Genomic DNA, 52,916 nt, shown 5'->3' on the forward strand with positions numbered 1-52,916 from the left:
TAAAATTGAAGATCCATATAACATATAATAATGAAAGTAACCGCAAAATTAAGTACAATTATACAAATAGTCATCTAATATTAGAGAAATTAAGTAGTAATAGGTTTGTTTAATTTCAATTCTATTATATTAACATTAGCTCAAGACTCAAGCTCAAGACAAGTCAAAATGATTTATACTAATTGATTTACGTAGTTAGTAGTTGTAATTAAAGTTATCTAATAACTTTATTAATTAAAATTTTAAACAATAAATATTCTAAAACAAGTAAGATATTACATCCATTCTTTTTTATCCATCTTTTAGGGTAGTGAAAAATATAATTAATATTTTTTATATAAAATTTTTTAAAACTTTCTATTATGCCTTTTATCTTTTTATTTGTTGTCTTTCTTATTAATTTCTCCCTACTTTATAACTATCATTTCCTCTATTATTATTGGTTCCAAACAGTGTTTGCAAAATCTTATAGAAGAGTTAAAATGAGCAACCATATGTGGGAATAAACCAGTACCCAAAAAAACTTGGAACATACAAAACCAATCTTGTCTTCTAGTATAGAAGAAACAGAATTGGACAGCGGCGATATCAATGTTTCTTACGATTAATATTCCTGATACAGGGGACACATTTTAGGAAAATTTTATTAGTGGTAAATACAAAATTCATCAAACACTTGATTTTCTATAATACAAAGCCAGTTGGCTGCGGAAGAACATGACCCAAAAACATAAACGACTTAGGCCAAGCGAACGCAGAGACACAACAATCAATTGAAGATCCCCCATGGAGACTTCCAGCTGTTTAAACTATGCAACTAAATATAACATGATTATTAATCCTAAAAGGGTGTGTTTCCTCTTATTCTGATGAAGGAAATAAATCTGTATCATGAATGTATGGTGTCGGATTTCATTTCTGGTTTTTTTCAACCTTCGCTCGAATTTTCTGCTCTAAAACGGATATTTCAGTCTCAAGGTTGAACATCCTATTTAAAGCATGCATGTTCTCTAGTGTCTCACTTAGAGTCCGGCTGTCACTCCCATCACACCTTAAATGTTGCATTGGACCATGAAGCAACTTATTCACAATACCCCGACTAAGATCATCCACAGCTTTCCTAGTTTTATTTGATATATTATCACCCATCTTACCTAAGCATTTCTCAAGCTCAGCAACCCTGATTCTGTCAGCATAATTCTTCAATTTCTTAATAGTTGGAACAGTTTCCAGTGTATCCCTCCATGCTTCAAATCGTTTAGATTCTTCAGCAATGATTGCCTGTGCTTCCATTGCTTTTCGCACGCGATCCTCTTTATTGGCAGCCACAACCTCTTTGAGGTCATCAACATTGTAAACTCGCACAGACTCAAGATCTGAGACACACGAACCCACATTCCGAGGAACAGATATGTCAATGAAAAAGCGACGACCTCCAACAACTTGACTTACAGGAGGAAGGTCCTTCACATGATCTTTCAAGAATAACGGGTTTTCTGATGCTGTACTGGTGAAGACTACATCTGCTTCACCAGCACAGGTGATCATTTCTGAAAGGGGTTTGTAGATTATCTCAACATCCTTCAGTTCTTCGTGAATCGCAGCAACTCTCTCCTCAGTTCTATTGACAACAACCATCTTTTTCCAACCTTTTGCCACCAAATGCTTGATCACAAGCTTTCCCATCTTGCCAGCACCAATAACCAACATCCTGGCGTTATCATGTGAGGCTTTAGGTAGCTTCATAAAGGCCAATTCAACAGCAGCTGAACTCACAGAAACCGCCCCAGCAGCAATATTAGTCTCAGTTCTAACCCTTTTCCCAACAGTAATTGCATGCTTGAATAGCCCACTTATGTATCTCCCAAAGCCGCTAACTCCCTGGGCAACTTTGACAACTTGCTTAACCTGAGCAAGGATTTGACCTTCTCCCAAAACAAGAGAGTCAAGACCAGCTGATACTTCAAAAATATGATGCGTGGCATCTTTGTTGTACAGTAAAAACCGGTGCTCACAAAGCTCTGAAACAGGGATGGAACTTGTCTGCAAAAAATTAACAGGACATTAAATATTTGGTAATGCACTACAAATACCATCTGGGAAATAAACTTGCCACTTACTTTTGACATCCATTCCATGACTTCTTTTACACCACGGTGTTGGGACAGAGCAACAACATATATCTCCATTCGGTTACAGGTGCTCAGAACAGCTGCTTCTTCAATATGATTAAGACTACACAGCTCTTCTATAGCTCTAGGACATTCTGCTTCAGGAATGGCAAGTTTTTCACGCATTTCCACAGGTGCAGTGTGCACACTGAGCCCAATGACAACAATGCTGCTCCTTTCCTTTGTATACCCTGTTAAAGTTAATTTCACAAATTATTTAAAAGTTGCAACTAGCAAATTTCAGATAATTAACCAGTACATATCAACCAATGACAGCCATGCAATGCTGCATTCCTTTATTTCCTTTGATATAAATAATCCTCTGGACCTTGCCACAAGTCCTTAGAGCTAAAAGTCCATACACTATAGATGCATAATTCCAGTCATGGAGCACAAAAGCCCAATCACTTGAACATTCAAACTCCATTTCATTTCTTTTTTAAACGACATAAACAGAAATAATCAACAATGAAAAAAAAAAAGGAAAAATAAAATGTTAAGATGCAAAGAACTTCAATTCAACAGAGGAAATATATAAAATAACAAACTTGAATGCAGTAATCGGAACGAAATTCCCATTATTGGGAAAATGGAAATACCCAAATAACCAAATCATGAAGGCATTAACATAAAATTGAGCAGATAAGAGGAGTTACTATCAGCTGCAGAAGTCTTGAGCTGCTCAAGAGCGGAGAGAGTGTTAGAACCATCCCTCTTAAGAATTTCATCAGAGGATTGAACATCGCAGCGAATAGCCCCTTTCTGAAAGAGGGTCCTTCTGTTTGTGCGGAGAACTGATAAATGGGTAGCAGGGAATGATGCCCTTGAAGAAGAAGAACAAGAAGAGCATTGGAGCAATACAGCCTCCAATTTGGCACCGGAGAGAGTTGTTGAAACGGCCATTGGGTGCGTCAGAACCCTAACCCTATAATTAAGAGAGAAACAAAGTGGTGGGTAGGTGGAGAAAATTGAAAGAGAGAGGAGGGGCAGTAGCAAAAAGAAAGGGAAAATTGAGTGAGTAATTAGTTTGACCCTCCTCTCTCACTCTGCTCTGCGTCTTGTGTTCTGGCGTTGATACAAAAGAAAGGGTTATGTGTGTATGGGTTTGATTTGAGAGATTGCGATTTCTTCCTAGGGAGTTCTGATTGGCGGGTGTGGCACACGTTATATCCACACTCTTCAACTCTCTTCCTCTCTCTCTCTCTCCTCTTTTGATCTTTCTATGGAGAATGGACCCTACTCTGTCTTGCCTCTCAGAAAATGATGGTTCTACCCTTTCAATTTTGAGATTTTGCTTTGTCTGTTCTAAAGTACATTTTTCAAAACAAAATAAAAGCATTGAGAAAGGAAGAAGAAAAAAAAAAACAATTGGAGTTCTAAATTTTATAATGATTTTTTCACATCACTCGTCTAATTTTATGTTTTTCTTTTTTATTTTTATTATAAAAAGTTAAGTGAAGTTTGCAAATAAAATTATTATCATTTAAATTAAGCACCTCAGAAGTATCCAATCTCAATGAAAGTAAATTATAATATTCGATTGACTTTGTCAATAATATCATAAATTTAAATAACCAAATTGTGAACATGTTTGGTTCAGTGTATTGCGAAAAAAAAAAATATTTTTTAGTTTTTTTCCCCTCTAAACTCTATACATAAATGTTAAAAATACAAGGAAAAAAAAACTAAATTACAACAACTGTACATGTGCCAATTAATGAGAGTTGTTTAAATAATACATGTTTAATTCTCTTTTAAGTAATGTCTCACATATAAATCAGCATAAATAAAAAAAATATGAAAAAAATAGTCTCAGATACTGTGAATGTTCTAAACTTGAACATGAAGCATGCGTGTGTGCCAATCTAAAATTCACGTTGAAGTTATTATTAGCTAAAGGAAGAATCTTGTGTAAGATGGACTTAAGGACACAATACTCAATACCAAAACAATCTTTTCCCTTTTGTATATACCACAAAAGAGAAAAATGCATAAGTTTAATCAATGTAAACATTAGTGTAAAATAATAGACTGTACTTAAAATAAAAGACAAGAGTTAAAATAATAGTTTAATTAATGCATTTTAGTGTGAACGATATTGCTCTCTGAGATTTCAAGGTCTTTGTTTGCCACAAACTTATCTGAGAAAATCATGGTATATGTGTTTTTTGTTATTGTGTGATTCCCATTATTTCATTTGGTTAAGTATATGACTGTACTTTTAATCAATTGAACCAGCTTAGTATAAAAGTATGCTTAACTAAGCGATAGCCGAAGCACAAGTCTATAAAATTTCTAACACACACACGCATGTATTTAATTATTGTGATTTGTTTTTAATTTTTCTTTTAATGCAGATTCGTTGTCTCTGTCGTAAAAATGAATTATAAATCAAATGGATCAATTTGAACAGAGTCTAATTCAATCTTTTATAATGTTTTTTTTCTATTGAATTCATTCTTTTATGATTTGTACTGAATCAGTTATTGAGTTTATATTTTTTTTAAGTACGGTACAATACATATTCAATAAAACATCAAATACAGATAAAAAAATATAATAAAAACTTGTAAAAAATATTAAATATATCATCATAAGTCAAATGTTTCAAATTATAAATTGTTAAAATAATCTCTTTCTTTTTTCTCTTAAAATACAAATAAACGTTCATATAGAAATTCAACAATGCATACAATAAATTGTTACTTCTCTTGCAAGCTTAAATTTGTCACTTCTTATCTTATATTTTGTTTCTTTTATATATTATTTACCAAAACTTATTATTGACATAAAGGTTATATAACAACAACGAACGAGAAATTAAAAAACAAAACCAAACTAAAAAACTAATAAATAATAAAAATATTAGAACAATAAGACATAACTGAGATAAGAAGGCTGTGAAAAAATTAGTACAGTGATTCCTTAATTATCTACTTATATAAATAGGAGGATATGATATTTCCATAAATAAAATTATTTGGACATGTAAGTTTGATTTAGATTAGATTGGATTGAATTAATTATCATACTTGTATATAAATTTTTGACTCATTTTAATAAATAAAAGTAATTTTTAAAATTTGTTTGAAGTGAGTTTTTAAGTTTTGATGTTTAGTTTTGGTATTTGATATTGAATTATATCGATTTATCATCACTTTCACATTTTTATATGTGACCCAGAATTAATAATAAACTGATTGATCTGAAATGAATAATTAAATCTTTAAATAAAAATAGAAATATTTTTATAATTTATAAAATTTAACAGTTATCAAATTAAATTAAAATAATGTATCAATATTTATATACAATAATATTTATGTTTAAATAATAAATTATTTATCAAAAATTTATATTTAAAATACAGCACATTATAAATTATTTTAATATTTTGAAATGTAATCGGATTGAGTCGACTTGATTACTTGATTCTGCCTGATATTTTTTTTCTTATATTGAGTTGGATTAATTGAATTAGTGGAATTTATCCAACCCATAAAATTAACTATGGTAACTCTAATTTTGATTGAAGCCACCTAAAAGTTTGGTAAGAAGTAATTAACAATTTATTGCTTGGAGTGATCATCTTCAATTGATCAAGACAAAGAACTTCCTTTTATAGAAAAAAAAAAAGCACATTAAATAAATGAAATAAATAAGAAAAAAGAAGGCAACCATGGAGTAGCAGAGTTTCACTACCAAACCCAAGCAAAGTTGATTCAGAAATATTAGCCCAAAGCCTGCTATCAATGCCTAACATCTGTATATAGTACCGACAGTCTTGCCTTGATGCGCACAGTATTTTTCTGGTTGCAATTTTTTTTCTCTTTCAGTCTTATGAACTAAGCATTTATGTTTGCTTTACACAATCTAATGAGATGCCTCAACACATGTCTAACTGAGGACATGACTAATGCTCTGTGCTTTTCAATTTTGTTTCAATAATAATCAACAAGTTGATGGAAAATTATGATTTCAATCGACAAGTCTTTAGCTTGAACTTACCTTCTTTCTATTTTTGCATGTATCATGGGGTGTGTCCCAAGATTAATTCTTCAGCTTTCAGCCTACTCCTCGCCCACTGATTGTTCTTCTCCATATGTTACTCATGCGATCTAAAACAGTTGTTGATCTCTGTAGCCAGCTATTTTCCAACTATGCTCCATCTTTGTACATGAATTTAAAATTTAAAATAGTATAAAAATAAATAAAAGATTATGAGCTTCTTCAAGATAATATTGACATCCTTACCTGTTTTATAATTGTCGCACTTGTATTATGTTAGTAAAATTATTATAAAAAATATCTTCACAAAATAACAGAGTAACTAAATGCAACATGTATAGTAATCGTTTGATCATAAGTTTTTCAACGCAAAGCAGTGGTACACCTTTCTTTATTCACTATTATTAAGGAGACTAAAATAGTTAGTTAATATAAACAAATAATTGACCTGATTTTGCAACCCCAATTTTAGCATTTTTTTATGGTATAACCACACTTGTTGACTTGTTATTCATTATATGTACTATTTAGTCCTTCTTAACGAAATTAGCTGCAGTTTGGCAATTACTTTGTTGTTCGTTGTGATCCCTCTATGCGTGCAGAACAAATAGTGGGGTTTTAAAAAACGCTTACAAGAAAAACCATAAGAGGATCCATTCATGCGTTAACATATATTCGGTCGGAACGACCTAATTCTGAACTTTTTGGATTGCTATCGTCACATAAATTGGGTTTTTGGTTTTGGATCAACAAAACTGAACGAGCCTTCGAAGTTCCGAGTAGGACTTTTGCAAGAGTGGGCCCAAATAAGTGTTGATAAAAAAAGAACACAAATGTAAACAAAAATAAAACATCTAACAGAAACCAAGAAAAAAAAAAAGGGGTGAACTGGTTTTAAATGCTATCGTAGGGATAAATTTTAATTTTATTAAAAAAAAGAACCGGTTAACGATTCTATTTTTAAATGCTTTTTAGCTGTTAATAAATATTATAATAAAAATAAATGTCATAATAATAATAATAATAAATAAATAAATAAATATTTTCCAGATTTAAAATGATTTTTTTAACATTATAATTTTAATAGCTATTCAAACTTTAAGACCTATTAGCAAACTAGGGTTTTGTTAGAGATTATACAGATCATCTAAAAAGAAATAAACTATAAATGAGGCAAATTTCATAACTAAGTATGATGAAACGATCGTTTTATCCTTTTACCCAAAAAGAATTATTGATCATAATAATTGAATTAACCAGGGTTACCTTAACCAGGGTGAGGCGAACCACAAAGCAGAAAGGGTGGGTAAACAAAGAAGAATTGCAATTCCATAGCATATATATTCATATTCACAACCCAACATTATGATATATATTGCGAAAGACTTGCAATCGTTGTTTAGCATCTAGCAATGGCAGAAGCAGATAACAAACAAACAAGAGAAAATGGATCAGATTTCAGTTTCACGAGAAACGCTAACACTGGGCGTCGTGGATTACCCATGATCCAAACCCGCAAGAACCCAACCGATTCAGAGCAAGTGTGCCACGACGACAGCACCCCGCCGGTGAAAGCTCAAACCATTGACCAACTCCATTCTCTTCAGAAGAAAAAGTCAACCCCTTCCACTCCCGTCAGAACACCACACTCACCCTTTCCCACTGTTTCCGAAGAGGATCGCCAAAGGCAGCACCTTCAGTCCATAAGGTACTTCAAATATTGACATAATTAATAAACTCAGATTAGTGCATGATTATTTTTTGTTCTCTTCAGCGCATCGTTAGCGTCGTTGACGAGGGAGACAGGTCCTAAGGTGGTGAAAGGAGACCCAGCCACGAAGGCTGAGAAAGGGACACACACACACGTTCATCATTTCTTTGCTTCCACTTCCTTTGATGTCAGTGACAGTGCTCTCAAATTCACCCACGTCCTCTACAACCTCTCCCCCGCCGGTGATTATCACATTCTCCTCATCTTATCTTATCTTATATATACTTTATATTAATATTTAGTATTATTATATGTTTCGGGGCAGAGCTATATGAGCAAGCAATTAAGTATGAGAAAGGATCATTCGTAACGGGAACGGGTGCGTTAGCTACACTTTCGGGGGCCAAAACGGGACGCTCTCCCCGAGATAAACGGGTTGTCAAGGATGAGACCACCCAGCATGACCTTTGGTGGGGAAAGTGAGTTCTTCTTTCTATCGTGTCAACATCAAAATGCAATTATCTTCCGTTTCCTTTAATTCATCATCATAATAACCATTTTATTGAAAATTAAAAAACATAGTTAATAATATTTGTCTAAATAAATATTTACAATCCTCTCTCCTCAAAGCCAATTTCTTTGTATGATATTAATACAGGGGCTCGCCCAATATTGAAATGGACGAACATACCTTCTTAATTAACAGAGAAAGAGCTGTTGATTACTTGAACTCCCTCGAGAAGGTAATAAATATATGTTAATATCAGCCTCTTAAATTTAATTAATATCCTTACGTGTCATTTTCATTTTGTTTGATTTATCAATAACAATGTTCAAAATCCCAACAGACCCTCAGCGTTAGAGCCGGAAACCAAGGAAGTAAATTGGATGGATACACTATATACTTATTGACCTATGCCTAAATCCACGGGATTTACAGCTTTTCGTGTTTCTTGTCCTTTACGTTCCTTCATTAAAATAGACAATGATGGATTTTTGCTGAAAAATAGGTTTACGCTTAAATTTGTTTGGACGTAACCCAAATACTTAATAGGAGTAAAATTTTAATTGAAAAACATGCTCATAATCAAATATTAAAGGACACTTTTTGTTACTTGTATTGAAAATATTTTATTAAAATAGATAATATTAACTTTATAATCTCTCTGTTTCAAAAGGAATTCATCATAAGGGTTGATCAAATCATCCTCCATAAAACAACAGATAAAGGGAAATTGGGCGAACAGTTCTGTTTACTTGTATATGAGTTACATTATTTTTACAGTAAATTTTTATGATAATAAGTTTTTCTTTATCTTGTTTTATCATATTATTTATTTTCTTACTCTTTATAATTCTCTCCCTCGCTACATATCTCTCTAATTTATACAAAATTATAAATATTTATTATATAAATATAATTTATCCGTTTATATTGGGGGTCATGGGAAGATGATGATGCCAATACCGTTCCCAAAATTCCATGACTGGATCTTTTCATTAAGTTGACTTTGGTGATTAACGTGTCAGTGAGTAATATGACAGCTAGAGATAAGAAGAAAGAGTGGAATACGCAACATCTATCTATGCATGTGACCTGTCTTTGCCTTTTAGAGCCTCCACAGATACACGTCAGCTGCAATTTGTTGTTTTCGCATTATCTACTGTAGATAATTTATTTTATTTAATACTAAATATGTATTATTTTAATAAAATGTTTGTAAACAATTTTAAAAAAATATTCAGTTCATCCGACTAAAGAAGAGAAATAAAACAAAAATATATATTTTCTAGCCCAAACAGACACCAATTGGAGGCTGAAATTTTGAAAGGAACTATTTTTATTTACAAAATAATGTATTGGAATCAACATCATCACCGAAGTCTTATTCTTATGAAGTTATAACTAGTGATTCCTAGTTTCCAATGACATCAAGATAGAATAGTTCCAAATCCTAAACCAATAGCTAATGATATTTTAAAAAAAGACACGATAATATGAAGTTATAATCACCAAGAAGATTGTTCCTTTCCAAATAAAGCTAACAAGTTGTCAATTTGCCCATTAAGATTCATTCAAAGAGACATTCATGTATTCCAATTTCATAACAAGGAGATATATCTTTGGCTAAAGTTTATGTTGTCAATTCACTATAGAAATAATAAAACCAAGGAGTTGAAAACCATTGGCTTTACGTAATTTTCTGTCAAAGGCCTGCTTAATCTTTCACGATTCTCATGCACACTTGGCCAGTAAGGAAGTGCTTCCAAGTTGGCTGCGCTGATTCCATGAGGAAACTCCGGTCACAAATTTGAATGAGATGTAATTTTCTAGTACAGAACTACATTTTCTATTGCTTAAAAGCTTAATATTTTATGAATCATCAGATGGACCTACCTTTACAGTTAATTTTTGAAGGATTGACACAATTAATGATGATGGATGACTAGTTCTCCTGACCTTGTAACTTGTCTGAGTTCAGGTTTTCGTAAATGATCAATTTCTGAATTGGGATCCAGAACACAGAATCAAAGTCCGAATTGTATCTGCAAGAGCTTATCATTCCCTATTTATGCACAATATGTGAGTAATGAGACAAATTACCTATCTTCTGCATCCATAGAAATAAATCTTTGAACATTACCACATAATTCTTTACAATCTTAAGAACAAAGTTTGATAGGCATTAAGTATGCTAGAACAGTCAAATACTCAAGTATGCATGCCTATAAGAAGAAAATTTTGACAGGTGCATCCGACCCACTCCTGAAGAGCTAGAGGAATTTGGAACTCCAGACTTTACTATATACAATGCAGGACAGTTCCCTTGTAATCGTTACACGCACTACATGACTTCATCTACTAGCATAGACATCAACATAGCAAGGAAAGAAATGGTGATCCTTGGCACGCAATATGCTGGGGAAATGAAGAAAGGTCTCTTTAGCGTAATGCACTACCTCATGCCCAAGCGCAATATTCTCTCCCTACATTCTGGGTGCAATATGGGCAAAGATGGCGATGTTGCTCTCTTTTTTGGATTATCAGGTGCAGATATACGAGTTCCTTCAATAAGGGAGTCATTACTTGAAAATCAAGTTTGTATCCTGTTGAGTTTTCATTAATCCCTTTGATGCTGTGATCCTCATAGGTACTGGAAAGACTACTCTTTCTACCGACCATAACCGGTATTTAATTGGAGATGATGAACATTGCTGGAGTGAAAATGGGGTGTCAAATATTGAAGGGGGTTGCTATGCAAAGTGTGTTGATCTTTCAAAGGATAAGGAACCGGACATCTGGAATGCCATCAAATTTGGGACAGGTAACAATCTCATATTCGACTAAAGAGTTGCTCTTAAATACAGTCTCTATGGCGCCACCCAACCTGACCGATAATTATTTTACCTGCTTCTGTTTGCAGTACTCGAAAATGTTGTTTTCGATGAGCATACTCGAGATGTAGATTACTCAGACAAATCTGTAACCGGTAAGTATAATGAAATAAATGTGGTCAAGGAGGTTATGTTCGTGGATGTCAAAAGGGTAAAGCCGAATCCTATACAAAGTGAGATTACAGATGGACTCAGTACTAATGCTTTGTGAAAAATCACTTATCGTTTTATCAATAAGGAAGTTGAGTGGTCGGGGTGAATCACACATCTTTCGCAAGTATGCTGTTGTTGGCATAAAACTTTATGCATTAAAATTGCACAAAATATTAACACTGACAGGATTGCTATGAATTATGAAATAACAGAGATTCAAATCATTGGTTATATTACTATTTTTTGGATTCGTGTTGAATAATAGCTTGGAGCTTTTGGTTTTTCAGAGAACACTCGTGCAGCATATCCTATTGAGTACATACCCAATGCAAGGATACCATGTGTTGCTCCCCATGCAAAGAATGTCATCCTTCTAGCTTGTGATGCATTTGGGGTACTTCCCCCAGTAAGCAAGCTGAGCTTGGCCCAAACCATGTACCATTTCATCAGTGGCTACACAGCTTTGGTTGCTGGGACAGAGGATGGTATAAAAGAGCCCCAGGCTACATTCTCTGCTTGTTTCGGGGCAGCATTCATAATGATGCACCCTACCAAATATGCAGCAATGCTGGCTGAAAGGATGCAGAAGCACGGAGCTACTGGATGGCTTGTCAATACTGGCTGGTCAGGAGGAAGGTGTGGACTCGAAGACAAAGCATTTACATGGCAGTTTTCTCCTTGCTAAAACTAATTCTTCTTCCCTATAAATTGACAGTTATGGACTGGGCAATCGGATCAAGCTAGCGTATACTAGGAAAATCATCGATGCTATTCACTCCGGGAGTCTTTTGAATGAAAAGTACGCCAAGACTGAAGTGTTTGGGTTTGAGATCCCAATAGCAGTAGGAGGAGTTCCTTCGGAAATCTTGGACCCCGTGAATACTGTAAGTTGATGCTCAACGTATACATTTTTTCTGGCCACTACTTTTCTCATATCAAGTGTCAAAATTGGGTATGAAGTGCCTGATGTTAAGTATGCCTTAAATTGCAGTGGTCTGACAAAAAGGCCTACCAAGATACGCTCTTGAAACTGGCAAGTCTATTCAAGAAGAACTTTGATGGATTCATGACCTATAAGATAGGGAAAGATCAGAAGTTGACTGAAGAGATTGTCTCTGCTGGTCCTATTTTCTGAGAAGAGAAGATCGGTTTTAACAAAAAAACAATGTTCAGAATATTTCAAAGTATGAAGTGCCTCATTAATCATTTTCACGTGAGAATATTTCATAGTTTTTTGTTGGGTTGACTACAAGACTGTCCCTTTGAAATTGACCCTTTGGTCCATCAATCCGTATTGTTGCAATTCGCTCCTTTGTGCTCCTTCGATGATTGAGAAGTTCGGCATGCTATTGTCCCTGCTTTTTGTTTTCCTGAGAACTTTTACCCTTCAAAAGGGATACACTGGCTAGTTTTTTTTATTGTCACAAACTGTTTCACTTTAGCCGAAGAAATCGTTCCCGTTTAAGAATGTTTATTCCACATAAAGGCAGTTTTAGCTGTTATGAACTACCCTACACACGATTGAAGACAAACAGAAAGGCAAACGAACGAGAACAAAAACCTATAAAAACACAACACCATCCTAAAGTCAATAAAGAAAAGAGAAACAGACAAAAGATTGAGTCAACTGAAAGAGGAAATAAACTTTTCTGCTTTCACTAGACAAATTAAGAGCTTATCATCTTACCAACGTATTAAAATAGCTATTTGTTCGTACTTTTCACTTTCGGTAACATGTTTGCAGTTTGTGCCCAAAAATTACCTTTTTATTTCACCTCGAACTGTTTGTAGAGGTCAAACAGACGTTACTCAAAAATAAACTCGTAACTGGTACCCTAAATATTCTAAAACCGCTCACACAAAAATATTGACTACTTTCCTAGTAAAACCCAGTGGGAGACGTGGAGAATGCGGAAAAAAGAAACAGCAGGTTCATGCATCTCCAAAATAATTCACCAAGATGTATATATTAACGGCCAATGGATGTTTTCATTGCCCACAATTTTTCAGAACAAAGACCTACCATCAGCATTATAATTTTGAGTAAAGGAGAACGTGAAAACTCAAAAATTATTTCATCAAGTCATTGCACAAGGATTTGCAGTTATAACAAAGAACTAGAAGAGAATATGGGAAGAGGGCTATAAGGACAGGAAAAAAAAAACAAACTTGGTCGATCAACATATTAAGATAGATGGTAGACAAAACCAAACTCGTGCGGTATCAGATCACTTGTCTACAGATCAGAACATTAAGACATCTCTCTCAACAACTTCATTGCCAAACTAAAATTTAGTTATAGGAAAATCAAGTATATAACAAAGACATTTGCTGAATGATACACTATCAAAATTGTTGAATAATACCTGGCAAGCAATAGAAAATACTAATTTTCCCACAAAAAGAGATGCAAGAGTTACCCAAGTGAAGAAAACAGAGGAAGATTAATAATATTAGTCCTAAAAGTGATAAAGGTGGAACTAGGACCAAGCTAGCCCAAACTTCATTTTATTTAGAACTAAAGTCTAAACTAATGTTCTCCTTGCAGGTAAATTTTCTAACCATTATTAGCCAACAAATTCATCATTATCGATGTATAAAAGGCAATAGCTGATAATTTGATTGAAAATCAAGTTCAGATGAGAATCACTGATTCATTTGCCATGTTGCATCTGCAATATAAGATAATTTGCCAGAGTATGTCAATATCTGCGGATACATAGAGGATGATCCTGTAAATTTACTATCATACAGCTCATTTTATTTCCTTTGACCAATCCAGTGAAAAATAAAAACCTGAGTTCTACTTTTACAGCTTCGGTGAGACATAGGATAACTAAGATTCAGTTGATGTGGTTGCATCATCTTTGTGCTTGATCATACCAGAATCCACAAGAATGGGTATCTCCGCAGCAAGCCACGGGGCAAGGCCTAAGCAAAGTGCATGTGCTATACCAAATCTGGGGCTGAAAAAGAAAGCCAATGATAGAAATATATCATTATTTAGAATTCAGTAAAACGGTGAGAGGGTGCTCATCTAAAATCTAAAGTCACAAAATTAATGTCATTAAATCACCAAATGTAAGTTCTTTATCTTCTTAAGGAACTTTGCAGTTTTAAATCTTTGATATGTCGCTATAAAAAAGAAAGAGATTGCAGCAGTAAATAAAACAATCTCAAATCACCATTCGAATACCATTCTTGAAATTGAAATAGTAAGCACCACTTCAAATTTTGCTACAATGAAAGAGCATTTGGAAGAGCTTATGAAAGTGGATTTCAATAAGTTTCGAGGAGAGACTAATAAGTGTGTTAGTCAAGTTTACGAATAATCTCTCAACTGATCAGAACTTATCCAATAAGTACTTAATTAAGCTATTTACCAAATGTGCCCTAAAATTAAGTGCAACTTTAAACTTAAGGTGCCCTTGCAATGAGGAAGGAAGATGTTCAGGTTGGTGATGTATATATTATTCAGCTTCATATTGATTGATCATTAAGATTATCCGAGGATTCAAGTCGATTATTATTGGAAACCCGATAGTCCCTGGTTCTAGCTGGTTCATTCTACATCGATTTCATATTCAGAGCAAGGTAATGTAAGAGAGAGATACATACAATTGTATACTGTAACAATTTTTAGTGAATCATATAATGAAACTCTTAGTCAAAACCTAGCGAGATCATAATCAAAATCCTATAATTATATATAAAAAAACAGCATAGCAATTCCTAGTAATCTAACATAGACTCCTAAATAACGATGGTTATCCATGCCATGGTTAGTTTACTGTGAAAAAGAGAGTACCAGTTTTTGGCCCAAAGAGGCTTGAAGTGCACGGTCAAGCAGATCTTTCCACCCCTATACATCTGAAGAAAGAAGGGAGCAAATGAAACGGTGAAAAGAGAGAAATTTAGAAGAAAAAGGGAAAAGAAAGGGAACCTTCTGGGTCTTGCCGTCCAATTGAGGGAGTTCAAGTTCGGGTGCGGTGGAAGGGTAAGTGACAGGAATATCGAATTGGAGGTCGAATTCATACTTGAGGAGGTTGTAGACGTACCAGCATTTGCCGGTCCAACGAGTGCCTTCGGGATTTGCGGCGGAGATACGAAACCAATCGTTGTCGTTGGATTTGTTCATCTGAGTGTAGGCTATGAGAGCTTTGTACTCTTCCTTCAGCCTCTGCGTCCATGCCGCTCCGTCTCTAGGACCCGCCTTTGTCGTTAGCAAGGGGATCTGTGTCAGCGTCGACTTCGTATTTGGGTCCCAACCTTCCATCTCTCTCTCTCCGCTTACGACCCACGCTCGCCTTAGCTTTCCCCTTTCTCTCTTCCTCTTGTTCCTTCTCCCTTATATTTTACTACATTTTTTTTTATCATTTATAAAAAGTTATTCTTAAATTAAATTAAGTAAAACGTTTTTAGTACTCAATAATATGTATATATATATATATATATAATAAAAATTGTTTTAATCTCAATGATCAATTGCTTTCATTTTTAACTTATATAATTGTAGACTACTATAAAATTTATTATCACTTAAATATTAGTTATCTTAAATAAATAATTTGACTTTTACATGTTAAATGATATGAAACATTTAATAATAATAATAATAATAATAAAGTGACATGGTTTTATTTTTTATAAATTTATCAATTTAATTTATAAATGATCATAACATCGAATATATATATATATATATATATATATACATACACGGTTGTATTTCGTATCATTCTATTCCATGTTAGTTTGTTGTGTTATTTTAATAATTCAAAAATTTAAAAAGAAGCTCCGAGTCAATATTATCTTTCACATTGTGAGTGGATGTAAATAAAATTAGTGCAATGATTTTGAGAATGAAGATCAAGTTTTCTTTTGTTCGTTGGTGCAGTCATCTAAAACTTGGAGTGAGGGATTGCGATAGGAGCAATATTTGTTTGATTAATTTTTATATTAATCAGTAGTTCAAACAGGGTCAATCTCTTCTGCTTACTTCTCTTTTTGAAAAGTTTCACTTTCTTCACGGTATCCTATATTGTATCAAATTAGGATGAGAAGCGTATCCAACTTATTGAATAGCGGTGGGATTTGTTGGGCGACCTTTGACCTAATGTTCACTAGAAGGAGCAACCTGTGAGATAGCACTTCAATGGCTCTACTACGCACTACTACGCACAGGGTTGTAGTTAGATACAAACAACTCTGTTACTAAGAAGATTCTCAATTGCAACACTGGGAACTTTGCAATGTCAAGGGACAAGTTATGGAACAATGGTGTAGTTTGTCTCATTATTTACTGACACGAGTTCTACATCAATAATATTCACAATTTGTAATTTTCGTTTAAATGCTTCAATTGTTTGGTTCATTACAGATCGCTCGATATCCAGTTTTATTTCAGATCAAACTCAAACTGGTTTGATCCAATACTTTTAACTAATTCGCTTAGTTGACTCATTTGTTGCTTTACTATTCAGTCCGGTATGCTCTGGGTCATTCACCAATATTCTAAGAAATTATTTTGTATTTAATTTTATATTTAAATATCTCTTTTTATCAATTTATATAATTTCTATTTTAAAATAGGAGATGAATCAAATATGTACTAAATATTAACAATTATATTTAAAGGAATCAATTTTAACAGAAAATATAAGGAGGTGTATTGGATTAAGATTATAAATAATATTTAGTTAAAAAAGTCTTGCAAATTTTAAAAGACTTTTGTAGAATTTTTATGACTTTTAAGATTTTGTAGCATTCTACAATATTTTTAAATCAAGATTTTAATGGATTTTATGAAATTTTATGGACTTTACAGAATTTCGTAAATTTTTGACATAAAAAGTTCAATATTTTTTTTATACATTCAAATTTAAAAATAGTCAAAGATAAAAATAATAAAAAATAACAATATTTAGATAAATAATAATAATAATTCTTTATAATATTATGTTCTCCTAAATAGCATTTACTTACATATTCGTAGTTATACTAGTTCTCTAAACATTAGCATATTGCTTTTGGATTTAAATAATAGGTTCAAAATTATGATATTCATTAACCGGTAATGTTAAAGATAAAAGTTTGTCCATCGGTTCAATTAAAAATCTATCAAAACGATATTATTTGCAAAGAAAGTTATGTAGTTCTACACATGCTAATACAAGTTCTATTTGTGTCTTAAATAAAAATGGATGTGCTAACTTAAAAATTATAAACCTTATTTTAAAAATACTAAATATTTTTTCGCTTACATTCCTTAAGGATGCATAATGAAGATTAAACAATTTTTTCTCATTTTCAGGGCTATGACCCTGACCTGTAAAATCTTGTAGATGATATTTTACCCCTCAAAATAGAGTTAAAAATTGACGTCGATTGGAAAATCAATCCACTAAAAATATTTATCTAATTACATATGTAATGTATATAATAATAATAATAATAATATTATTATTATTATTATTATCATTATTATTATTATTTAAAAAATAAGTACTTACCTTGAGTCACTTTAAGTTCATTCTTTCTTATTATAGCATTATTTAATATCTTAAAATCATGAGCCAAACTCTCTCACCTACTAAGAATGTACATGAACTCCAAATCAAAATTATAAGCTGCTAATACATTTTGTGATATATTTTCATGACAATTATGATAACTACTTAAACGGTAATGTTGAAGATGAAAGTTTGTCAATGGGTTCAATTAAAAATTCACCAGAACAATATTCTTTATAAATAAAGTTATGTAATGCTACACGTGCTAATACAAGTTCTACTTGTGTCTTAAATAAAAATGAAGGTGCTAACTTAAAAATTATGAACCTTATTTTAAAAATACTAAATATTTTCTCAATCACATTCCTTAAAGACGCATGATGAAAATTGAACAATTCTTTCTCATTTTCAAGGTTATTATCTAACCAGTAAAATCTTGTAGATGATATCTTACACATCAAAATAGAACTAAAAATTGACGTCAATTGAAAAATTCACAATTCACCGAGAAATATTTATTTAATTACATATGCAATGTATATAATATTAGTATAATAATAATAATATTATTATTATTTTTTTTTTATTATTTAAAAAATAAGTACTTACCTTAAGCCACTTTAAGTTCATTCCTCCTTGTTATAGCATTATTTAATAGCTTAAAATCATGAGTCGAACCCTTCCACCTACTAAGAACGTACATGAATTCTAACTTAAAATTACAAACTACTAATACATTTTATAATATATTTTCATGACAACTACGATAACTACTTACATATCGCATCTTCACCATTGGTAGAATATGTGTTTTGTTAACAGCTATAATGCAATCCTAAAATTTAGCATACATAACAATTTATCTTATGAAAAATATAAATATAGAAGTGCCAAATTTAATTATAATTTTTATGGTAAGATAATTAGTATATATCTTGAAGAAAGGGAAGAACTTTGTGCTTTCTCTAATTTTAGCTAGCACGGTTTATCTTATGAATAAGAATACTTATTAAATTTACATCTTACCTAATAGGTACCTATATAATTAAAAATAATACTATAGCTCCATAAAAAACTTAACTGCTATATATATATATATATATATATATATATAAGGTACACCATATTATTTTTATTTTTTAGATATTTAAATATTCATTTATTCAAATAAAAAAATGCTATATGATATAAACAAATATCTCAAACTCAACAGTTAAAAATGTTAGTTAACTATTTAAAAATTTATAGTTGTTTGTAGAGATTTTATATCAATTTTAGCTTTCACCTTTCTCTTTTCTTGACGCGTGTTATAAAAAAATTATTACTTAAAAGTTAAAATTTTAAGAATTTTTTGTGTTATATATATAAAGAACAAACTAAACTAGAGGAATAGAATAATAATACTGAGCAGTAGTGCAGTATTATTAGCATAGAAAAATAAATGAAGAAAACAAAAGCATAAAAAAAAATGAAAAACTCACATGAAAATTCTTAAAGCACTTGAAAAGTCACTTCAAACGATCGTTTAAGATCTGATGGGTTTGAATGAGATTGTTTTATAAATTTAGTATTTATAAATACCACTAAAAAGTCATTCAAAATCCTTTTAATACAACAATTCTTTAAAATTCTTGTAATTTTTAATATCAATGAATTATTTTTAAGTTGTAAAGGGTTTTAAATAAATATCAATGAATTTTAATAGACTCTTTTAAAATCTTAAAAATTTAGATTGAATACTACTAAATTATTTTTAAGTAACATAAAATTCTAATTAAATATTAACAAATTTTTTTACTTAAATTTTTTTTAAATCTTATAAAATCATAAACTAATACATCTCCTAAAATGTGAGGAAAATAATTATTCAACTAAAAACAAAACAATACTATCGGTCTATACAAATACTACTATAGTTTATAAATGTAAAAAGCAGAAGGATGAATGAAGCAAACACGAAAATAAAAGGTCACTCGCGGTTAAAATCAACAAAGTATTAATACAAACTGGGAAATTTCATGAGCTAAAATTTGAGGGAAAATGGGTCCATGAAATAACTTAATTAAGGGGCAGGATCTTCTTACTTACTGTGTTTGAAAATATTTTTAAAATTTAACTAATTTAATAAGTAGTTCGAGTTAATGAAAAAAAGGTTATAGATCTTTAATGTTGCTGACGTGTTGCTGAATTGATTTTCACGCTCCTAGTAGTATTTATGATAACGAAACATGGTTATTTTACCTGTTATGATTATGTTATTTTGATTGATGAGTCAAATAAGCAATGCAACCTGTCTAAGTCAAACTAAGGGTTATTTTAATCTCACGTTTCACCCATTATCAACGGGTATTGTTTTAATTATGACAAATATAAATTGCGAAATTATATGTTTCTAATAAACAACCGTGCAAGAAAAACAATATTTCTTCTTCATATTTTTTTAATCTATTTATATATATATAAAATATGAATAAATAAAAACTATTTTAAAAGCCATATTAGACCACAACATTTTTAAAAGTTAATTGTCTTATTAATTGTGTAATGTGTCTTTTGTTTATTAAACATTCTTTTACTATAAGTTTTTATCGCTTAAAATTATTTTTATTCAATACAGTAAAATATATTTATTAATAATTAAAATACCTTCCATTTAAAAAAATATAAAAAATTAAAACAATTAAAAAACATATTATTATTTTTTAAATTATATTAACTTAATAATTATTATTCAATGCAGGATAACTTATTAGTTTTGATGAGTCCAATCTTTCACTTATTGCTCACCAAATTAAACATAATCAAATAGAATGAAAGTATATTGACTGAAACTTTAATTGTAATGCAGCATAAATCTGTTTACATTATCAATTAATTTAAATACACAATAAACATGTTTTAAAATTATTGTGTATATTCTGTAAAAAAATCAATAGAAAATATAATTTAGGTAAATTTTAAATTACAAATTTAATGAGTTTTACATAAATGAACTTAAAAAAATTAATATATTTAACTTAAACTTATTTAATATTATAAGGTGGTTATCATCAAGAATTAAAACATATATATATTTAATAATAATAATAATAATAAAATAAAATATTAATATTATTTGTTTTTAAAAATAATCATATACCAAATACTTTAATTAAATAATATCCATAACCAATAAAAAAGAAGATTAAAGTTTTAATTAATTAGTATTGCTATAAACAAGAAAGAAGAATGTATAGAGAAACGTTTGTCGACAATAATGTGTTCATGGTATATGATATATAAGGGGATAAATTTAGCACTCCCAATCAGAATGCGCATTTCCGCATCGTCTCCATCTGGGGAGTGACTGTGATTAAGATTCAGCCCGCCGATTTGTTAGCTTCAATTCCATTCCAAACTTCTTCGTAGCTCCCTCCGAACATCATTATAATTTATAAATTGAACCTTCGTTATCTTCTATCACTCGCTCTTTCAAAACCCTAACACCCCAACCCATGGCCGCTCCTACGAGGGACAGGGACCAAGCCCTCTCTCTCCTCGCCGCTGCCAACAACCACGGCGACCTCTCCGTCAAAACCTCTTCCTTGAAACAAGCCAAAGACCTTCTTCTATCCACCGACCCCTCTCTAGCCGCCGAACTCTTCCCTTACTTGCTCGAGCTTCAGTCTTCCCCCGAAAGCCTCGTTCGCAAATTGCTCATCCAGTTACTTCCTAACCCTACTTTCTTTCATTTCTTCCATCTTTCTTTCTTTCTTTCTTTCTTTCTTTCTTTCTGGCTTTTCTGCCTCTGTTTCCTTGTTTATGTCGTTTTCTTGAATTGCACTGCGTTCTTTCTCAATTTCTTTGAAGAATTTAGCGTTCTAGGGCAATGTTGTGCCGCTACATTTCTGCTTGGTGCTTTTCTTGTTGTGCTTTCGGTTTCTTGTTGCCGTGTGTTTCTTGAATGTGCGTGCATGCTGCCAAAGTTTGTTTGGTGCAAGTTTGTTTGTGTTTCATTCTCAATATGCAGCAGCTTCTGGTGTGTTTCTGTAATTGGTAGATATATTTTTTAATGTGATTCCTTCACCGTGTTCCAGGATAATTGAGGAGATTGGTTTTAGAGCTGTTGAGCACTCTCCTAAGCTGATATCTGTACTATTAACATTTTTACGAGACAGCGATGTAATGGTTATAAAACAGTCTATTGTTAGCGGTACAAATATCTTCCGTAGTGTTTTAGAGGAGATGATTGTGCAGGTACTTTCTCTGTCCCTCCTTCCTAACTGCCTGCAGATAATAGAGTTTTTCTTCAGATGTTATTTAACATTTATAAGACTACATCTTGCTGATTATTTGATTGCTTTGTGTACAATCTTGGTCATGGTGGCTCTCTCCATTTGCCACCTTTAACTTTCTTTGATTTGGGCTGTGGCGTGTAAGGAGTTGGCACCATCCATATATATTAACTATGGAGTTGAGATGAGGTTATCGATTATTGTGGTTTCTATGGTCTTATTCTTTTACCTTGATTTTAGACCAGATTCATGGAATGTTGGCCATATTGATAATTTCTGGTGTTTTATTTAATCACCTGTCATTGATACATGACTTATTATTGTTAGATATTTTTTTTAAAGAAAGAAGGAATATATTTCACTCCCATTTCATTAAGATACTGACTTTGGTATGTATTATGATTCTCTGACATATGACAATAATCTTAAAATTCAAACTATTTCAATAAATGAAGAGCGAGTTGTTTTTCAATAACGAAGAAATTCATTAGTACAGAGAGCCTGTGCCCATTTCACTCCCCCGGTTTTACATTTTTTTTGGTATATCGTATGATACTGACCAAGTGATAGTAATTTGGAAAACTAAACAGTTTCAACAATATGGTAAAGTTGAGAGGTGGCTAGAAGATATTTGGATGTGGATGCTTAAGTTCAAGGATGCTGTTTTTGGGATTGCTCTGGAGGTAATTAGCTTTTTGCTTTCTAGTCCACTGCTTTTGCCATAATTGCTTGGTATGTGACTCATGTTCTTTTAGGCTTTTCTATATTCAGAAATTGTTTCTTTTTGGAAGCTAGTGCATTACCAGCTTGAAAAACTTTAAATTTGTTTCCGAAAATTGTCACCTGAGATTTTAGGTTGCTCACTACTGATAATTTGTGCAACTGATTCAGTCCTAAGATTCTATCAATCCAATGACTTTATATATACATCTATATTTTCTGATTGGAGAATTAATTTGCTTGATATTGTAGCCTGGTTCTGTTGGAATAAAGTTGCTGGCACTGAAATTCTTGGAAACGGTTGTATTAATTTTTACATCTGACATCAGTGATACTGATAAATCAGCTACAGAAGGTACTGCTCTTCGAGTTTGATGAGTTCAATGTATACATGGGTTAAATGGTTTTACACCGTCTGACATTGCTTTCTTACAGCACACTTGTTATTTGATGTTCCAGTTTTGAATAGGAAATTGATTTGTTTGCTTAACAGTCATCTGTTCATTAATTTTATGCTAACACTGATCCAAATACAGGCGTTAGGCAAGCTGTTAATGTCTCATGGTTAGTGGGTGGTCACCCCCATCCTGTTCTTGATCCGGTGTTGCTTATGTCAGAGGCAAATAGGACTATTGGCATTCTATTAAATTTATTGCAGTCTGCTGGCAGTCTTCCTGGTTGCTTGACAATTACCGTTGTAAATTGGTGAGTTTTTGTGTTGTAGCAGTTAATAACCTGTGGAAATTGTCTGTTTTGCTGCACCTTAAAATTAGGTGGTTGTGCATATAAATGCTTATTTTCCTTTGTTGTGTGACAACTACTGATGGTATGAATGTAGGCAGATTAACATTATTTGTTTTCATCTGTTGTTTTTTGTACCTCTGTACATTTATCTTCTCTTTGTATTGAGAATGCTTTTCTCCCAGCATATACTTATTTAAATAAAGGGAGTGGGGATTGCATGATTGATTTAACACTTGCTTTTATAAGTAACTAGAAGTGTTTAATAGGGTGTATTTGATAGAAGTTCCTAGAGTACAGAGAATCTGTGAGGAAATGGGAGTGACAGAGACCAAGAGCAAGGAAGAGAGAGAGATTTGAGATACAGTATAAATAGTTAGAGCCAGTATTTCTAACTGTACAGAGTCTATCAGCGGAATAACAAACTGATATAGCTTGTTTATAACTGCACTCAGTTGCATGTGCATAATCGGAAGATACCATCAGCTCTAAAATTTGGTGCCAATTTTTTTCTTTCACCTCATTAAATAGTAGAAATAATTTTCTTGACACATTTCATATTCTGTTTAGTTTTGTGTGTATATTCTGTAACTTGAATGTAGTTTTTGGCTTAGTAGTATACAGTATGATATGATGTGATTTAAATATTTTTCTCTCCTTTCTAATGGTATACTCTCTGAGTTGGATGGTGTTTTTGACATTCGGTCTATTGTTTACCTTTTCATTATGGCCATCTCATTGTGCTGAATTTCCACAACTCATGATGAACCTTTGGTAAAATAAACATGACACATGCTAGTAAGCATATATCTTCGTATGAAATTGTGTTTCTAAGGTTCATTGATCTTGAAAAGGGGGCACTACTAGGTGTGTTGGAAGTTTATATTTATTGTGACAGACTTTGCGTTTATTCTGTTCGCTGGTAAATAAATTCTTCTTAGCAAATTATCAGTTGTCCTTGGGAATGGTTGCTTTTTGGTATTTTTCCCCTCCTTAAACTATGGATTGATTTGTGTGCATCCTTTGGTAACATGAAGTCTATCATCAGCTATGGGAGAAATTAAAGGCCTGTTTGAATGTTGTTTTCAAAAAACAGTTTTTGTTCTAAAAACCAAAAAAGTAAAATAATATGTTTGACAAAAGTTGTTTTAGTTATGAGTTTTCAAAACAAGTTTTGAAATTATGTTTTTAAGAAACTAGAAGACAAGAACTTTTAGATGTTTTGAAAATTGTTCTTTTGTTTCTATGGTGACAATTTTGTAGTAATAAACATGTAAATTTTGTCTCCTTTCTCTATAAAAAGGAATCATTTTTTTATTGTTCACAAATATTTCTCTAGTCCTAGTCATCCTTTATAGCTTTCTTCATCAACAAGCAAAGAGAGGTTTCAGTCTCAGAAGTGGCAGTCAGTTCTCCTCCTTGTCCTTCATAATGAAACTCACCATCGCTTTACCGCTTCAACATAAATGTGCGGCATGTGAGCAGACAAGCCTTTGTACCTTTCTGATTAGGAGCGCATGGTGCATTAGTTGGAATCAGGTTTACTCTCTTCCAGTGATTGCTTGTCTCTAAGGTGAAGCTCTCTGCAGCTAGAGACATTTCTTGTAACACTGTTGGCAAGAATTGCTATAGTGATTGCCTTATGGCTAATAGATTGTCACCCATAGAAAATGGAACAACCCTCAATCATTTCACCAAATAAGATTTTTTCTTTTTCCGTCTTTTCTTAAAACCAGTTTTTAATAGTTATTTTATAGAACAGTTTTTAAAACTAAAAACAAAACCCACACTCAAACAAGCCCTAATATTTATATGGCTGTTCGGTATATCCTCGTTTTGCTTCATTTTGCTCGACAAAATTCACTTTCAACCGTCAATTTTGCTGAAAGCTTTCAAGCTCCTAGTTTTCTTTTGTAGAGTTCTTCATATTGCTTTTGTATCTGGCACCATACAATATATGGTACTTGGTATTGATTCTCTTATGCAGTTAATATTATTGTTGTCCCCTGTTGGCACTTAGAAATTGCTTTTAATATCCATGCGAAGGTAAATTTTTAATTTACATGATGATATCATGCTATGAACTTGTTACGTGGTCCTGAAATTCAACAGTATTGAACATACAACTCTGAAGAACTCTTTCTCTGCACCACATGATGTTGATTGTAAATATTGGCAATTTAGCAGAAGGCTAGTTGTAATGGCGGATTTAGATAGAGGTTTTGAAGATTTTTTTATCTGTGGAGGGTGAGAAAAGGTGCAGTAAAAATCATACAAATTATCGACTATAAGTGGTTTCCCTAGTATAACAATAAAAGTGAAACTAAAATAGGAGGGGGAAGCATGATTGCTTGAATTTTTCTTTTTAGTAAAAGAATGATTCATTAAGGCAAGAAAAATAAAGAGTACAAAACAAGAAGATGGCTACAAAGATACTACAGAGATGGAGGGGAAAAGAAAATACATGCCTATGCCTTCTGGGTCAACTTTTCTTCCTCTTAACCCCCTTCTATTTAATTCATCTCTATTTTAATTGTATTTACACTGCATGTGAATGAATTCAATGCTTATGTGTTTACCAGCTTGTGAACTTGTAAGTATAGAGGCCTTGCTTCAAAACACATAATGGTTCTAAATTTTATTAGTTTAAAATTGTATGTGTGTTTACTTGCAAACCTTTGTTGCTGCTGCGATATAGTCAGTGTAACGTGTGTACTTTACAAAATGAAGTATTATAAAGTGTTTCTGTTCTGCCTTTCTCATTTCTATGCAGGAAGGTGACAAGTACATTTCTTATGATTCTAGTCTGTCTTTTTTGCATCATGATGTCATGTCAATATTATTATGTGATACTTTCCTGCCTTATTCATTACTGATGTCATTTAATGTCTTAACATCAATGAAAGGCTTTAAAAATTTAGCATATAACTGCATCTTGCCCCGGGTTTTTCTATGTTCAAATTGGTGGAGGGATCACAGAAGCAGGAACTCATGGATAAAACAAGTTCAGCTGCTTGTTTTTTTTTTAGCCTTCCAGCATGCTGATCGTTCTTTGTGAGGAGTTAATGGCGTTGGATACTTCTGCATTGGTGGTTCATATATTGGAAGTTACTTTGATAAGACTGTAAGATCGTTCATTCTTTTATACTATGGAGTGCCAGTTGGTCGGGTGGTAGAATCGAAAGTGGTGCATTTAAATGGTCATCTCGTGAACTGAGGAAACATGGTCGTCAAGTGATGCAGTTTATTATTGTAAACTGTTTAAGAGACCATTTACTATTTAATTTTTTTATCTGTAAGCATATATACAGTTAATGTATGTATTATTTTATAACAGCTGATGCACAGTTCAACAGTTAATACCTCAATAATTCAATTTATATATTGATGTTCTTGTGCTATATTTACCTGGGCTCATTGCTTATGTTTTTTTTTCCAATGGTTAGCATATTGATGATGTTCGGACCATTACATACTTTACCCAGTACTCAATATTCTTCTGTTCTGCTAATCCTTTGATTGTTCTAGCAACCAGCTTCTGAATTGCAAATCTTTTGTTTATCTTTCATTTTTGCAGCTGGTTTGCGGTTTAAACTTGCTTTTTGAAAATAATTTCATGACATGGACGCGCAGTTTATAGTTTTGTACAAACTATCTAACAATTCTCCCCTTCAAAAGTATGAACAAGCAAGGGATATGATAAATGGTGGAAAGAATATCAACTATTTGGCAAGGTTTCAGAAAAAAAAATTGCACTAATATGAAAATCATTATTTTGAGAAATTAAATTCTTAAGCAGCTTTAAAATAAGTGTTAATGAATTAAATTTTATTCACTGTGTTCTAACCAGTTTTTAATTTAGTGGGGGTGGTTCCTTTTTCCATATGCTACCCTCCTTATGTCAATGTGTAGTGTTTGTAAGAACTTAGATGTATTGTAGAAAATCAAAGAGAATACCAACATGTAAGAATGATTTATCTTTACTCTTAGCTGCATGCCTATTTTTATTTAAGAACTGTTTCTCAACGTATGGAAAATCCATTTTGAATCATAAGGCTTTGCTACTGAAGTTTGAAAGCATTCTTTCAACATTACTCCAAGAGATGGTCAGGGTTTATTATGTGATATTGTTTTGAAGCTGGCTTATTAAAGTTCTACTGGTAGCAAAGATTGAGGGCTGAGTTTTGTATATGCTGTTCACACTCTAGGGATAATTTCAGTCGTTGTATGCTATAGAGTCTTTCTTCATTATTTTACCATTTTTCGCTTAGGTATCATGAAATCATGGTTGATCTTATTCTTAATCAGGACTCATGTTATGCCAGTTGTTTATTGTTTAGTTGGATGAGATGTGGAAGCTAGCCTGTTTCAGGTTAAAATTATCAGACTCTTGCAGAAACAGAAGCATAAATTATTGAAACCTAATTTTCCTACTTCCTATCCAGTGTGTATATCTACAGAACAATTACATACCACTCTACTTTCCCGACTTTTTCTTGTTCTTTGTATTGGCTTCTTTGAGATCCTCTTTTTGTTCTGTCTTTGAAACTTGGTTGTGTCCAATAGAAATTTGAAAAATTGCAATTCATTCCCTCAGAGTATAACCATTCTCTGTATGGTAATACCATCGTATTTTATGAATTTTTTGGTTCAATGAAAATTTCAACCAAAACTGCCTATTTAATCCTTACCTTTGCCATTCTGTGCTTGCCCTTCCTTTTCCTTTTTCTCTGGATAACTGCATCTCTCTGTTTCCCATTATTGAATGGATTTGTAAATGATAATAATTTGTAATGTACTTATTTATTAGTTTGTGACTTTGCATTTTATGAGTTGGTCATACTGGATTATTCTTCATCATTGCTTTTCCTTTGATATTGTATTATATTGTAGTCAAGCACTGAAGAGGGCTTGGTATATGTTATTTTATATTTGATATTTTTTTTATTATTATAATTTTTTAAAGGATGCATCAATTTAATATACAGGCAATTGAGTTTTTAACTTTAATTATAAACTTTAAATCGTGGCCACTGTGGTTCTTTTCTGGTGCAAAGATATGTTTATTTGGCCATCATGACAGTCTATTCAATGTAACTGCAGAATTATAAAGTTTTAATAGTTGGTGACCAGCTTCACCCCTAAAATTGACTAACGTGCTCCTTTATCATTATGTGACATTTGTCCAATTATGGCCATGTTATTTCTGCTATCCACTACATTTCTCTGTGCTTCTATTTTTAATAATGATTTTGTATTCCTATTTTCTGGTCAGAACTGCTTTTAAAGCATTCAGTTCTTCCCCCTTTTAGTGTCCTGTTCATATTGTTTTATTTAGGATAGAAGTTGGAATTTGGAAATTTAACTCTGGTTTGTGATGAAAACTGAGGTTTGAGGGATGGCTTTTAAGTATATTAAATGATGTTTGGTTTACTTTTACTGTGTCACGTCACATGGTCAGTAGCTCTGTCCCTTCAGCTTGGTTTATATGGAATTGATAATAATGAATAAAGGTATAGAAGTTAAGAGTGCTAGAGTATTGAACGAAGGAATTGTAGTAAGCAGTGCTGCAGTATTTTTGTCTCACTTTGAATAATTTTACTCAGATAAACAAATAAGACTGACATATATGCCCAAAGCTTTAGTGTTGCTCTCAGTTTGCAGTTTTTTGGTATAGTTGGTTGGAAAAAATTGCTGGAATTTTCTTTCGTCAGCAGTCTTCTTTTGAGATCTTTTGGGGGATCCAGTAGTTTTTCTAGCTTCTTTCTGATGTTCTGGCAATTTCCTATTTAGGGAAGTGGGTTTGATCAGTTTGCAGAGTTCAGGGAGATTGACATACTCTGTCATGGGCTCATGGTTCTTGATCATTGGGGGTTTTTCTTTTTTTTCCCGTTTAGTCTTTTTTAATCTCTTTTTCCCTTGAGGATTTTATACTCTCTACATTTGTATATTTCTTTTTGTCTTAATACATTCTTTTTTTATAAAAGCAAAAACTCAGATTTGGTAGAAGTTACAAATTGAATGTCAAGATAAGATGTCCAGCACTGTGACTAACATTTTTTTTCTTTAAAAAGTGTTTGTCTAACAGTGCCCTTAATTCATAAAATAGGTGAATTCTTAATTAAATAAACAATCATAACCAAAATTTTAATGAGAGCTTCTTAAACATATGTGCATGTGATTCAGGTCTGGTTGTTTTTGACATTCTTTAAACATGGTTGTCCACCGCTTGAGCATGCCAATATCCACAAGGTTATTAATTATGAATTTGAAAGAAAATGTTGGTTAGGATCACATAAATTCAAATGTGATGCTTTGACAATTAGGCAGGGTGATTTTTATTATGGACACTCGAAACAAATTTCCCTGTTAATGATTTTCTGTTAAATTGGTTGTGACTGGAATTCTGAATTAATGTACTTGAGATTTGCTAGTGCAAGATATTGATATACTTTTTCCCCAAGTTTTGAATTTATATCTACTTGGTGTTGCTTAAACTATCATGTTCCGTAGCATTACTTGTAGATGCTGTTTTTCATCTCTCACCTCCAGTCATTTGATCTAAAATCTAACCCTGTAAAGTGTTTGTTTTGACAGTTTAGCAGCCATTGCAAGGAAAAGGCCACAGCACTATGATAATATTCTTTCAGCATTGCTTGATTTTGATCCAAATTTTCAAACTGTGAAAGGATGCCATGTTGCTAGCATTCAGTACTCCTTAAGAACAGCTTTTTTGGGTTTTCTAAGGTGCACTTATTCACCAATATTAGAGGTAAATATGCTTGTATTTTATATTTGAGACTCTAGCTTCAATAGTTTACACATTTCCCACCTAAATATCTTGTAAGAAATATTGGACCTTACAGATTTACTTTGTAGGTTAAATTATAAATATAATGTCGATACTTGATACTGTTTTTGTCCTTATGTTGAAAAACTATACATTTTTATCCCTACATGAAAAACTGTTTACAGATGAATCGTCACCTTTTATTGAAGTTATACATGTTTTTTTAATGCAATGAAAAAAATGAAAAATGTTGTGTCAAGTGTAACAACCAAAATGTAATTTTTTTCTTTTATGTTGGGTCCAAAATACAGTATCATGTATAGGGATTAAATATAATACTGTTATAACTTTGGCAAACGGCAAGGATCAATTAGCAAGTGTTTTTTTATGTAGTGGCTTAAATGAAAAACAGTGTTAGGTGTAGGGACCCAGTTTTTAGTTTAACCTACTTTGTATTGTTGAAAAGTTGGCCAAATGGAATCAAGATGATATTGTATATTTGTATTATGCAAAAACTCAGGTTTTCATATTTATTATCAGATACCCAAATTATATATATCAGTATTAAGCATGGGATTTGTGTCCTACCTTCTGTAGAATTTCCTGGAGTACTTCTTAAACTTGAGCTCATTCCACTTTAGAGGAGCTATGCCTTGTTGATGGACAGTGCTTTAGTTTCATGTTTGCTTGTAGATGGAACGGTAGAATATATGTAGGAATTGACTACAAATTTTCCTGTATTCAGTTACTGTTTTCCCTCCTTCCAAGAAGTGTGCTATTTTCTTTTCAATTTTAATACAGAATTCAGCATTTTATAGTGAAGAACAGATCATGTTCTAGCAAGCATCGGTAGGAAGAGAATAATACATGAAGATACTTTTCTTATTAGGATCCTTTGCTATTAGGTTTAAAAAATGAGGACAGGTTGTTTATTTGGCTAACCATGATTAGACTCATTATCTCAAAGTAATATTTTGATATTTTGTAGTCAAGAGAAAGACTAATAAGGAGCCTGCGGGCTATGAATGCGGGTGATGCTGCTGATCAGGTCATTCGACAAGTTGACAAAATGATTAAAAATGGTGATCGTTCTACCCGTGATACACGAGTTAGCAAGGTTTGTAGTGTGACTTTTTGCTGCAAAGTAAGCTGCTGGCTTTGAACAGAAGCTATGATTGTTTTCATATATTTATATCATGCTCAATTTGGTTTTTAACTTTCAGGATGATCAACCATCAAGTCAGTCACCTGTTTCAGGGGAATTATCTAGAAAAAGACACGCTCCTCCAGATAATGAACAATTGGCCAATGGTCATGAAGCCATCTCAAAGCGAATACGTACTGGTCCTGACTCTCACTCTACTTTACCAGCTCAAATCAATGATTCCGGGCAGGATCTTAACCCTGTTAATGGAGTATCATCTAATGCTCCTCTGCTGGATAGTGAACTAACTGCTGTAGAGCAAATGATTGCTGTGATTGGTGCTTTACTTGCTGAAGGAGAGAGAGGTGCCGAATCTCTTGAAATCCTCATTTCAAAGATTCATCCTGATCTGTTGGCTGATATTGTCATAACTAATATGAAGCACTTGCCTAAGACCCCCCCACCACTAGCAAGGCTTGGGAATTTACCAGTAACACAAGTGAGCTCCCAAGTCAGTCAATCACAGGTTATAGCAGCTTCTGTTCCAATAAACTCTGTCACTGCCCAAGCATCATTCCCTTCAACTACAGCCACTGCTATTGCCACTACTTCATCGCCATCTGACACATCTAACTTCAGTAACCTGCCTGCAGATTCTAAACGTGATCCACGCCGGGTAAAATTTGCTATTCTTTATAAGAATTGGCATCTGCTAGTCAGTTATATATAATTTTAAAATACAATCTGTGTTACCTTGAACCAAAATTTCAGGATCCCCGGCGCCTGGATCCACGGCGTGTTGTGGTAACTCCTGGAGGAGCAACTGTATCAATTGCAGATGATACTGGGGTCACAAAATTAGAGTTTGATGAGCATGTGTCTTCTATTAAGCCTGTTTCACATCCTGTTGTGACTGCTAATGACAATACTCCATCAGATCTAACAGTCAAAATAAAAAATGATGATATGATCTCTGAAGGACCCTCGGTTTCTGAACCTGATCGGGCATCACCCAAAACAGAGATCTTGGAAAGACCTGGAGATGTTCATCGGATTACAGAAGCTAATTCTTTGGATCTCTCACTCTCTTCCACTGAATTAAAAGATGAGGATTTGAGTACAGTGAAGCTGTCGGATGATACTGAAACAGTTGGGACAGATTCATCATCTATTGTAGAGTTTGATCAATTTTCTCATGATGTTCAAGTTGCATCTACATCAGAAGATACCTGTCTGGAGTTACCAGAGCTTCCACCTTATGTTGAACTATCTACAGAACAGGAAAATAAAGTGAAAAATGTGGCTATTCGGCATATAATTGATTCTTACAAACATTTGCATGGGACAGATTGTCAGCAGTTTTGCATGCCACTACTTGCCCGACTAGTTGCTCAGGTAGAAAATTGTTTTTTCTTTTTAGGTCTCCATGATTTTTATTCTATTAAGATATGAATTTTGCTGTTTCTGTTTTTTACAACTTTTACATATGTGGTCTAACATCAGTATTCAATTGATTTTGTCTCTTAATAGTTTAGTTATTAAGCATTTACATGCTACTATATGAAAGCTAATCCCTTCACCATAAGAAATTCAGAGGTACAACTAAAAAATTTAGATTGCAAGATTTATAGAAGAAATATTTATATTAAATGAATGTGTTTGTGTATCTCTGTACAAATTGCATGCAGTATAAAGAAATTTGGAGCATGTATCCACTTCAATTATTTGTTATCTTCATAAATTCTGAGCAGCGTTATCCAATATTTTCTCCTTGTAGATTGATAATGACAACGAGTTTAATATGATGCTGGAAAAACACATCCTAGAAGATCACTGGCGAAAGGTGCCCTGTCTTCATTTTAGATTCTAGTTTTTTAATTAACTTTATTTTGTCTTTTTAACTTGTCTTGGTGTAATGGAAATTTGCTGAATATTTTTCAAGTGCAGTTGTTTCCACTATTTGCCCGATATCTTGTTGTACATTTTAGTGTATTGAAAATGGCTACTTTTCTATTGCAAGTAATGTGTATAATTCGTGCATTGGAGTCAGACTTGCAAATTATTTTTGCTTATGAAATGGAATAGATATGCGCACATTAATTGAAGGAGGTGTATCATTCATTTGCTATCTGGTTTTGTGAAGCAGATTTGTCAATTTTGATTTTGGTGAATCTTGACATTTGTAATTATAAGAAGGGGCAGCACAGACGACCACCTAGTGGGGTTACATGTGTGCATTACCCCTGTGAATGGAGAGGCTGTTTAAATGTGTGGTCAAATAATGTTAGCCTGAAGGATTGAACTAGTCTGCCAACTCTTCAAATCTTCAATTCTTCATATTATGGGGTCTTGTAGAATCATAGCTATTGTTTATTCCTAAGAGTTAAGAATTTCAAAATGGCAACTAGTGGCAAGTTGGTAGAGAAGAGTTCTGTTTTGTCACAAATTTTTCACAAGTATTGTTTTTAACGAGCTCAGATACAAAAATTTTGTCTGGATTCTAGAGCAAATTTTCAACGGTTATGGTTGCAGATTATGATTCTATTTACGTATATGTTTCTGAAAAAATGTATCTGTTCATTCATTTCTTTTGAATAATTCTAACTTATTACCTACTAATGGATTTGCAGGGGCATGAACTTGTACTACATGTTTTGTACCATCTTCACTCTCGCATGATATTGGATTCAGTTGGAAACACTTCATCTTCTGCTGTTTTGTATGAAAAATTTCTCTTGGGAGTGGTATGCTCATAATTGTTGTTTTGTCTTATTTAAAATTACTTCTATCTTTTCTCATAGAAGTCTGATGTACTACTTGTAGGCCAAAACTTTGTTGGATTCTTTTCCAGCTTCAGACAAGTCTTTTAGTAGACTTCTTGGTGAAGTCCCACTTTTGCCCGAATCGACCTTGAAGATTTTGAGTGATCTTTGCTATTCTGATATTGTTGGTCATGATGGGAAAATTATCCGTGACATTGAACGAGTAACTCAAGGTCTTGGTGCCATCTGGAGTTTAATTTTGGGGCGTCCACAAAATCGCCAAGCCTGCTTAGGAATAGCATTGAAGGTAAGCTGTCATTCTCTTGTAGCAGAATGTCATTTGGATAGTGCATGGTATCTTCTTGGCTATTTATTTATAGTCATGCGTCTCTGGCATATTGGAGGTTAGCACTTTGATGCTTGGACTTAAATTGTAATAATTGGACACGAAATGGCCAAAAGAATGGACTGAAAGTTAAAATGATTGAAGATGAAGACCATCTTCTATCCATGTGCCTTAAATAGGTTTCCAACAGAGTTCTGTATTTTTACATTTGAAAGAATTTATAGTTTTGTTTGCACTGAGTGTATTGACCAGACTGATGAAGCTACCGAAGGATTGTAATAGTGATTAGTGATTAATGATTAATTTGTTGCCTTAATCTATCTATGTATCTGTGTGTGTGTGTGTATTATTTCCAGATTTTATAAGCTTGATTTTCCATTAGCCGTTATTTTTTTTTCCAATACTTTTTTGAGAAAATATTTTGCGTTCTATGTATTAAGTAGCAAGTCCATCGATGTTTTCTGAAATGGCCAATATTTGAACTGTTATTGTTGACCAAAAAAAAATGTTATTTGTTTGCATGTTTGCTTAACCTTGGCTTTCCTTTTCCTGTCATGTAAATTGTTAACTGTGACATCTTTCCAATGTCTAATTTGTTGATTTACTATGCAGTGTGCTATTCACCCACAGGATGAGATTCGTGCAAAAGCTATTCGGCTGGTATAAACTGTAAAAGGTTTTGGTCCTATGAAATCTGACGCTGTTAATCAATAATGTACCTGAATGCTCTTACTTGTGTTGGACAGGTTACAAACAAGCTCTTTCAGCTTAGTTACATATCAGAAGATGTTGAGAAATTTGCAACAGAAATGCTTCTTTCTGCTGTAGATCATGAAGTTTCAGATACAGGTTTTATGCAGTCTGGACCTACTGAAGAAAGAGCCAAGGCAGAGGTCTTGTACTATTTTTCTTGTGTCATTTATCTAATTAATGTTCCTTTTGTTGAGTGCTGTGGACAATTCCATAATATATCTGATTGAATTATTTGATTCTGATGTTGTAGCCACCTTTGTTCCAAAGCAATCTTGTTTCGTATTAATTATATTAGACTTTTGTCTGATTCATTACTGTTAGTAAAACATCAAGAATTTAAGCTGTTGTTTTTACTGTGTCTCTTTTCAGCTATTGCTTTAAGACATTAGTTTTATAAGACTGTATAAGACAGCTTTTACTAATTCTAAGACATTAGTTTTGTAAGACTGTATAAGACAATTTTTACTAATTGTAAATGAAACTTTGTGTAATATGAATTGGAAATTAGGCTTAAATCTTGTTTTTCCTGATTATGAATCTTTTTGTTAAATTATTCTCCATGCTTAAAATGCTGTCCCTTTTAGTTGGATAAGGCTTGGTCATTATTCTGCTCTTCAACTGATTTTTGGTAATGAATACTTAATTTTACAGGTTTTAGAGTCCACAATTTCTGAAAATGACTCTGCTAGAGTTGCTAAACCAATGATTCAAAGTGTTCCATCTATATCTTTTTCTGAAGCTCAACGCCTCATTTCTTTGTTTTTTGCTTTATGTACAAAGGTTAGTTTTATGTATACTTCATGCAAGATAATGACTTCAATAATGATTGTTTTTTTGTCTGTTTTTGTTATGCTGACAGTTTTCATATCCTTGCAGAAACCCAGTCTTCTTCAGATTGTATTTAATGTATATGGGCAAGCCCCGAGAACTGTAAAACAGGTCTTTTGTTAATTATGTTAGTTTACCTGTTTTATTGTTGGAGGATACAGTGAATTAGGTTAACTCAGCTGTTTCTTTGGTCAATTTGATATGTATGTAACATTCGCACAGTAGGATCTAAGAGTCTTTTTGAACTTAAAAAACGTGATTGATGAAATTTGCCCTGGTCTTTGTAGCATGGTAATAAGCTTTGACAAAATATTTGTGGTATGAGATTGAGAGTATGTGCCCTGAATTGTCTTCTCGCTGATTCAATTATGCATAATAAATCTTTGGGTTTAGGTTTTCTCATGTGATAATGTGGAACAATATACCCATGTAAGATGTAAGTATTTGTTTCACAATGAAAACATGATCTTTTCACGTAGGTTGTCTCTGTGAATCATGCCCATTTGCTGCTAAGGACACTTTTTTACCTTTTGTATTGTGATTTTCTTTTCTGCTATTGTTGGCAATAGTGGTTCTTTGTTCAATGCTTCTGACTTTTTCTACTTATGCTTTTGCAGGCTTTTCATCGCCACATTCCTATTGTTGTGAGGGCATTAGGGCAATCTTATTCTGAATTGCTCCGTATCATATCTGATCCACCACAAGGAAGTGAAAATCTTCTGACACTGGTAGCTTTCTTTCTGATCTCATTGCTGACTATATAGCTTATTTTGATCCATCATTGGAATATGATGACATTAATGTTGGTGTTGTTTTCTTGAAGGTGGTGCAAATATTGACTCAAGACACAACGCCATCTTCTGATTTGATATCTACAGTTAAATGTTTATATGAAACTAAATTTAAAGTATGTCTATCAGCCAAACCATTATAAACTTTTCCACCAATGCTTAGATTTCTTTGTTTCTTTTCTTATTTAAGCTGGGTCTCCATTGCAGGATGTTACAATACTTGTTCCGTTACTGTCATCACTTTCCAAAAAAGAGGTCATATTATAGCTTTCTTCTTCTTTTGCTTTTCTATTTATATTCTTGCTAAATTTTCTTTTAAAATAAAACTTTGTGCAATTGTATGCATACCTCTTGTTTTGGCAATTAAAATACTTTAGGATTTTTCATGCTGAATCATTGTATGAGAGTGCAAGCTTGCACTCCATTTTATATTGATGCTTAGGTTGTTTTACTTCCCATCTTGTTTTAGTTATTTCTTAGTATTGACAATCTTCCACTTTTCTCTTAGGTATGAAAAAGTTAGATCAGTAAATTCTCTTAAGAATGCTTGCAATCACTAATTTCACCTGCACCCATCCCTCCGGTCCTTTTTATAAGACTCTTTCAACTAAATCACATAGATTAAGAAAAATTGTTGGAAGTAATTATTGTATTGATTTTTGAAAAATTAGTTACAGCATTCCAAGTTCATCCCTAGTTAAAATCAAACTATTATTATATTAATTGTTAAAAAAAATTTATAAAGGTTTAATTAATGTTGGGAAAATTTGTGAAAAAGTAATGATGCTCCTAAAATTTTGTGAAGGGCCAACAAAAATCCTTAAGAAAGTTCTTATAAAAAGGACTAGAGGGAATATATGGCTGTAAAAATTAATTAAGAATTGGGTAGCACGATTAAGGATTGTATCCAGAACATTTATTACTTATCAGATAAAAAATATTTGATATCCCTATCCTAACATTTGTCAGACGATGATACTCTCATTTGGAAGCTTTTTTTCACTTGGTGTTTAGTTTATTTAAGTATGCTTCCAGAGTCAAATCTAGTTTCAGTGGTTAACTATTCTAGAATTTATGTTAGGCATATTTAGTTTGTGAACCTGCACCTTATAACTAGAGGAAATTAACTTGATTCAGCTTGTTTGTAAATGACATTTTATCTTGTTCACCATTTTCTCCTGAAACAGTATATCAGTTATTTTGAGCACATAATGCAATGTTAGTAGTGATATTATATAGCATTCTCTTGCTGTATGGGTAGTAGATATTTTTATAATAGGCTTGAACTTCAATTTTTTTATGGTAGCAGGTTTTACCAATATTCCCTCGGCTTGTTGATCTTCCATTGGAAAAGTTTCAAAGGGCACTAGCTCACATACTACAGGTATATGTTAAATTCTCAAGCTTAATTACATATGCTATGTCTCATTATGATATGCTTACTGCTCTGGTTTGCCTTGACTCGGGCATTGACTGCACTTTTATTTGCACTCTGTGCTTCCATACATCGGTTCCTTTTGGGTACACAGGAGTTTTTATTTAAATTAGCCTCAATAAAATGTGGAATTATAACATACATCTTCTAACTGTAAGTTCATTTCTTTATCTTTTTCCTTTTTAGATAGGCTAAGCATTCAATGTTGTTCATGGCAGGGTTCAGCTCATACAGGTCCAGCTTTAACACCTGTGGAAGTGTTGGTTGCAATCCATGGAATTGTTCCTGAGAAAGATGGCCTGGCACTTAAGAAGGCATGTCTTTATCATTTTATTTTATTACACTTATACTATGAGTATTCTTTCCATCCTCCCCTGCATCTGGGAATCTTTCTCATAAATGTGATTATTATTATTATTATTTGTTTATTGTCTTTGTAGCCGACTATTGATGATCTATGAAAAATGTGATGTATTAATGCTTTTGCAGGATGTCACATGCTTATCTGGGTTTTGTGACAAGGCAAATAAAAACATGTTGTATCATGATCACGATGTAAACTGGATCCTTGCTATTAAAAGAATAAAGCTGATTATTGCTTAATCTGGTTGATACTCTTAGTGGAATTAAATCTGTTGGGTTGTATTTGAATTGGTGTATGACTTTGTAATTCTAGTCAATATGCTTAAGATATGTTATAGTTCAAATCATCAAATTTTTTTGCTATGTTGTCTTTGTATGGCTTTATTTAGGATGATTTTGTAATTGTGATATACTTCTCACTTTCCTGATTTCTTGTTTAATTTTTAGGGGAATGGGGGTGCTTTGTGTACTTCTGTGGTTTATCATGACTTAACTGTAGTTTTGGTCGCTTTAGTTTGGACTCTGCAATTTTGGTCCTCAATTTTTTTGAGCTAATCAAGTCCTACTTTTAAAATCTAGTAAATTTAGTTCCTTTGTCAATTTCTTTTATTTAAAAAACTTAAATTCTCATTTTCTATTTAAAACATTTATAAATTGAATTGATTAAATTGTTTTAAGCTTTCATTTACTCAAAACTCAAATCAAAATATCAAATTTCAATCAAAGCATAGTATAATAATAAAACTTTCTTCAAACTCTAAGCTCTCATTTTTTAAAATCCTTCAAATCTTTATTAAATTTCACTAAATTTTTTACTTTTAAAAATATAAAATTATTTAATATCATAAATCAATCTAAAGCGCTAAAAAAATTGGATAAAAACTAATAATTTGAGGATTTGAAGGTGAACAAAATTAATGAATGGCCAAATTTTCTTAATTCTAAAAGTAGAGGAACTTAATTAGCTCAAAAAAAACTGAAGGGACAAAAATTACACATAATCTAAACTAGAGAGATCAAAAGTGCAAGCTTCAGCTGTTGTCCCCCCACCCCCACCTTCACATTTATTTTTTTCTAAATTATATGGCATGCATTATTGCTCTAAAATAATTACAAGATAGAAACTGTTGGACTTGTCATTCTTTAGCTGCCTTCTACTTGTCATGCATGGTAGCATTATATAGAAACTGTTGGACTTGAGAAATTAGCATACTGAATTCTGAATAAATTGTTGGCATGATCTTCTTTTAGGCTAGATTTGAGTGCAACCATCAACAAACATAGGGTCCCCCCACTCCCCCAGGGCAAGGTGTTTCCTCCTAAACACTAGAAATTTGACACCTTAACTGCCTTCTACAAGTCTGCCACACAATAACTAACACTATAATTTATAACTGCGTGATACGAAATTAATATGAAAATAACTTCCTAATAACAAACTAATACAGAACTATTACTGCCTAATTCAGAACTTGGTTTATCAGAAATAATGCTATCATTATTAGTACGTGTGAAAAGCTCTAGCATAAATCATTGTTAAGACAAAATGCAAAAGCAGATGCAAATCACTCTTATTGTCTTGTGAGTTAAAAGTTCAAGCCAGATTGTGATTGTGTATACTGTGGTCAGCCATCTAGAATGCATCTGTGCTTTAGTATTTAAATATTTCAGCTTCTATAATCGTAGTATTTTTCAACCAATTACCTAACCCAAGTCTGATTTTCTGTATGATCTTATTCCTCAGTGTTGGTTGTACAAGTCATATAGTACCAGGTACTGAAAATTTTGAAGCATAATGTTGAATTATTGTTGTGTTATCAGATAACAGATGCCTGCTCGGCTTGTTTTGAGCAACGTACAGTGTTCACACAACAGGTTCTGGCAAAGGCACTGAACCAGATGGTAAGGAGACTTGGTGTATTGGCCAATAATGCTGGATTTTACTTCAAATCTTCATCGCCCTGTTTAAATTTTCAGGTTGATCAAAGCCCGCTGCCTCTACTTTTCATGAGAACAGTTATTCAGGCAATTGATGCTTTTCCTGCGCTGGTAATCTTTCAATTTTTAGTGTTCATGCGTTGTTGCTTTTGTTAATGCATTTCTTGTGTTAAGATGTTATCCTGAAGTTGAATTCTTTAGATGATATGCAGTATACTGGTATCATAGGGAATGGATTGTGAATACATTACTTAATGAGATTTTGCTGACTAAACTATATTTCCAATATCTGCTCTTCTATTTTCAAGAATTTGGTTCAAGCAATGTTTCTTTCCTGTTCCTTTATTGAGGTACATTAATGTATGAAAATAATAAAAAGTAGATAGTAGTATAGTAGTCAATCCCGATTCCCGAGTAGTAGTGTGGAGTGGCTGACCCAAAAACACTATAGCGGGGTATCAAAATGACCACTATTTTAAATATACTTAATATAAATTAAGCTACACAAATATATATGTTGAAAAATACAAAATTAAGATGCAACCTATATCCAAATTATTTCTCGTTGGAAGAAAACAAAGGCAGTTTCTTGTGACTGATTAGCAAGAGCAACCATTGCTTCTATTTTAGGCATTAAATTTGAAACAAAACAGAGCACGGAAACCAAAACAGAGAAGAAAATGTTCAATCATTGGAAAATGTATGGTTTCAAGATTGCTAGACTAGGCTGTGCAGATTAGCGCTGTCAAGATTTGATGAGTTTTTCTTAAGAAACTAGTTGCAAGATATCTGACCCACATACAACTTCAACCTGGTGCGTTTTTGGTGCAGTGCTTCCACAATTCCATGACCTGGAGCGTTGAACCACATCCTGCATGCAGATTTAGGTCATAGTGTTGCATGATTTGTTTTGAGGTAGAAACGTTGAATTGTGCACTCCATCATGTTGTCACGCAATTTTGACAACCTTGGTTTTGACCTAGGAGTAGCCTATACCTTTGTCCATGTATTTCCATAGAAGCCAGAAAATGGAATTTTCCTAATCCCCCCTGCCCCCAAATTAAAAAAAAAAAGCCTGCCAAGATTTCCTTGAGAAAGGCAGCAAGTGTTCCAGGGTTGTTCTGTGAGATAGGAGTTTAAAACAGTTTCCATTGAGTCCATACATTCCGAAGATAAATCACATTCTTATTGCTCAACCGATTGAATAGGAACAATACTTCTGTGAAATTGGGTCTCACAGAATGGATGGATTTTGTTTGGCGTTGGTCCTTTGGATCTATACAATGTGACATTAAAATATTTTAAAACAAGGTTTCCACCTATAATTTAACAATGAGATGGAGCTACTTAATGATGTTAAAAGTATTTGTATTTTCCTTGTTTTCTGGCTTTTATATTCCATTGACACTTTCAAATCTCTCTTAACATTTTTGTTTCTTTAGCACTGTTTTTTACATTTCAGAATAACATGGAGAAAAAAATCAACTTATACTTCTAAATTTCAATATTCTTTTTTAGGTTGATTTTGTTATGGAGATACTCTCAAAACTTGTGACTAAACAGGTATGCTTACTCAATCCGGAATTCACCTACCCTAATATATGGACTTCAAACTGCTGATTATTTACTTTACACTGGGTGCAGGTGTGGCGTATGCCCAAACTTTGGGTTGGTTTCTTAAAATGTGTATATCAGACACAGCCACGATCTTTTCAAGTATTATTGCAGGTAATGCATTGTCAACTTTTGTGATATCTTGTTATTTTACTATCTTGGATCATAACTGTTATCGGAAAAGAAAACGAGACATCACATTTCTGTGTATAAAACTTCACAGAAAAGCTGATGGGGTGAATCATGGGCTAACCCATGTTGACACCTCTACGTGTAGCCCTACATCCCTACAAACTACATAGTAAGCCAAACTTTAATATCCAAAGCCAATGCCTCATAGTTGCTCTTGTCCAACTTGTCGATGGAAAAGAGGGGCACTAACATGGTGAAAACAAGGAGTTAGTTGGTTGGTTGTTTACTTAAGCATTTCCAACCTGAGTGACCATGATTTGACAGTGAGTCCAAGAAAGGGAACAGGAGTCAGGAGAGCATGAAAGCATAAGAGGAAAGGAAGGTACTTGGATGCAAGAAAATTAAGATGGTTTTTTTTGGTGCAAGAAGACTGAAGGGAAGATAGACTCTTGAAGGATGAGGCTGATGGGCCAATAGGCAGACCAGAATGGAAGGGAAAATGATATTTGTAGGCGACTGATGACTGATGGGGGTTCAATGATCAACTCATTATCACTGATAAGGTCACAGGACTAGGGTTCTTCCACAGTGGGAGATGGTCATCCATAGTGGTAGAGTTTTGGATGGAGCTCATTCATCTTAGATAAGCTTCCCCTGTTGTAAATGCTGTGCCACATTACTCTTGCAGTGGTTGAAGCTACTCCAGTGACTGCTGCTCCACAACTCCAAGGCAAAAGCACAGCTCGTGAACAGAATGTACTGGGCATGATGGAATCCCAAGAAGTTGACTACAATTGTGTTAGTTGCTGATATCTGTCAGTGTTTAGTAAGAGAGAGAGTTAGTTGATGTCTATTATTTTGTTCGGCTAAGATAGAGAAGAATTAAGGCAAATTGCATATAAATTTGAGAGCAGCTTGAGAGAGATCATTTTGTCCTTTGTGAGAGAATTGGGGCCTTTTGGCATTGGGAGGTGCAGACCCTTAAAATTACAGGGTTTTCTATCGGGTAATTGGGGATGCCTATTTCTTCCTAATAAAATGCCATGTTTATACGTATAGCTAACAGTACAATGTGGATAGAGAAGGGTAGTACTGGGATGACACTGTGTGTGCGTGTAGCAGCAAGTTGGCCTAAAACCATTGGGATTTTGTTAAGATGGAGGGGATCCAAGGGTGACTGGCTGGAGAAGACTTTGGCAGGCAGTGGCTAATGGAGGACAGAGGTGGTGATGCTGGTGGAAGGACGTTGCTGCAGATAAAAGCTGAAAATCAAAGTGTGACATGGCTTACCCAAAAAAATAATAATCAATGAACAATAGGTCTACCGGGTACGCATAGGGAGAGTTGCCATTCCTGAGGCTCTAAATACCACGTTAAGGAAATAGAAAACAAGAGACAAATGAATCCATGTGTCTAAACTATATAACAGTGACATGTTAGTTATATAGAACAAAGTAAATAAATACTCAGATTGTATCTATCCTACTTACTATAATTACACAATATTGTTAGCTTATATTTTGTATCTAGATGCTGTTTACATACTTCCCAATAATAATAGTTTTTGCATTCTCCTCACAGTTGCCACCTCAACAACTGGAAAGTGCACTCAATAGGCATGCCAATCTCAGAGGTCCCCTTGCTTCTTATGCCAGCCAACCAACTGTAAAATCTTCACTTAGTAGGTGAGCTTTTCTAGATATTATAATTTGAAAGGCCTAATTGCATTATTTATTCTTCTACAATGAGCTATGTGTGATTTTAATCCCCCACTACCTTTTCATCCAATTACTAATGAAAATAACTGATGAGATGCATGATTTTCAGATGTTGTAGCATAATACGCAGCATATTTAAGAAAAAAACTCACTTGTTTGAAATTTAAAATAAAGCATTGATCCCCTGCTTTTTATGCCAATGAAATAACTGCAAAATTTTTGGTTCTTAGGTAAAATATCCTAGAACCTTCTTTTGCAGTGAACTTGGATACCTTCATCAGGGTATATTTTTTTCTTTCAAGTTATAGTTCAATATGAAGTGTTATACTGTGTATATTTCTTCTTATATTCCTGCTCCAGGAAAAAGCACACTGCCTGAAAATTAAAAGCATAAATTTAAGCTTGTAATTGGATCCTAGGAAACAATTTTTTCAAATAACTAAACCTGTCAATTTGGGATCTAATTCAGGATTTTCCTTGGAAGGTATCAAGAATGAATTGGAATGTAACAATATCGATCAATACAGATATAGAAGAAAGGATTTTCTATTATTCAAACCCTATATTTGCAATATAGGGATAGATAAAGCAAAATAAAAACAAATATTTCATTTCACATAGTACTTTTGATATAAAAAAACAGAATAATCAATTTGATTTATTTTGTACTTTTTGCTATAAATGGATCAGGTTGGATCAAACCCGTAGAACATAAAGGAAGAAATGAGATTGTTTTTTGTGGGCAAGGGGAACTTTTGGGCCAAAAACCAAAGGTGGGAAACTGCTCAAAAGTTCTTTTGTGTTGGCTACTGATCCCATAAATGTCCAGTGATATAATGTTAATTTTTATTTCTGAAGTAGCAAGTATATTTGGTATATAAGGTCATAAACATGACACGAAGTGTAAATCAAAATTAATCTTACACCAATTAACAACTTGTTTAAAGATTATGCTTGATTAGCTTAAATTTTAGTGGGAAAAAATGATGTAGAATATATATTAAACATAACTATATTTTCTAGCTTTAGATTTTCTTTTGCATTCTCTGTTAGAGAAGCTAGGTCTAACTTAAATTGTAATTAATTAAAATTACATATACCCATGTGCAGGTCAACTTTAGCAGTCCTTGGTCTTGCAAATGATGCTCATGTGCAGCAACATTTGTCTACTTCGTTACACCCTTCTGACACAAGTTCTTCAGTTCACGGAGCAACTCTGACGTGATAGTTAAGTGACTAACAGGAATTTAGTAATTGGACCAATGGATTGGGCGATTTTCTAGGGTTTCCAGGCATTAAAACAGAGGATACACAAACATATGTGGTGACTTTACCAGAATATGCAGCCCTTTTAGAGTTTATATGACCCTGTCAACTTCGGGGTACGCAATTCAGTCATATCTTCTCATCAACAGAACCTCGTTCCAGTGCTCCAGGAAATCCGCCCAGCCTCCTTGCAGGATTTTGTACCATAGTTTTTTTTGTGTTTATTCTATTTTTTTTCACTGTAATATTATTCATTCAATTTTGATGTTTTATTCTTGGCTTTTCTGGGAATATGGACTATCCACATGTATGTATACAGTTGCATAGTCCCCATTCTGCAAAGGATACCGTATGCTGAAATGCAATTAGGTCTCTGAAAGCCCCTTTCTGACCTCTCAATTAGTCGTGTAAGATTTGCAACGAACATCTAACTTTGAAATGAACTCAGCTTATCAGATTAAACATCACCGTTATTGGAAGCGCAACTTAGTCTGCTGCAGGGATAACAATGTAGGCTTGTGAGCAAGCTATATAGAGACATAAAAGCTAGTTTTTCTACGTATTTTTTATAATTTCACTTTTTAAAATATTATTTTTTTATTTATAATGTATCATTTATTTAATTTATCATGACGTGTTATTATCATATATATTGCTAACCGAATATGGTGAACATTCTTCATTAAATCTTGTGATTCTTTTACATTTGAGCGTTTAATTTTTATTTTTAATATCATTTTTAAATTTTAATTTGATTTAAATTTATCTTGATTTTTTGTCAAATTAAAATTCTTGAATGAAATTTAAAATTGCAGTCTTAAATTTAATTTAATTTTAAATTTTGATAAACTATCAAAATCTCTTCACTTTAATAATTTATTTTCATTTTTTAATTTAAGGGACGTCTCTTTAATTCATTTTTATTTAATCTAACATTTATAATCAATAATGTTTGATATTTTAAGTTTGTGTTATTTACAAATTTACAAATTAAGATCCATGAAATGGTAACTGGTAGTTTTAAATTGACGACTTACCGGACACTAGGCAATCTGGTTTTACTAATAAATGTACAAACTTTTAGGATAACAATTATTATAAAAATTTATAATAATTTGAGATAAGAATCTAAATCAATAAGATTAGTACAAGTTTAATGTGTTGGTTTTTTATATTTAATTCTTTAAATTTTAAATATAATCTTTCCTTCCGGAAGTGTTTTATTAGTAGATTTGAAAGTATTGGTCTTGAAGTGTTTGTGTTTCATTGGTAAATTGTTCGAAATTATGATTTTTTTATCTTTAGGATGACGTGAGAATCATGATTTTTGAGAATATTTTAAATACGATTGTTTAGATTTTTAAAAAATTAAAAATTTGAGTAATGTTAAAACATTTTCACCTTCATGAAAATTCTAGATTCTCACTTTTTCTATAAGAATAATTTTGCCAAAAAATATTATTGAAAAACATTTGTGAATGTTAATTTTCTGAAATTTTTTTAAATATCCATACTAAATAATATTCTTGAGAAATTTATAACATACTCTAAATGTTCCATTTATTAGTTCAGATTATCAATTCATCTTTAGATAGTAACTTCATAAATCTGAGTATTTACTCTGAAACCATTGAGTGTTTAAAAGTTGATTTTTTTTTTTTTATTAATTCATCTTTTCTTAAACATTTCATTTTATATTTTTAAATTTTAAAAATGTTATCACTTAATCTAAGATTAAATTTGAATTGAGTTTTAAACTTTGAATTTTAATACACTATATTAAACGGAAGAGATCTATGTTTAGATGAATTAAACTTTAAAATTACTATAACTTTGTACGTTTAATTTTTATTTTAAAATTTTGTATGTTAGATAACAAGTTGATAGCCCAAGAAAGAAAGGGGTTTATTTCAAACTTTATTTATAATTTCTTCCTCGATTTCAAAATCCTTATTGTCTATTTTTTGTTTAAGAAAAATTATTATCACCAATCAAGACAGTTTCGCTCGAAGTGACTTAATAGTGCTATACTTGCTCGTATGGCGCATCAATTTTGACCTGTCAAGTAAAATGCTTCGTACGGTGTATCTTTAGAGAGCCATTGCAGGAGACAAACGATAAAAAAATTCAAAGAAAATTAATTGTGTTCTCAACTGACACGAGTTCAAATCTTTCTATAAGCATAAAAAATCTGGTTTTGTAGATTTTCTCTCCAAGGAAAATCCCTAGTGTCCAAGGACTGATTGAGCAGCTAAGATTAAGATTAAGATTAAGTTAGGATCGTGTAGTTAAAAACTTCTGGTCTCTCCTGAATATGTCGTTAGCATCATTTTCGGTAACGTTGAACTTGGTTATCGCATTCCACACATTTCAAGCAAAAAAAGTATGTTTACAGATCGCTTGGGTTGTTCCATGTGATGGCAAGTAGTTTGCTTTCGCCGACAATAATACGGTGCCCTTTTGCTTTTCAAAAGCGTTAACCACATCTCCTAGAACTACTTTCAAAACAACTAAATAATAAATTTTTATACAAAAAAATAATTATATAAAAAATGTGAAGCATAATAAATATAAAAAATATATTATTTTTAAATACTTATAATTAATCTAAGCAACTACAATAAACAAAACCATTTTTGGGGGGAGCGGGTGGGGAGCAATACTGATGGAATGAAGATCCAAGTTCCGACTTAGCTACACCTTTTTAATTTTTTATTTTGATTTTTGTCCTTTTAACAAGTAAACTAGATAATTGTCTACTATCACTCTTCGAAAGCGATACATATCCTAATGTAGTGCCTCATATTCAACTGCTTCGCATATATTATTATGGTACATAGCAATTTATATAGTAGTTTATCAAAATTAAGCATTTGGAAGAATATCATCGCCTGAAAGAATTAAAAGAAATATGAAGATGGGAATACATTTGAGAATTTACCCTTTGCAGATTTTGATGCATTGCCTAAATCAGAAACAGTATTGGTGGACATCAAATTAGCCCCTAGACGTAACATCCACCGATTACCTAAGCTGTGTATAATGTTGAAACTCAAACACGTCGATCATTTTTTGTTATTCTCGGAGGACCTATTTCTCTCAAAGAAATAAGGCTGCATACTTTACAACAGCAAAAAATTTGCCCCCGCAAATATTTTTTCGTGCAAGAGAATTCGGGAAACAAAACCAGTAACCTGTTCCTGTCTTGCCCGGCGACGTAATGCATTAGTGCCACTGGTGGCTAACTGATGCACCCATCTATTCAGTGATGAACCAATACCAAATATGGGCAAACTGTCATGAACAAAAGCTAAGTTAATTTGGCTTCCCATGAGATTAAAGCTATAAAGCATTCTTAAACAACATGAATTTCACGTTGATGCCAGGCCAAAAGGGGTGACAAACTTTCTCTAGTTAACAACATTCTATTTTCTAAAGTATCACTAAAAGATATTAGAATTTAGAAGTGAACGGCATTCTGCATTTTGCTTAAGCATTACAAGTAAGATTCTATATATCACTCTACAAATCAGATCATACCTATGACACACTCACAAAAGAATTGGAGGATTACTTGACAGGTATGACAGCATCTAGGTTTTTCTGAAGCATCCAACCTTTAGGGTAAACTATATTATGAGCATCCAAATGGAGATGCCAATTCAATATTTTTGAACACCCAGGAGGTGAACCTTCCATTTGACTTTCATCTTCCATCAATTGTTCAATGAAGGTGGTTTCCTGCCAAACCATAAGTAATATCAGTTTAATGATTGTAAAAATAGCAGATGATATTAAGCATAAAAATATAAAACAATAATAGCAAGGACATCTGAACATATTAATAGGGTGAGACCGATTGAAGAGTAAGGATAGGAGGCATACTTGAAAACCCTCCTTCACTGTGTCGAGCTGTCGTATAGGAGTTGAAGTAGGGCGTCGCCATCTTTTTGGATCCCACAAGATTGTGCTGTTAAATGCAAAGCCAGACATATCAACATGAAATCTGCGAAGTCTTCTACTTTTCTCATTTGTATGCCATCCAATCACTTGGCTTGCATTGCATACAGGACCCTCCAAAATGGCCTTGTTCTTGCTCGGTGAAAGCATGGCTACAGGCCAAGTCCCAAAGCGGCTACAAAACCAGCTCAACATTAGAAAATTATTAATATACAAGTGAGGACACAGATAAAAAGGAAGCATTGAATATGTAAAAGTTTAACGATGTACAGAATGGCTGATAAAACGGGGTGGTTGAAAATGAAAACATCAAAATATTATTATATGTTTCACACATAGAAAACCAATGGATGTGACTCAAAGAAAGCTTAACATTAACAATTCCAAATATTTGAATTCAATTCGGTAACCTTTGGCATGCCCTTTTTTAATCTTAAAAACTACTTCAAAGCTGAAGTTAAAAATAATACTTTTTTTTTTCAGTTAAAACTACTCTAAACCGTACAGAGAATAGTGCCAAAAGAAAGCTATTTTATGGGACAGAATCTCATCCCATTAGCTTATTTTTTGCCATACTTGTCCTTTAAGAAGAAAATAAGTCCAAAAAAGGTCAGGCCTGAGGCCAGTCACTACCTTAATCATGAAAGTGGAATTTGCCAATATTGGTTCTGTTTCTTCAACAAAAGGGAAATGCAATCAAGACATTACAATCAAAGGGATGATGTGATTTCCAACAATGGTTGGCTCAACTGGTAAAATCAAATGGCTTCGACAAAAAGGTCTTGGATTTAATTCACATGAATGATCCTTCATTGGTAGGTCATTTATTAGAACCACTGCAAACCCCCCAATTGAGGCTTGTGACATGCTCTCACCTTGGAATGGAACCTCCTTTTTCAAAACCTTTGGCAAAAATGAGGGAAAATGTATAGGTGTATTTTCAGTTGGTTTTAGGCTTTTGTTCAACTGATATGCTTTTGACTAAGAATTACATGAATGCCACCTTCTGTGTTTCCTGTTTCCAAGAAACTACGGAAATGGTCAAAATAAGATTTTGTTGCTTTCACCTTTTCCTTTACAAATTCTTGAAAACAAGAAATAAAGTGAAAACGGGGTAACCTTTTAGGTTATGAGTGAAAACATACCAATTGACAAGAAAAACAAAAAAAAAACCACCCCCAAAAAAAAAAAGAAAAAAAAAAACCTCTTATAGTCTTGCTCTTAATACAAGAAGGTAAAACTACTGAACACATGGTTCAAATTTCTAGTAATTAAATATATAGGTAATCCATTTAGCCACAAACCAAATAGTGTTTCAACATTGTTTTCTGCTCTACTGAAAAACTAGGACACAGAAGATTCTGGAGTAAAGATTAACTTTATCACGGATATAAAGGGAAAAAATACGATCAAATATGTCAATTACATAATTTCAAAGGTAAAAGAAAGTAGCAATCAACAACATAACAAATAACAGGTATAATTACTTTATTAATGAAAGAAGCAAAATACCCTAAAACAAAAGTTACAGATTTAGTCTACTATTAAAATCACAACCTATACAATTAGGAGTAAACTCCCAAATTCATTCCTCAAATTTGGCAGTGAACACATTAATTCCTAAGAATGAAAAACCCCGCCTTATTAACCACAAAAGTCAAACATATTAGTCCTTCTCAGTCAGGAAACCCAAATTTGCGGAGAATGAATTTCCCGATTCACTCCACAAATTAGTTACAAACATATCATTATGGAATTCAGCCAACAAATTTGAAGAAAATAACAAACACGTGAACAACTAAAAAAACTCATATTAACGAAAAAGTAACTGAAACTCACAATTATTTAATTTTAGACGTTTACAGGAAGAAGTTAAGCCAAAAAGCCAAATGCCCCCAAAAATCAGGCATGCCACCTGCTTCGAGACAGGGGTACCTTAATGCAACAAACAAAAGCCAACAAACAAAGGTCGCATACTACTCGCAACAAGCCAACAACAAAACCTCAAAAACATGCGAGACAATATAGATCAAATGCAAGCCCATCATCACTACAGGAACTCAAAGTCGAAACACAAAGGGAAAAACCAAATGAAACAAAAAAACAACAATGCAATCAATTAAGAGAAGTTAAGTACCTAATATCTCTCAAGACGTCAAACAACTCGAGAGAATACACATTATCATCATCCGCAAAGTAAACAATGCCATCAAGTCTATGACGCTCAATGTGCTCCAACGCTGTGTTCCTCTGATGAACCCCTCTATCCTTCACATCCGTCAAATTCTTAGCACACACCAAATGCCTATACATCATACCCGTTTTCCTAAGTACTGCCGCAGTCTCCATCGATGCCGAATTCATTTCCACCACAATCCACAGAACCGGCGGCGGCACCAAACGCAACACCTGACCCAACCTATTCAAGAAATACGCCTGAAAAGCGCGTCCATAGGTAGGAGTCACTACAATCAACTGCTTCCTCGGCACGAAATCAAACTTCTCCGTCGCCAAACTCCGCTTCTCCGCACTCAGACTCACCGGATCCACCACGAAACCCTCCTCATCCTCCTCAACGCGATTCTTCAGAACGCGATCTTGACGAAGCAGTTGCGCATTCGCGTGCGGCGGCTTCATCTCGAAAGAGATATCCTGTGAGCGAATGTCCTCCACCACGTGACCGAAAGGGAACATGCCTAACAAAAACCCTACAAAGAAACAAAGCAAGCACCGGAACACGGCGCGTCTCCATAGACCTTTCCGACCGTACCGTCGCATGAATACGCCGCCGATGAGTCGCCTGAACGCGGCGGCGAGCGCCGGCAGCGGCGACGAGTACTTTGTGTTGGAGGATGAAAGCTTGTGTGAAGGCGAAGAAACCGAAAACGCAGCGTTTAGGTACTGGCGATCGTGATACGCCGGCGACAGAGTCCGACGGAACGATGCCATTAATTTACCTCACGCCGAGAAAAAAATTAAAAATGAAAAATGAAATTATGGCGGTAACTTACATGAGGAGGGAAACAGGAACGAGTAGAACGGGAGAAAGATCGAAAACCCTAAAAAGGTAACTTTGTGAGAATCAAATCTGAGAGAGAGAACTTAGTGAGAGTGAGAGATCTATTGCTGAATGCAAGTTATGAGTTGCTTCCTATTTTCTGCATTCATCAAGGAAGAAAGAAATTACTGCTATTTCTGGGTCGGATTCGGTTTCGGATTCGGATTCGGGTACAATGTCTAAAAGAATTTAATAAATAATAAACTCTCCTATTTTCAATTTATTTTTCCGGGAAAATAATTAATTCCTTTCTCACAACGCATAATTGAACGACCTGGGTTACTCTCTCTATCTTTATTTTAATTCTTTTATTTATTAATATAAAAAAAAAC

General features: G+C 33.2%; 5 protein-coding genes across 11 annotated transcripts; 2 read left to right on the forward strand and 3 right to left on the reverse strand.

Annotated features, from left to right (window-relative positions):
- Positions 1-471: 471 nt before the first annotated feature.
- On the reverse strand, positions 472-3,365 carry LOC113864719 (glutamyl-tRNA reductase 1, chloroplastic-like). 2 transcript variants are annotated; one of them, XM_027498763.1, is made up of 3 exons: positions 2,828-3,365; positions 2,121-2,362; positions 472-2,043 (listed from the first exon to the last, which is right to left on the reverse strand). In XM_027498763.1, exons 1-3 carry the CDS (start codon positions 3,072-3,074, stop codon positions 913-915), a joined length of 1,620 nt encoding a protein of 539 aa, XP_027354564.1. In that variant the 5' UTR covers positions 3,075-3,365; the 3' UTR covers positions 472-912. The 2 variants fall into 2 exon arrangements, with proteins under 2 accessions (XP_027354564.1, XP_027354565.1); XM_027498764.1 differs by having other exon boundaries at positions 542-2,043; positions 2,121-2,365; positions 2,827-2,995.
- Positions 3,366-7,546: 4,181 nt separating this feature from the next.
- On the forward strand, positions 7,547-12,916 carry LOC113864658 (phosphoenolpyruvate carboxykinase (ATP)-like). Its single transcript, XM_027498633.1, has 11 exons — positions 7,547-7,887; positions 7,954-8,132; positions 8,216-8,369; positions 8,549-8,633; positions 10,374-10,474; positions 10,641-10,939; positions 11,043-11,216; positions 11,316-11,381; positions 11,727-12,075; positions 12,155-12,323; positions 12,431-12,916. Exons 1-11 carry the CDS (start codon positions 7,592-7,594, stop codon positions 12,572-12,574), a joined length of 2,016 nt encoding a protein of 671 aa, XP_027354434.1. The 5' UTR covers positions 7,547-7,591; the 3' UTR covers positions 12,575-12,916.
- LOC113864659 (ubiquitin-fold modifier-conjugating enzyme 1) lies at positions 10,505-15,767 on the reverse strand. 2 transcript variants are annotated; one of them, XR_003504895.1, is made up of 5 exons: positions 15,383-15,767; positions 15,248-15,309; positions 14,253-14,405; positions 14,002-14,111; positions 10,505-13,000 (listed from the first exon to the last, which is right to left on the reverse strand). XR_003504895.1 is itself a non-coding variant. In XM_027498634.1 (3 exons), exons 1-3 carry the CDS (start codon positions 15,713-15,715, stop codon positions 14,276-14,278), a joined length of 525 nt encoding a protein of 174 aa, XP_027354435.1. In that variant the 5' UTR covers positions 15,716-15,767; the 3' UTR covers positions 14,066-14,275. The 2 variants fall into 2 exon arrangements, 1 of the variants encoding a protein (XP_027354435.1); XM_027498634.1 differs by lacking the exon at positions 10,505-13,000 and having other exon boundaries at positions 14,066-14,405.
- Positions 15,768-21,228: 5,461 nt separating this feature from the next.
- On the forward strand, positions 21,229-46,249 carry LOC113864276. 2 transcript variants are annotated; one of them, XM_027497824.1, is made up of 27 exons: positions 21,229-21,654; positions 22,028-22,187; positions 22,816-22,908; positions 23,198-23,300; positions 23,482-23,650; positions 30,284-30,458; positions 31,465-31,593; positions 31,700-32,296; positions 32,392-33,015; positions 33,398-33,463; positions 34,251-34,364; positions 34,444-34,689; positions 35,341-35,388; positions 35,475-35,621; positions 36,133-36,261; positions 36,358-36,420; positions 36,927-37,037; positions 37,133-37,216; positions 37,308-37,355; positions 38,410-38,484; positions 38,754-38,849; positions 40,720-40,800; positions 40,876-40,947; positions 42,355-42,399; positions 42,481-42,564; positions 44,164-44,267; positions 45,411-46,249. In XM_027497824.1, the coding sequence occupies exons 1-27, from the start codon at positions 21,446-21,448 to the stop codon at positions 45,523-45,525; spliced, it is 3,987 nt and encodes a 1,328-aa protein (XP_027353625.1). In that variant the 5' UTR covers positions 21,229-21,445; the 3' UTR covers positions 45,526-46,249. The 2 variants fall into 2 exon arrangements, with proteins under 2 accessions (XP_027353625.1, XP_027353626.1); XM_027497825.1 differs by lacking the exons at positions 40,720-40,800; positions 40,876-40,947; positions 42,355-42,399; ... (1 more) ...; positions 44,164-44,267; positions 45,411-46,249 and adding an exon at positions 39,025-39,244.
- Positions 46,250-48,353: 2,104 nt separating this feature from the next.
- LOC113865282 (probable beta-1,4-xylosyltransferase IRX9H) lies at positions 48,354-52,667 on the reverse strand. 4 transcript variants are annotated; one of them, XM_027499730.1, is made up of 4 exons: positions 51,664-52,667; positions 49,452-49,701; positions 49,107-49,307; positions 48,354-48,860 (listed from the first exon to the last, which is right to left on the reverse strand). In XM_027499730.1, the coding sequence occupies exons 1-3, from the start codon at positions 52,473-52,475 to the stop codon at positions 49,137-49,139; spliced, it is 1,233 nt and encodes a 410-aa protein (XP_027355531.1). In that variant the 5' UTR covers positions 52,476-52,667; the 3' UTR covers positions 48,354-48,860; positions 49,107-49,136. The 4 variants fall into 4 exon arrangements, with proteins under 4 accessions (XP_027355531.1, XP_027355530.1, XP_027355533.1 ...); XM_027499729.1 differs by having other exon boundaries at positions 48,356-48,860; positions 49,141-49,307; XM_027499732.1 differs by having other exon boundaries at positions 48,702-48,860; positions 49,184-49,307.
- Positions 52,668-52,916: the final 249 nt, after the last annotated feature.

The sequence above is a fragment of the Abrus precatorius genome, unplaced genomic scaffold (genome assembly GCF_003935025.1).
Source record: "Abrus precatorius isolate BTA unplaced genomic scaffold, Abrus_2018 Scaffold4, whole genome shotgun sequence".
NCBI classification, from domain to species: Eukaryota; Viridiplantae; Streptophyta; class Magnoliopsida; order Fabales; family Fabaceae; genus Abrus; species Abrus precatorius.

What these genes read in the sequence shown, in the direction of transcription:
- LOC113864276 (XM_027497824.1), top strand. Translation starts at nt 21,446, where the DNA reads ATGGCCGCTCCTACGAGGGACAGGGACCAAGCCCTCTCTCTCCTCGCC. An exon ending in GTGCAAAAGCTATTCGGCTG is followed by an intron (nt 35,389 to 35,474) that starts GTATAAACTGTA and finishes TGTGTTGGACAG; the next exon opens with GTTACAAACAAGCTCTTTCA. An exon ending in TTGATGCTTTTCCTGCGCTG is followed by an intron (nt 40,948 to 42,354) that starts GTAATCTTTCAA and finishes ATTCTTTTTTAG; the next exon opens with GTTGATTTTGTTATGGAGAT.
- LOC113864658 (XM_027498633.1), top strand. Translation starts at nt 7,592, where the DNA reads ATGGCAGAAGCAGATAACAAACAAACAAGAGAAAATGGATCAGATTTC. An exon ending in ACTTGAACTCCCTCGAGAAG is followed by an intron (nt 8,634 to 10,373) that starts GTAATAAATATA and finishes GTCTGAGTTCAG; the next exon opens with GTTTTCGTAAATGATCAATT. An exon ending in TCTCTTTTTTGGATTATCAG is followed by an intron (nt 10,940 to 11,042) that starts GTGCAGATATAC and finishes TGATCCTCATAG; the next exon opens with GTACTGGAAAGACTACTCTT.
- LOC113864719 (XM_027498763.1), bottom strand. Translation starts at nt 3,074, where the DNA reads ATGGCCGTTTCAACAACTCTCTCCGGTGCCAAATTGGAGGCTGTATTG. An exon ending in CAAGACTTCTGCAGCTGATA is followed by an intron (nt 2,363 to 2,827) that starts GTAACTCCTCTT and finishes TAACTTTAACAG; the next exon opens with GGTATACAAAGGAAAGGAGC. An exon ending in TCATGGAATGGATGTCAAAA is followed by an intron (nt 2,044 to 2,120) that starts GTAAGTGGCAAG and finishes AATTTTTTGCAG; the next exon opens with ACAAGTTCCATCCCTGTTTC.
- LOC113865282 (XM_027499729.1), bottom strand. Translation starts at nt 52,475, where the DNA reads ATGGCATCGTTCCGTCGGACTCTGTCGCCGGCGTATCACGATCGCCAG. An exon ending in GACGTCTTGAGAGATATTAG is followed by an intron (nt 49,702 to 51,663) that starts GTACTTAACTTC and finishes CTGGTTTTGTAG; the next exon opens with CCGCTTTGGGACTTGGCCTG. An exon ending in CAGTGAAGGAGGGTTTTCAA is followed by an intron (nt 49,308 to 49,451) that starts GTATGCCTCCTA and finishes ATGGTTTGGCAG; the next exon opens with GAAACCACCTTCATTGAACA.
- LOC113864659 (XM_027498634.1), bottom strand. Translation starts at nt 15,715, where the DNA reads ATGGAAGGTTGGGACCCAAATACGAAGTCGACGCTGACACAGATCCCC. An exon ending in TGGACGGCAAGACCCAGAAG is followed by an intron (nt 15,310 to 15,382) that starts GTTCCCTTTCTT and finishes TTCTTTCTTCAG; the next exon opens with ATGTATAGGGGTGGAAAGAT. An exon ending in CCTCTTTGGGCCAAAAACTG is followed by an intron (nt 14,406 to 15,247) that starts GTACTCTCTTTT and finishes TTTCTTTTTCAG; the next exon opens with CCCCAGATTTGGTATAGCAC.